This window comes from Ochotona princeps, chromosome 18, assembly GCF_030435755.1.
Source record: "Ochotona princeps isolate mOchPri1 chromosome 18, mOchPri1.hap1, whole genome shotgun sequence".
Taxonomy (NCBI): domain Eukaryota; kingdom Metazoa; phylum Chordata; class Mammalia; order Lagomorpha; family Ochotonidae; genus Ochotona; species Ochotona princeps.
In genome coordinates, this window is record NC_080849.1 from 43,707,734 (window position 1) to 43,769,349 (window position 61,616).

Below are 61,616 nucleotides of genomic sequence, written 5' to 3' on the forward strand. Positions count from 1 at the left end.
ATAGCTGCTTAAGTGTAATATCATGGTCATTTCAATGAGGAGCTGGGCCTCGAGCTCGGAACAGCTTCCTAGTGTGACTGACGCAGTGGAAAACAACAGATAAGCTCTATCGCTTGAACTCTTGTGCTTCTCCACCGCCTTTATTCTCAGCGACTGGTCCGGACACAATGTTGGGGAGGATGAGTCACAAGGAAGTTACAGATTGGGTTTCTCAAAACAACTTTGTACCCTTTCTGTTATCTCCCCCAATTCCGCCACCCTACAGGCGGTGGCTCTTCTGAAGGTTGGGTTAACCTTAGTCCATCATTTTTGCGTGGCCCTCATTTAGCGTTCATGACAGATTATGTCCTTACACGACAGACTTTCGTGCTTGGCTCTTGAGAATTTTGTATTCGAGAATCTTTGTTCCAAAAGGCCCACCACCATGACCACCACCAAAGCATATCAGAGGCAAAAGGGACCAGTGGCCTCACTTGCTAGGGCAGGAATCACAGCAAAGCTTTGTCATGTGTGGAACAGCCCACAGTGCCCGATGACGAGCTCACCGGTGCGACATCAACCTGGCAGTCTGCACGTGGTCACCTCCCTACAGGGCTCATCTCAGATCGATCGGCCTCCCGAGGCCGCCGGAGTTTTTCCTCGCCTGCAGCCCCAAAGTAAACTGGTAGAGACTAGGGGTCACTCGACAAGAGGCAGAAAACGTGCAAGGGAAGAAAACGGCCGGGCAGAGCCTGGTGTACGAAGAAGCAAGCACCGGGCAGTCCCTCGGCACGTCCACGCTAGCCCAGGCCGGACAGGCAGGTTCAGGGCGGGACACCGGGAGCTCAGACTGCGAAGAGCCCCGGGACGCCGCGGGAGACGCTGTCCTCGGCTCCCGCTGTCCTGGCGCCGTCCGACGACGCGGCGCGCGTCCCTGGACCCTGAAGTCGTTCAAGTCCTCACTGGTTGTGGGACAATGGCCGCAGCTTGCCAGAGAGAATCCGAGGGCAGCCCCGACGCTGTCCCTCGCCCCCGCCCTCCAGGCGGGGTGGGGTGGGGAGGAGACACTGATAAGATGTCCCAGGTTGGGCCCCGGGGACCGGCCCCCAGGCGCGGCGAGGGCACCGCCAGACTCTCCGGCTGCGGCCACCCCCGAGGGGCCGGGGTGGGGGCGCCGGTGGGAAGGTGGGAGGCGGAGTCGCTGCGATGCTGGGACGAGACCAAAGGAATGAGTAATTGCAAATTCTGTAACCGAGACCCTGATCCCAGACCCCTTAGCTCTTTCACCCCCGGCCCCCTGCCGAGAGCGGAGGGCACTGGAGACCAAGGAGGACGCACTGGAGAGTCACGTTTCGGAGAGGGAAGTGAAATAAAGAGGGCGGCACCCGGGGGGGATCTGTGCGTCATTGAGGGACCGAGGAACAGCGCCCGGCGCCCGGGGCTGCCCAAGGAGAAGTGGGAGTGAGAAGCCGGAGGGGGCGGCGGCGGCGGGCGGGCGGGGGCGCCGCGAAGTGCCCGAGCTTCTCGCCTTCCCGGGCGGCGCCCCGGCCGCCGCAGCCTCGTGGCGCTCAGCCCGCTCCGCCGCACTCGGCACTCGTGCACCATGTGCCAGCCGACCCGGCCCTGGGCGCTGCTGGCGCTGCTGGCCCTGGGAGGTGCGGGGCTGTGCCAGGCTGGCCCGCAGCCTGGCTACCCAGCCCGGCCCAGCGCCAGGAACAAGTAAGTGGCGCGCTCTCTCCTCTGAGCGTCTAGGGTCCTCGCCTGCTCCGCCCGAGACCAGCCGCTGCACTCCCGGAGCACTCGGGCGTCCGCCTCGGGCTCCCCGGAGCGGCTCCTCCGGGTGGCCGGGCGCTGGAGCGGGCCGTCCCAGACCTGAGCAGTGCTGGGATGTGGGGGCGCAGGGGGTGTGGGGCAGAGCAGAGAGGCCGGGAAGAGATTCCCAGGTATCACAGGCGCCCTGGCTGCTGAGGGACTTCCCTTTGGCCTTTTTCGGGTGAGGGTGCTCGCAGGGCGGAGGCAGCCCAGTGCCCCCTCTGACTTTGCGCTCGCTGCCCTTCGCCGGTTACGCTGCTCAATCAACTCGCCCCCCTCTCTCCCCCGCCTCATTGTTCTCCAGCTTTACACTGCTCCCGCTCTCTTCCCCCAGGAACTGGTGCGCGTACGTCGTGAACAAGAACGTGAGCTGCTCGGTGCTGGAAGGCAGCGAGAGTTTTATTCAGGCGCAGTACAACTGTCCCTGGAACCAGATGCCCTGTCCGTCGGCACTGGTGTGAGTGATGGAGCCGGGCGGGCGCGCGGGGCCCGGGCGGTGGGGGTGGAGAGGGCTCGGAGCTCGGGGCTCCGGCCCTTCTGTAAATCTCTCTGTGTCAGATTTGTTGCGGAAAGGCGAGCCGCGGGCAAGTTGGAGCGCCGAGCCGGGTACCAGCCGCGCTGGCGGCATAGGAAGCGTGCGCTGCCCGGAGCGAGCCCTGAGGATGCGCTTGGCTTGGGCGTTTGCCATCACCCGGGCACTAGAGGGGCACATAAAACCTCCACCCCAGCATCTTTCTCTCTTTCCCCCTTACGATTTTATTACTAACACAAGGCAGCTGGACTTAATTAGATCCATATTGCGTGTTCTGAGGCACTCGGAAGATTCCAAAATGCATACTGCTAAAAACCTTTCGGTGCAATATCAACTCGGGTGTTGGGGAGGAGGGGGCGCTGGCTGGCAAGTGTCTATCCTAAGACTTACTATTTCCTTCAATCTTGTAGCTCTCTTGAAGTTCTCAGGAGTAATTTGTATAAGCGTAGGATCTTATTCTAATTAGACTGTGGGATTCACTAAGACTGTCGGGAGAGAATGGGCTTTGGAGACTAGGGGGAAAGACTTCCCTTAGAAAGATTTTGCCATCTTAAACAAACACCTACAGAGGAAGCGATGCCAGAGTGCAAGGCCTGTTAAACACACCCCAGCTGTCGCCACAGAGCCCTGGAGGTTCTGTGTCCTCAGACATCAGACCAGGAGGCCCCATGGAAATGAATGGCTGCTGAGGCGCACACGTGATGGGCGAAATTGTTTTCCACAAAGAATAAGCTGTTTGTGTTAGAGCACAGTTGTCATTACAGCGCAGAACAGTCGGTAGGTGGCTTCGCCTGTGGCCAAGCTGGGACAGATGGAACCTGGTGCTCCATGTGGGACAGAGGTGGCTGCTGGCTCCCAGGCCAACCTACAAGCAGGGATGGGACAGCTCCTGTTAGGCCACACAGACACTAAGAGCACTGCCCTGCTTGGTAATCCAGAGGGAAGAGGCTGCAGCTGAGTGGCTGTCACATAGGACTGGCTAACTGGTCAGAGCAGCTTAATCCAGGTGATAAGGTTTAGGTCTAAAGTCTGTAAGCAGAGACAGCTGCACCAAGGCGATGTCCGAGCCATTAAGTAAGTTTGTGTTGTTTAAAAATCAGCATTGAATGATTTGTTAGGAATATATTTTTTAAAATATTTACAATTGATTTGCAATTCAGTTAGAAAGATCTTCCACTCACTGGCTAACTCCCCAAATGGCTCCAAAAGCCTGGGCTTCCAAATCCTGGAGCTTCTCTCAGGTCTCACGTGGCTACTGCAGCCCAAGCACCTGGGCCATCCTCCCTGCTTTCCCAGGTGCGTTAGCAGGGAGCTGGGTGCAAGTGGAGCAGCCGGGTCTTGAACCGGCACTCCTATGGGACAGCCACTGGCAGTAGTTTAACACACTACGTGGCAGGCCTGGCCCCTGGAATATTTCATTCCTCTGCTACGAGGAGGACGTTTTGTGTTTTGCTGCAGCCTTCATCCTGTCACACCTCAGAGATGCGCATGGGATGTCTTGTTGGGAAAGGTACTGTTTTTTTGCTGGACAGATGGTTTGATTTTAGTTTTGCAAATTATTTTAGCTGCTTGGAAAACCAAAGGATGGCTTAATTATGGTGTTTGATCAAAACTTGGTTGTCTGTGGGGAGTGAATAATGAAAGGCACTTGGTCTGCCTTCGCCAACCACTGAGGACAACACAATTGCCATCAAACATGACAGCTGTGTCTGTGGTCTCATTAAATAGAACTAAAGGAAGCTGTGTGGGCCTCCTCCGATCGTCACCACCTCAGTAATGTCAGCGTGGTTTTTTTTTTTTCGCTTATTTTTTCAGTGCTGCATCTCAAATATGGGCTTTTTAAAAATGTAGTTTAGTTGATGAATTTTTGGAAATTAGGCTTGACAGACTCGTTGTCTTGACTTTTCCTTAGGTTTTTAGGAATAGGAAAGCTAAGGAGGGTTTGCCTTATCTTTCAGCCTCTGCTTGTGGCTGAGCTAAGACAAAGGGAGATGTAGGCTTTGATCCTGAGAGGGGAGAATGGCTGTTCCTGGTGGAATCGCCCCATTGTTTTCTGATGAATCCAGAAGCATCTCTGGATGGTTAGGCCGGAAGTCCCATGAGATGCCTCCTGGATCCTGAGGCTTATGGAAAGAAGGGGCCTTTGGGAGCCCCCGGGGAGTGCTGAAGGAGTGGTTTGGGGGCAGTGCTGGAAGCTTCCACCCACCCGGAAAAGGCCTGGCTATAGGAGTCAGAGCTTCCTGCGGCTGGGCTGGCCAGCCTGAGCCCCGGAGCAGAGGAGGCCCAGGAGGAAGAGGAGTTGGGCCAGGAGAGAGAACAAGGACAGGGAGGAGGAAGCCCCATCAGGAGGCCCGTTTCACCAGAGGAAGCAGAGTCCTCCCAAGGCCGGCTGGAGGGTGAGTAAGCGCCTTGTGGCCCCGGGCGTGGTCCCGCTGCCCCCTGCCCCAGGGCCCTCAGTGCCCGTGTGTTTGTGTTAGTGCGTGCTCCGTGCTTGAGGACTGTCCTGGAAGCCAGTTCCCATGGGAGTGTGAACAGCCTGGTGTGTGGCCAGGTGTGCTGTACACTCCTTGTCACGGTGGCTCATTGTGGTGGTGCAACAGCCTGCACCCTTTGTCACTGCCCTCTGTGCTGTACAAGTTGTTCAAGAAACACAGGCATGTTTGATTGGCCCTTGTTATGCTGGTTAAAACCCCCCACACCTGGAATTACTCCCCATCCCCTGCTCACCTCACCCCTCATCCCTGCTTCCTGGTGCGCCCTGGGATGTGGCACCTGATGGTTCAAGTGCTTGGGCCCCTGCCACCCACATGGGAGACCCGGAATGGGCTCCTGACTTCTGGCTTCAGCCTGGCCCGGCCCTGGCCTTTGCAGACATCCGTGGGAGGAAACCAGGAAATGAGAATTTCCTCTGTGTATATGTTTCTCTTTCGGCCTCTCAAATCATAATAGTAATAATAATAATACAGAAATTAAAATCAGGGGCCAGCACTGGCACAGCAAGTTAAGCCACTGCCTGCCGGCACCCTCTAGGAGTCCTGGCTGTTGGACCTCTGACCCACCTCCCTGCTAATGTGCCTGGGAAAGCAGCGGGAGGTGGCCCAGGCATCCTGAACCCATGTGGGAGACCCGGATGAAGCTGCAGTTCCCTGCCTATGGCCAGCCCCAGCCACAGCTAGTATGGGGACTTGGGGAGTGAGCCAGGGAATGGAAGACTGTTTCTCTTTCTCTCTCTGGATTTTTAAAACTTCTAAAAGAAAGTGAGGTTTGGGGATTCCTGTTTGTGTGTCTCTGGCTCGGCCTTTCTCCAGTGCACAGGCATCAAACCTGAGCAGGGTTCTGGGACCTCAAAGCACAGGGTTGCTTCAACAAAAAGGGACTTGTCTTCCTGGAGCTGATCCCTGTGAGTGACCCACAGGGTCTCCGGCACAGCCGACCTTGGAGCCAGTGGGGAGGCCCTGAGAGGGCAGACGCCCGAGGTTGCCTGGCACCAGCTGCAGGCTGGTTTTCAGTCCCAATTCTCAAGGTGGCTGGAGGACTCCTTTTTCTCCCTTCTGAGATAACTGCTTCACTTTGTGTTTCCATAATAGCCAGGCCGGACTTGCAGTTTCATTGCACAGAGGAACCTCAGAGAAACCTCTGACTAACTGAGACCCACTGGCCATGGTGGGTGTGTGGATCCTGGCCACCCACAGAGCCTCCAAGAGTCCCGGCTGAGAGCCTCTGCCCATCCTGGCCCCAGAGGCGGAGACCCAGGGTGGTAGTAGGGGCGGACTTGGGGTCTTGAATGCCTTGGGGTCTTGAATGCCTTGGGGTTCTTCCTAGATGGGACGAGAGGCTGGCTTGCGTTTGTCAAGGGACTGCACTGAGTTCCTGCACCCCACCTCTGTCACCGTGGGGGTTGGGGAGACTCGGAAAGTCAGTGGAGAGATGGAACTAAAAGGGTTTCTGTGGGTGCCAACGTGTGTTTCTGGTGAAACCCTTGTAGGGCTGCATTTTAACGTTTGATTCACACCAAAGGAACTTTCAATTGTCCATGAACTCTCCCTGGGACCATTCTGCCTCATTTGGTAGGAGGGCTAGTGGTCAAGAAGTAGCTGAGCCTGCGTTAGGCCAGGTCTGTTTCTCCGAGCCCCTCACTGGCCTAGTTGCTGTTAGCAGTCGCTGCGTTTGCAGGCACTGAGCCTGCAAACAGGCTTTTTTATTCTTTTTTTTGTATTGGCACCGAGCTGCGAGAATGCTGGCTGGGCCGTCCATCGTGGGACCCCAGGTGGGAGGCAGGATGGTTCCCTCTGGACTCGCTCTTGTATCCCAGCCCCAGGCTTCCTGAAACCGCAAATGGACTGGGATTTAGCAGTGTCAACCCCACCCCACCCCACCCCACCCCACCCTGACCTCTTGACCTGTGTTGTAGTTCAGGGGGATTTTTCCTGTTGACTTTGTTTTAAAGCACGTCTTCGAGGTGGGGAGGGCTGCAGCCTGTGCCGGTGGCCTTAATGTGGGGGCCCAGGGAGTTGCCGCAGGTGTTAGCTGGAGGAGTGAGTTCCAGAGCGCTCCGGTCCTTGATTCCAATTCCTGACCAGAGGCCGTCCACTGGGCTGGAAAGCTGTCGGTGAGGCAGCAGGCTCAACTGGGGAAAAGTGCTTAAGTAAAAGACATACGGAATTCTGAAAGCTGGGAAAACCCTGGGCCTTACGTGTTCTGGAGCCACCAGTCTGCTTTCCACACCAGCAGGAACAGAAGTCCATCTGTTCCCAACAGTGCCTTTTGGGAGAAATGTTTTTTTTTTTTTCCAGCCTTTAAAAAACAGGTTTTATTTGAGAGGCAGGCAGACTGAGCTCCCATCCTCCTGCAAGCACCTGCAGTAACCACCACCGAAGTTCACCAGCGGGAACCCAGGGCCTCCCCGGGGGTGGGGTGGGGTGGCATGGACTCAGCTACTTGAACTACCAGCCACTGCTGCCCCAGGGTCTGCATTAACATGGAGCTGGAGTGGAGAGTGGAGTTGGGACCATGCACTCTATCAATACAGGATGTGTCTTTTTTTTTTTTTTTTTTTTTTTTTTTTTTAGATTTATTTATTTGAAAGGCAGAGTGGCAGAAAAGGGCAGAGATATCTTCCAACCTCTGGTCACTCCCCAAATGGCCAGATGGCCCACCTGGGCGTCAGGGATGCCCATCCTTGGCTGCCCTCCTAGGCATGCCTGCAGGAAGCTGGCCTGGAAGTGGAGCACCTGGAAGTCAGTCAGCGCTGGTACGGGATTCCATGTTTACCTGGCTGCATCACAAGCCTTCCTGTAGATGTGAGTGACTTAATTGGAGTTTCAGCTGCTCCACCCAACACCTGTCCCGCCTTCAGCTTTGCAGTTAGTTGGCTGTTGGGAGCCTTGCTGCTTGCTTGAATCACCTGGAGTCAGCTGGAGTCACAGGGGTGCTGAGCCTCAGGCTGGTAGGCTTGGCTCCCTGTGCAGTTTCTCTGGGTTTTTATTCCAGATCAGCCCCAAGGGGTCCTCCCACCATCCTTCCGAGGTCTGTGTTTCCTGGTTCCCAGGGGTGTAAGCTCTGTGAGGTCTGCTGTAATTAACAACATTTCCCTTTCTTTTGTTCTCATCACAAGCTCAGCTAAGAGATTAACAAGGGCAGAGATGGGACCTTTAGAAAAGAAACTGTATGCTGTGGGTAACATTTTCTTGAATGTTGATTTTCATCTCTTGAAAGACACAGTGCACTAAAGAGAGAGGAAGAGACAAAGTGAGATCTTTATTCTTCCACTCTCTGGCTTACCTCCTCAATGCAGCCACAGTCTGGGCTGGGCCAGGCCAAAGCAGGAGCCAGGACCGTCGTCTGGGTCTCCTCCTTGGGTGTTGAAGACTTAAGAACTTGAGTGATCAGCTGCTGCTTGCCGGTGTGCACACAAGCAGGAAGCTGGACCAGAGCGGGTAGCAGGTACTCAGACTGGCATTGTACCATGGGGATGCTGGCACTCATTCCACGGCTGATGTTTGATCTTTCTCGGAGAAAAATAAGACTCAGAGAGGTTACAGCCTTGAGAAAAACCAGTTTGCTTCTTGTGTCTGCCTCCATGGTTCAGGTACATCCACATTGGCACGTGCTACTGGAGGTGGTATTGAGAGGTGGCTGAAGAGGGCAGGTGGGGTGTGGGGCTCCATGCTGCTGGGGCAGCTGCTGAGTTGCTGTAGGGACAGTCGATGGGTTCTGGAAAAGCATATAGAAGACTTGACTTGTGGCTTGAGCTCTTGCCCACTGAACTAGGTGAATCAGGCAAGTCCGCGAGCCTCCTGAAGGCATGTTTTCTTCCTGTCTGCACCACGGGGTGTATGTGGGGTCGGGCAGGGAGGTGGAAGCCCACCGCAGCCCTTGGGAGAAGCCACTTGTGGCAGAGGTCGTTTCCACCGTCTGTTGGCTTGTTTGCGGCATGCTCACCGCCGTGGGCTTCTCCCTGCAGCTTTGGGTTTGAGGGTAATACCACAACATATCAGGGAAAGACAGGCACCCGAAAGCATGACCTAAGCATATTTGGGGAGCTGTGATAATCAAGGAAAGACCAGGCCTAACAGGTGAACATTAAGTCAGACTTTCTAGATGGCTGCATGCTTCCTTAGGGAGCGCGTGCAAGCACTTGCATTGATTTACAGTAAAGGCTCTGGCTGTCCATGGGTGTTTTGGCTTCTGTAGGTGTTTGAATGACTGTGGCAGGTTGATAAGGACCAGTTAGCTGCTTATATGGCAGAAGTTAACTGTGGCTGATCCTGTTGATTTTTCACCCAGCCACTAACACTTTTTCTTTAACTTTTTAAAGTTTTATTTATTTAATATTTGATAAGCAGTGTGACATAGGGAAAGATACTCCATTTGTTGCTTCATTCCACAATGGCTGGGCCAAAGCCAGGAGCCACAGACTCCATCCAGGTCTTCCACGTGGGTAGCAGGACCCAGGTACGTGGATCGTCTTGCAGCTGCTTTCCCAAGCGCATTAGCAGGGAGTTGGATTGGGAGTAAAGTAGGCAGGACTTGAGCCTGCATGCTGATGTGGGATGCCAGCATTGCAGGTGGCTGCTTAAGCTGACGAACCACAGCTCTGGTCCCAATTCATTGCTTCCAGAGAGAAACAAAAAGCCATCTTCCTCATGTGGATAATGTTAAGACGTTCCTGGGGACCTCGGTAGGTGCTGTCGGAGACGTTGCATGGTGCTATGAAGGCTGGTTTTTTTTTTTGTTTGTTTGTTTGTTTGTTTGTTTGTTTTGTAAAGTCAGATATATTGAGAGGAGGAGAGACAGGAAGATCTTCGTCCAATGATTCACTCCCCAAGTGACCACAATGGCTGGTCCTGCGCCAATCTGAAGCCTGGAGTCAGGAGCTTCATGTGGGTCTCCCACACGGGTGCAGGGTCCCAAGGCTTTGGGCCATACTCGACTGCTTTCCCAGGCCACAGGCAGGGAGCTGGATGGAAAGCAGGGCTGCTGGGATTAGAACCAGCGCCCACATGGGATCCCGGGGCTTTCAAGGCGAGGACTTTAGCCGCTAGGCCACGCCGCCAGGCCCTGGTGTTTAAAGTCTTAAAAAAAAAAAAAAAAAAAAAAACAAAAAAAAACAGCCTTCAGGTCCAGCGCAGTAGCCTAGCAGCTAACGTCCTCTCCTTGAACGTGCTGGGATCCCATATGGGCGCTGGTTCTAATCCCAGCAGCCCCGCTTTCCATCCAGCTCCCTGCCTGTGGCCTGGGAAAGCAGTCAAGGACGGCCCAAGGCTTTGGGACCCTGCACCTGCGTGGGAGACCCGGAGGAGGTTCCTGGTTCCCGGCTTCGGATCGGCGCGCACCGGCCGTTGTGGCTCACTTGGGGAGTGAAACATCGGATGGAGGATCTTCCTCTCTGTCTCTCCTCTCTGTATATCCAGCTTTCCAATAATAATCTTTAAAAAAAAAAAAAAAAAAGACTTTAAACACTAGTCAAATCACTTCCAGGCCATCACGCAAGTGTTCTAAGTTATTGGTGGTTATGTGACCCTTGTTTATTTTTTTGTTTACTACCCAGAATAATTGCTTCTGTCCTCCATGAAGCTGTTTTCTGGGCTCTGAAATAACAATGAGCCATTGACCCAGTGATGGAGCCGAGCCTGACTTCTGACAGGGCCGATTTCGTGGGAGGAGCTGGGGAGGAATGCTGTCACTTTCAGGGTGACAGCTGTCCCCAGTGAAGGCAGGATGACGAAGAATGAAAACTGAAGTCCCCAGTAACTTTTCTTCTTCCTGTTTCCAAACGGAGATGGGATCTGGGGGAAAAAAAGTTGGGAGGGTTCAAATGAATCAAATTTTGCAAATGCTGCAGAAGGCAAACTTTTCAGGGTGTGGCCTTTGTAAAGATCCAGAAAGCTCTCCCACCTAAGGAAATATTAGAGATGAGAGAATCTGCCTAGAAATGAGCCTTTGCAGCGTCAGCCTTTCAGAACCATGCACTTGGCAGAGAGAGAAAGTGGGCGCAGCCCTGGGTGGCTCCTCTTTCAGGGGCTCTCCCAGCTCTGCCTGCCCTCGGCTGCCTAGTGCAGGTACCGCCTGAGCCCCGCGCGTGTGCTTCAGAAGCCTTGCTCCTCCAGGCGTTTGCTCCTGAGGCCACTGTCAGGCAAGGTTACTTGCAAGTTCCCGGTGGCTGGAAGCCCCTCCCTGCATGCGCTGCAGAGGGAGGGCTGTTGTCAGAGGAGATAAGGGCACAAAAATGTCCTCCCAGTAGGGCGGGGGAAAGTGCCACTTGTTTTGTTGCTAAGTGAGGCTTTTCCACATTTCTTGAAAACGGAGCTGTGGTGGAGATTGCGACAGAGCTTGGGGTGGGGATGATTTTGTAATCCAGGCCTTCCTGGGGAGAGCTTTCCTCTGTGAAAGCATTTCTCTGGCTCCCATCAGCGGCAGGGTTAACCTTCACCCCTGCTCTCGTAGGCTGGGACACCAGGCTCAGGGCAGGAGGCATCACCAAGCCCCTGTTTGCATTCTGAACATCCCAGCATCCTGAATCCAACCTGGGCATCAGATGTCTCCCACCTGGGGGGAGAGAGAGAGAGAGTGTGTGTGTGTGTGTGTGTGTGTGTGTGTGTTGGGGGGCGTCCTGTGGGGCCCTCCCAGGACCAAGCTGCAAGGTCATAGCCCCGCTCTGTTAAGACAGGCAGCGTGCGCCTTTCTCATCACAACAGATGGCATCATCAGCTGGCCCCTCTCGAGCTCATTAGGACTCACCCTGTTGCATCACAGAAAACAGCAGGCAAGCACGCCCCTTCCCAGCATCCCTCATCCAGAACCAGAAAGCAAGGCGCCTCGCAGGTGCTCCTAGTTAGAACCGGTCCTGGGCACAGGCGGTGGGGGGAGGAGGGTTGGTACGTTTTCTTTTTTTTTTGTAACTTAAATTGACTTTATTTTTTATTGTAGAATCAGGCAATACTGCATTCCTTAAAATGAGAGCAGTCTTCCCAGCTTTTATTTGAAACAACTACATGGAGGTGTCATTGAATAAGCAAAGTGCGTAGTGTAGTGTTTCAACAGGGCTGCCATCACAAGCGGGAGCTCGTCCATCACCCCACAGTCTCTTGTTCCTTTGCCGTCCGCCAGCCCCACCTGCACTCCGATCTACTCTGTTGCTATGGAGTTTGCAGTTTGTGGAACTTGGTGTGAGTGGAGCCACACCCGGGTTCTTGTTTTCATCTGGCTTCTCTGTTGAGGGTAATCACGTTGAGCTCCATCTCTGCCGTGCTGCGTCTTGGTCCTCGGCTGTGAGACGTGGCTGAGCCGTTGTCCTGTAGATGCATGCACTACTGTTTGTACTTGGTTGCTGTGTGGCTGAGGACATGGTGCTGTACGAAGTACGGAAAGTCATTTCTGTTAGTAGTTACAGCTTTGATTTTTCTGAAGACCAACTGAGATGGTGAGTACATGTGAGATGGTGAACACTAGATACAACCATAATGGAATGGAAAACCACCATGCGTGTTGGGGGAGACAGCTGACACAGGATGCTGCCTGCAGCCCAAATCGAGGTACTGGGGTATTTGGTTCAAGTCCTGGCTCTTCCACTTCCAGTTTACTAAGGCAGTCTTGGGAGGTAACAGGTAAATACTCAAGTGCTAGGGCCTCTGCCACTCTCCTGAGAGGCCTGGATTGAGTTGTGGGGTCCCGGCTGTTGCAGGCATTCAGAGAGTGAATCAGTGGATGGAGATCTCTGTCTCTGCTTTTCAAATAAAATGAAACTTTTTTTTTTTAAGATTTATTTTATTTTTATAACAGTCAGATATACTGAGAGGAGGAGAGATAGAGAGGAAGTGGAGCTGCTGGGATTAGAACCAGCAGCCATATGGGATCAAGGCGAGGACCTTAGCCACTAGGCCACACTGCCAAGCCCTAAAATGAAACTTTTAAAAGAAAGAAAAATAAAAAGCACGCGTCACATTCAGAGTTCTGAAAAATGTTGGATGAAGGATGCATGATTAGCATAAGACACTCTGGCTTGGCAGAGAGCTCAGTAAAGTTGACTGTTAGTTGCACAAAAATCCTTGTTCAGTGAGTTTGAGTAAGGCTTGCACCTGATCCAGAACAAGGCCCCACGGCAGGAGTGGCATGGGCCCTTCTCTTGTTCACCTTGTTCTCTTGAAGCTGACATTCAATAGCTGAAATGAGACAAAAGCAAATGAGTACAACATGCAGGAGAAGCATTCAGGATGTTTGAAGGTGGAAGAAATTATTCCCAGTTAGGAGGAATCCGAGAGCTTGTGAGTGCAAAGTTCTTGGCAGAGTTTTGAAGGAAGATTCTAGTTGAATATATACAGATGTGAGAGAAGGCCAACGCCACATAGGCGATGACATGAGCAAAGGGCGGGGTTTTGGCCCAGGAGATTGGCCATGGTGGATGCGCGTGGATGAGAATGCGCACACGTGCACTGAGCCAGGAACTACAAAGTGGCGCTGCTGACTTTGCGTGGGGGCAGGTGCGTGTATGTCACTGAGCAGCCATCTGCATAACTATTCAGGGCACAGAGAGAAAAGGCCACACTTTGGGCTGGTGGTATGGTTTAGTGAAGCAAGCTGTAGCCTGCCACGCTGGGCACCTTATGTTAGAGTGCTGGCTCAAGTCCCAGCTACCCCACAGCCGATACAACTTCCTGCCAATGCCCCCTAAGAAGGCAGTGGACAGTGGCTTGGGCACTTGGGCCCCTGCTACCTGTATAGCAGGCTAGGAAGGTGTTCCTGGCTCCTGGCTTTGGCTTGGTCCGGTCCTGGGTGTTGACACTTGGAGTGAACCAATGGATGGAAGATCTCTTCTGTCTCTCCTTCTGCGTCTCTCTGCCTCTTGAAATAAAGAAAAAAAAAATCTTTAAAAATAATCACGCTTGTCCAGAAGGTAGATCCATGTAGCCAGTGTATTTGAGGGTAGAAGGAGGACGGCTTTTCCTCGAGACAGCAGGACCTGGCTTGATCAGTGAGTCAGGAGTTCATGGAACCCTTGCTCTGGACTGTCCAGTACACTTTTATATAATGAGTCCATTTTTTCCATCTTAATGTGAACTTTGCCTATGGTCAAATAGATAAACACTTTTTTTTTTTTACCAACTTCATTTATCTAAGCCATTATTGTTTCAAAGTGTTTTTTGTGGCTGTTATCCCATTTGATTATTTCAATATCTGTAAGAAGAGGGGCAAATATTATAAATCGCAGGTTGTATCTGAGGGAAGTGAGAAGTAAGGAATGTTCTGGTTTTGTCAGATAGAATTGACCTCATGCTTGGCTGACTTGGCCCGACACGGAGCTGTTGTTATGGAGAATGGAACTGTGTGTTTGTTGTCTGGTATGGTTTAAATAAGGTGCTCTGAAGGCTTGGAGGTGCTTAAGCCCCGAAGTTGTATGCTTACAGTGAAGAGATGAATGATGGTGGTCGAGGGTGGACATGTCATCTGATTGTTGCCTCTGGGAGATGGCCCTTGCGGGGGCTCAGCTCTGGCCGGCGGTCCTGGGGACGTGTGTTGGTTATCTGCACTGAGTCTGGCTTGACTTCCCTCTGGGCTTTGTGTGCTTGTCTCTGTGCCGCCCATCTCAGCCAGGGCTGGGACTGGGGGCGCTGCCCAGCCTTGGCCTGTGGATGATCACACAGTGAGCCAACAGAAGCCTCTTCCCAAGTTGCCCCTCTTGGGTTTTTAAACTAATAGGAAACTGCTGACACGGTATCTGCCCATGTGATGCTCCCAGATTGGACCCTGGGGGCTCCATGAAAGCCCCAGTGTGGGCGGCAAAGCCACCTGCTGACCGACTGTAGCTTGGTTTTCCTTCTGTTGTTAAGAATCACATGAAATGAGTTTGGGTGGTTTTTTTTTTTTTAAGATTTATTATTATTATTAGAAAGCCGGATATACAGAGAGGAGGAGAGACAGAGAGGAAGATCTTCCATCCGATGTTTCACTCCCCAAGTGATCCACAACAGCCGGTGCTGCGCTGATCCGATGCCGGGAACCAGGAACCTCTTCCAGGTCTCCCACGTGGGTGCAGGGTCCCAGTGCTTTGGGCCGTCCTCGACTGCTTTCCTAGGCCACAGGCAGGGAGCTGGATGGGAAGTGGAGCTGCCGGGATTAGAACTGGCGCCCATATGGGATCCCGGGGCGTTCAAGGCGAGGACTTTAGCTGCTAGGCCCCGCCGCCGGGCCCTTGTTTTGTTTTTAGATTTGTTTATTTTTATTGGAAAGCCAGATATACAGAGAGAAGTAGAGACAGAAAGATCTTCCGTCTTCTGATTCACTCCCTAAGTGATTGCAACAGCCAGAACTGAGCTAATCGGAAACCAGGAGCTTCTTCCATGTCTGCCACACAGGTGCAGGGTCTCAAGGCTTTGGGCCGTCCTTGACTGCTTTCCCAGGCCACAAGCAGGGAGCTGGATGGGAAGTGGAGTAGCCAGGGCACGAACTGACTCCCACATGGGATTCTGGCATGTGCACAACAAGAACTTTAGCCACTAGGCTGCTTTGCTGGGCCCCAAGTTTCGTTTTTACTTTTCAGTTATAGAGATAATCATACTTACCTGGCAGGGGAGATACAATGATCACACAGTTATAGAGATCATAGGTTTGAACAATTGTCAGTAGTGTGTGTGTGTGTGTGTGTTGAAAGTTAGAGTTACAGAGAGAGAGGACGAGCCAGCGGGATTCTGATCTTATCCACTGGCTCACTCCCTGGATGGCCAACAGGGCCAGGGCTCAGTCAGGATGAAGCCAAAGGCTTCATCCCTGTCTCCCACATGGGTGCAGGGGCCCAATAACCTTGGGCCATCCTCTGTTGCTTTCCCAGGCCATTAGCAGGGAGCTGCATGGGAAGTGGAATGGCCTGGACTCAAGTCAATGTCCCTATGGGGTGGCAGTGCCACGCCTGGAGGACTAGCTGTGTGTGTCCACAGCAGGCTCCTGCACCAGTGTGCATAAGAAGGCCGACAGCAGCACTGAACCCACAGATCTGGATTGTCTAGTTTAAGTAAAGCAACGATGGGGCTTTTTGTTGTGGCACAACAGGCTAAGCTGCCACTTGCCACACAGATGGTTGCCTCCCGTATTGGAGTGCTGCTTGGAGTCCTAGCTGCTCCGCTTCCCATCCAGCTTCCTGATAAAACAGTGAAGGATGGCCCAAGTGTTTGGGCCCTGTCACCCCCTGGGAGGCCCAGATGGAGTTCAGGCCTCCTGCCTGTAGACTGTACTGCCTTCAGAGAGTGTGTTGGTGGGTAAGAGCTCTCTCGGCCCCCCTTCTTTCTCGCTGCTCACGCTACCTGTCAAGGGACTCTTCAGAAACAGTAAATAAAAACCTAGCTGTTGCAAACTGTATTTTTAAGGAAATGAAAACTAAGCCACCTATACTGAAAAGTTGATCATTGATGATAGCTGGCTTCCTTTTCTTTTTTTTTTTCCCCAAAATTTATTTATTTTATAGGAAAGGCAGATATACAGAGAGGAGAGACAGAGAGGAAGATCTGTCAGATGGTTCACTCCGCAAGCGGCCGCAGTGGCTGGAGGTGAGCCAATTCGAAGCCAGGAGCCTCTTCTGTGTCTCCCACGCAGGTGCAGGGTCCCAAGGCTTTGGGCTGTCCTCGACTGCTTTCCCAGGCCACAAGCAGGGAGCTGGATGGGAAGTGGAGTCGCTGGGCATCCTCCTCCATTTCCCCTCCCCCATGCTTTCCACTTAAAAGCAAACAATGAGATTGCTTTGTTTTTATTGGAAAGGAAGGTTTACAGAGAGAAGGAGAGACAGAGAGAAAGATCTTTTATCTCCTGGTTCACTCCCCAAGTAGCCACAATGGCTGGAGCTGAGCTGATCCCAAGCCAGGAACCAGGAGCTTATTCCAGGTCGCCCACGTGGGTGCAGGGTCCCAAGGCCTTGGACCATCCCAACCGCTTCCCCAGGCCACAAGCAGGGAGCTGGATGGGAAGAGGAGCAGCCGGGATATGACCCGGTGTCCATATGAGTTCCTGGGCATACAAGGTGAGGACTTTAGCCGCTAGGCTACTGTGCTGGGCCCATGTTAAAGACTCTGTAAGGCAGATTTGGAGAGACCGAGAGAGATCTTCCATCCATTGGTTCACTCCCACATCGCTAAAGCCCAACACCACGAAATCCCTGTGGATCTCCTGCGTGGCTGCGAGGGCCCACGCTCTTTGGGTCATTCTTGCCAACTTCTCATGTATGTTGGTAGAGCTGAATGGGAAGTGGAGCAGCTGGGACTTGAACCAGTACTCACATGAGATGCCGGCATTGCAGAGGCTTAGTATTTTGTGCCGCAGCGCTGGCCCCAGCTCTTTTTATCTTGCTAAGCCGTTGTCCACCTCCTCCGCCTGTATCCTCCCCTCCAGGCCTGGTGGATGAGGCCAGGCAATGCTCTTCAGAGAAAACCAGTTTCCTCCCGAGTAGAGTGCGGGTGAATACCCTGTTATGTGTAAATGTATAAAATGGTTTGCCACACTGTTAGGAACTTGAAACCACGTTTTAATGTTTTGGTCCTTTTTTTCCCCAATTAGAAAAGAAATGCCAGTGTTCCTGGTCCTGGTTGTTTTTATAACTGGGAACAATTTGGCTCCAAAGGGAAAGAAAATGGCTTTATATCAGCAGAGAGATGCCAGCTGCCTCTGGGTTTTCAGTGTCTCTGGGCCATGCCCCCAGCTGGCAGGTGTGGCCTGACCTGCAGCCCGCCAGCCTCTAGGGGAGACAGTTATGCTGTTGGGGGTCTCCTGCCGGGACTGAAGCATTCTGGGAAGGCTGGAGAAGTAGCCTCAGGTTGCAGAGTGGTAGTGAGAGAAAAGTCAGAGATCTTGGACGAGCAAGGGGTGAAGATCCCAAATCTGGGGAAAGCCCAGTCGGGGGATGTGGGCAAAGGATCTTGCATGACTGTGGCTTTTAAAGGAGAGTTTGGACAATTTCCATAAGGAAAGGGGTGGGGTAGGCCCTTGGCCCAGCAGTTCGGACTTCGGTTGGGATGCCCCCATCCCACAGGGCGTGTCTGGCTTTGCGTCCTGGCTCCACCTCTCCTTCCAGCTGCTTGGTGCTGGGCACCCTGGGAGGCGGTCACCTGCCACTCACATAGGAGAGACTCTGATGGAGTTTTCAGCTCTTGGGTCAATTAGAGAGTGAGCCAGTTAGTGGGGGAGCTCTGTGTTCTCTCATCTCTGCTTCTCAAATAACAATACATCTAAAGAAAGAAAGGAGGGGGTGGATTGGCACCTCATCTCTTAGAGTCCGTAGGTTTGAGCCTGCCTCTGCCTGCTAAAACAGATCCTGGGAGACAGGTGATGGCTCCTGAGTGCCTGGCTCCCAGTTCTGACCTGGCCCAGCCTTGGCTGCTGGGGAGTGACCCACGGCCTGGGAGCGTTCTGTCTCTGCCTCTTCCAGGCCCAACAGAAAAGGCAATAAGCGCAGTTACTCAGTGACTCTAAGCAAAAAAGCTGGGGCTGCGGGTGTGTGGTGTGCGTCACGCTAAAGGCATGATGATGTCATGGGCTGCTCTGCGGGAACATGGAGGGTGGGGAGTTGTTGAGGGCGTGAGGCGGGAGACTGAGCACTCCGTGACTCTAACTCCAGGAATGAAGAACAAGTTCAAGAAACAGCAGACCGTGGGATTCAGTGGGGGGTGGGGGTAGGGAACAGCCTATAGCAGTCGTGGCCCTAGCCAAAAGCACTCTTGGGGAGTGCCTGGGCCTCACACTGTCTTGAATTTCTCAGCCCCTTCCCTAGGAACCCAAGGGATGGCTGCATGGCAGGGGCAGACGTGGGCTGCCTCCACAGACTCTGGTGGCCTCATTAACCATGCACACTTGCTCAGGAGTGGGTGTCCCTGTCAAGCAAGTCCCACAGCAGCCCACTGCATTCCCTGGTCACCTTTCTCGGGGCTGTGCCAGCCTTTGCCCTGCATGCATGGGGGGGGGCTGTGTTGTTGGCAAACATCTGTTCATCACACCACGTGGTCAGGCAGAATCCCCAGGGATTCAAAGGATTTTAGCTGTTGCAGCCCAGCTCTCTGGGGAAGTTCATTCAGGAGGAGATGGAACGCCCAGCAGCTTAGCACTGCGGCTTCTGCAGCGAACACATGCTTTGCACTGGGAGGGGAGGTCGCCGCGCAGTGTGTGTGCATTCTGAACATAGAGCTGTGGCCTGGGAGCTGTTACTTTTACAGAAACAGAGAAAGCTAGGTGGTAATCTTCTAAGAAAGGACCATCCATCTTGTAGATTCTTCAGATACATTTTTGTATTCCAGAAATAGAGTTGCCCCAATATTCTGGCTCTTAAAATTAAGGTGAGCTATCCTCAAAAGCTAAGAAAAAGATTTCCCCTTTCTTTGCTTCTGTGTTACTGGTTGCTCCAGGCAGAGATCTCACTAAAAATGGCTGAATTGTGGTGTGGTGGGCTAAGCTGCTCCCGTGGACCCCGGCATCTTGTCCCAAGTCCTGCCTCCTCCTCTCTCTAATGCTCCTGGAAGGCAGGAGATGCCGTGCTGGGCTGCCTGCCGCCCACCGAGAGACCCACCCAGAGTTCCTGGCTCCTGGTTTCAGCCTGGCCCAGCCCTGGTGACTGTGGCCATTTGGGGAGTGAATCTGCACATGGAAGGCTTCTGTCTCCCTTTCGCCTCTGTCACCCTGTATTTCCAATATATGCATTTAAAAAATCTTAAAAAAAAAATGTAACCCAGCAGACAACGATAAGATGAAAATTCTGGTTTTGCTGTTTGCTGTGCTGTGCACTGCAGGACTGCGCCCTTGTCTGGGCCTCTGTCTTACGTGGAGGACTTTTTCCCAATGCAGTGTTCCCACTGGCTGAGCCCCCGGGATTGGAGTTCATTCTGAACTCTGTAGGTACAAGGCTTCAAATGACGAGGTGTATGTCTGTGTGTGTTAAGATCATTTATTTATTTCATTTTTATTGGAAAGTCAGATATACAGAGAGAGGAAGATCTTCTGTCTGCTGATTCACTCCCCAAGCGGCCTCAATGGCTGGAGCTGCGCCGATCCGAAACAGGGGCCCGGAGCCTCTTCCAGGTCTCCCACACGGTGCAGGGTTCCAAGGCCGTGGACCATCCTCAACTGCTTCCCCAGGCCACAAGCAGGGAGCTGGATGGGAAGTGGAGCTGCGGGATTAGAACCATCGCCCATATGGGATCCTGGTGCATGCAAGGCACTTTAGCCTCTAGGCTATTGGGCTGGGCCCAAGATTATTTAAAAGGCAGAACATCAGAGAGGCGTATCTTCCATCTACTGGTTGACTCCAACAGTGGCTGCAACAGCTAGGTCTGGCCCGGGCTGGACCCAGGATCTCTCTCCTGGTCTCCCACGTGGCTGCAGCAGTCCAAGCACTTAGCCCATCTTCCGCTGCCTTCCCAGGCACATTGGCAGGAAACTGGATTGGAAGTGGTACAGCCAAGCCTTGGACAGTGATACAGGACGCAGGTGTCACAAGCAGTGGCTTAACCCACTATGCCAGCCCTGTGTTCGGCTTTTGCTTTTTAATCGACCAGAATGAATTCAAATGGAAAGTGTTTCTTCCACTGGGATGGGAGAGTTCTTCAACTTAGTTTTGAATCTGATTTCAAACTTCAAAGCTTCTATTGCCCAACTGTATTTGCTTTTGGCAAACATTCTGAAATAATAACATGCTGATTTATTTACCAACAATTAAAAACAAGCCTAAAGCAAACACAGAAACTGTTTGTCCCGAATAGTCAGTTGGACGTCATTAGCTTACTGCTTTCTCAGTTTCTGTGGAAAGCGAATCTCTGCATAAAACGGAAGGAAGTCTGACACGTGCTGTGACGTGGATGATGCTTGAGGACCTCAGGCCCGGTGAGCTGGCAGCCACAGAGCGAGTGATGCCCTGAGACTCTCCCTCCCTGAGCTCCAGGGACTGTCGCTTTCACAGGCAGCGAAGGAGAGGGAGACCTGGGGAGTGGATGTGTCTTGGGAAGAATATCCACCGGAAGATGAGCCGCTTCCGGCGATGGTCGCAGAGCAGCGGGCAGGCGTGAGTGCCACAGACCGGGCACCGGGAAACGAATGAGATGTTCAGCATTACCTCTGTTGGTGGAAAGAGCCTGGAATGCACTGCTGCTCTGCGGGAAATCAGGATGGCAGCTGGATTCTGGGTAACCGAGTCTGTCCTGGCTGAAGGTCTCCAGGGTCACCGGTGGGACCTCTCCCCTGGCGATGCGGACTGTCCCGGCTCTCAGCGGGTGTGTCTGCCAGGCTGCTGCCAAGTGCCCTGTCTAGTGGCTGTCCCTGTCCTGTCGGTGCCATTGAGGGTGACACTGAGTGGACATGCATTTGCAGAAGGGAGCAGGGAGGACCTGCTGTGGGTCCTCCCGGTTGGAAGGAGAAGTCTTTGCTAGAAAGTCAGCTGTTGGGACAAGTGCTGGTCAAGTGAGTGTCCCCGTGGGACACCAGGCTTTCCGTCCGGGCCAAGCTCTGTTGACCTGAGCCAAAAGGAAACAAATGGATGCCAAAGGCAGGCTGAGGGAGCTTACCTCATGGGACAGCCACTGGGGTGATCCTGGGCCAGGGGCTTGTTCGACTGGGCGCTCTGGTGGGGAAGGCCGGCGGGGTGATGTGGGTGAGGGGTCAAGAGTGAGCAGCTGTCTGCCTAGTACTGCTTGCTCCTCGTGGCTCACAGAGTTCAGCAGATTGGCCAGCAGTCGTCTAAATGTTATTCTTGGTGTCCACCACTGTAGCCACAGGCCGCTGTGGCTGTGAAGTACCGGAAATGCAGCCATCCAAATCAAGGAACTTTTGTTTGGATTTAACTGGTTTGACTTTACAAGGTCCCCTGCACAGCTGCTGGTCGCCTGAGGATTCCAGAGAATTCCCATCCCCTCAGGGCTAGGCCTGAATACAGCTCCAGCGGTTTTATTTCTATGGTTTTACACATTTATTTACGGATTTGAAAGTAATGAGTGAGAGAGAGAGATGGTTCACTCCCCAAATGGCTGCAATGGCCAGAGCTGAGCCGATCCAAACCCAGGAGCCAGGAGCGTCTTCTAGGTTTCCCATGTGGGCCATCCTCTGCTGCTTTCCCAGGCCACAAGCAGGGAGTTGGATGGGAAGTAGAGCAGCTGGAATATGAATCAGCACCCATGTGGGATCCTGGCACAGGCAAGGTGAGGATTTAGGCACTAATCTGGGCCCGTGAGAGAGAGTTTCTGTCGTTTCATTCTCCAAGTGCATGTGACATCCGGGACTGGGCCGCGCTGACACTAGAAACCAGGAACTGCAGCCAGGCTCCACGTGGGGGTGGCAAGAGCCTGGTGGGCAGGCCGCAGTGCTGCCTCCCGCAGCCATTACTAGTAGGGAGATGGATGGGAAGCGTTGAGGAGGGGCTGCGTGGTGGCGGAGAGGGGAGGGCGCTCTGTTGGCTCTGGCATCCTGACTAGGAGTGGTTGGAGTCCGTGTTTCTGTGCTTCCACCCGATGCACCTGGGAAGGACACAGCAAATAGCCCAGCAACTTGGGCCCCGTGGAGCAAGCCAGGCCGAGTCCCTGGCTCCTGGTTCCTGTGGTTCACGGCCTGCTGTTAGGGCCACTTAGGGAATGAACCAATGTGGGCAAGATCGGTCAATCCCTTCCTTCCTACCTCCCTGTCCTCTCGCCTTCCTCTCTCTGCTGGCCTGACTTTCAAAGAAATAAACCTCACATACAAACTGTGGACTAGCCAGGACTGGCATGGGTACTCTAAAAACGAATTTCAGTGTTGTAAGTGGTGGCTTAACCTGCCAGTATCTCTCTCCTTTAAAGACTTGTGTTTTTATTTGAAAGGCAGTTACAGAGAGAGAAGGGGAGGGAAGGATCCTCTGTTGGCTGGTTCACTCCCTAAAAGGCCAAACAGCGGAGCTGAACTGATCAAAGCCAGGAGCCTGGAGCCTCTTCCGGGTCTCCCACACAGGTGCAGGGTCCCAAGACCTTGAGCTGTCTTCCACTGATTTTCTAGGCCATAATAAACAGGAAGCTGGATGGGAAGTAGAGTCGCTGGCACCTAAATTGGCACCCATGTGGGATGTTGACGTCACAGAGTGGCTTAACTGCGTGGGCCCTAGGGCTCTGCATGTGGGTGCTTACCTCAATAAAAGGAGATCTAGTATAATTAACTAATTACTGCTTGGTTAATCAATTGTTGATTTCAGTAAAGAATAATTCTTTCTTGAGCATCTGTGATAAGGCGGATGTGGTTTAAAAATGGAGACCTTCCTGGGATCTCTTGGAGCCTCCCTCGTGATGCTGTGCACGATTTTTTTTTTTAAGATTTATGTATTTTTTTTACTGGAAAGGCAGATTTACAGAGAGAAGCAGAGACAGAGAGGAAGATCTTCCAAATGCTGGTTCACTCCCCAAATGGTCAAAACAGCTGGTACTGAGCTGAAGCCAGAAGTCACGAACTTCTTCCAGGTCTCCCATGTGGGTGCAGGGTCCCAAGGCTTTGGGCCGTCCTCGACTGCTTTCCCAGGCTACGAGCAGGGAGCTGGATGGGAAGTGGAGCAGCCAGGACAGGAGGAAGCACACGTAAGGGATCCTGGCACATGCAAAGTGAGGATTTTAGCCACTAAGCTATCACACCAGGCCCTATTTCTCTATCTTTTATATCTTTAAGAAATCTTGCTTTGCTCATTGAGAAAAAAGAGGGAACATTCTAGACAATGAACTGTCATTCAACACTGAACAACAGAAAAAGAGCTACCAAGCCAGAGAAAATGCGAGTGAAAGGTGATGTGTGTTACAGGGTGAAGAAGTCGCTCTGGGTAGCCACACCGTGTGTGCGCCTGCTTCACCTTCCGGAAGAGGCACAGTTAAGACAGTGATGGGACAGCCCCCTGGGTCCCCAGCGGTCACCCTCCGTGAAGTAACTGCACTGTGAGCTTTCCCACGGCTGGAGTGGCCGCTGATGGCTTGCAGCTGCGAGGGGCCGCCGGGAAGCCTCTCCCCACCTCAGACTTGCAAGTCAGGAATGTTGTGGACCCCCACGCATGCCTCTTGTTGCCCAGGCAGGCGGAGGGCTCGAACCCCAGGGAACTCTGGTAGCAGCTGCCAGCTTCACTGCCTGCCTGCGCAGGCTCCTGGAGTGTGCACGGGGCCGGGTGGGGCAGGTGGACGCGGCTGCTTCCACGGGACACGGTGCTCACAGGTTGTACTCTTCCCCACCCACGCAGCTGCATCTGGAACTGTTCCCCACGGGCTGTCGTCTACTGGCAAGTGAGCAAGGACTAAGAGCCAGCACATTTTCACAGGCTGTCTTAAATACTCAGAGGAACCAAGTTTTCCTGAGATAACACATTTTTCCAGCATTATGCTCTCTACTCAAGTATGCAAGATAATGAAATGGAATGGTTCTTTAAAAATTTTTTTGTATTATTTGGAAAGCAGAGCAACAGAGAGGTGAACATACATGCATGTGCGCGTGCACACACACACACACACACACACACACACACACACACTGACAGATCGCTGTTCTATCTGCTCATCTGTGTTGTACTCACCAAATGCACACACAATAGCCAGCTCTGGGCCAGAAGTGCTGTCCAGGCCTCCCGTGTGGGTGGCAGGGACTCAGGTCCTGGAGCCTGCATGGCTTCCTCCCACACTGCACGTGAGCAGGAATCGGAATCTGAAGTGGCGCTCACGCCCTTGAACTCCGGCACTCTGGTATGGGGTGCAGGGGTCCCAGGCAGGGTCTAACCACCATGCCTGAAGCCCACCCTGTTCCTGGTCTATCCCAAGCAATAACATTTTAAGAAAATGCTATTTGAAAGGCAGAGATACAGAGAGAGAGAGAGAGGTTGAGAAAGGAGGAAATCGGTGGCTGGAGCTGGGCTGGTCTGCAGCTAGGAGCTTCTTTTAGGTCTCCCGTGCGGGTGCAGGGACCTAAGAACTTGAATCATCCTTCGCTGCTTTCCCACACTATCAGCAGGGAGCTGGATGGGAAGTGGAGCAGCTGGAACTTGAACCAGTGCTCCTGATTCGCTGGTGCGCCACATGCAGCGGCTTTACCTGTGAAGCCACAGCGCCAGATCCCAGCCCTGCCTCCCAGGTAGTCATAGTTATACAGCCATTTGCATCACCTTGGCTTTGTCCCTCGGTGGAGATATCCCAAGTTGCCCAGCTCTGAGTCAGTTGAGGCTTTCTCAGCCGTGTATTTTTGCGGCCCACCTGTCCCGAAACTGTGCCTCACAGTGAGTGGCTCAGCTGGCTGGCCCACAGCTAGCCATCATGGCTCCCCAACATGCAACTCACCACAACCCTGAGGAAATGAGGCAGGGCCGCCGTTTTTCCAGGAATTAGCCCCAAAGTGGCCAGCTGTTCATGCTGTTGTGGGAAACGTGGAGAAACAGAAGTCCGAGGGGGCCATTGCCCCTGGCCAGGAAGTGGAAGTTGGAGTAGATTAGGCAGGACTTGCCTGGAGAGGTACTTGCTGGGCCATGAGCTGTGAAGGCTGGGGGCCTGTTGCTCTTGAGTGTCCGGGCTGTTTCTGTCCGTCCTGGACCCAGGCCCAGTTTGGGGTGTAAAGGTCTTCCTGACACCCAGCAAAGGCCACCTCAGTGTGTTGGGAGAGTACAGTTCAGCCTCCTGCCTCCCATGCGGGCAGATCAGGCCAGGGCATCTTTATAAAAAGCAATGAATGCGAGTAGCATGAGCACTATTTGCAGAGGGTGCTGGCTCCGTGATGTTAGGCAAGGGGCTTCTGAGGTCCGAGCGAGGAGTAGGGGTGGCGGCAGGGCACCAGGAGGTTGCTGTTCTTTTTATCAACTTGGAAGGCAGAGTGCAGAAGAGCTTGCTCTTTTGCTGTTTAATCCCCAGATGCCAGCAGCAGTCAGGATGGGGTAAGGCCGAAGCTAGGTGCCCGGAATGCCTTCTGAACTCACGTGTGGGTGGCAGTGGCAGCAGCACTGTCTCTCTGGTGCATGGGCAGGGAGCTGCATCGGAAGCAGGCTGCCAGGACTCGAACCAGGGCTGCAGAAAGGGGTGCAGACATCCAAGCAGCCACTTCACCTGCCCCAGGGGTGTTTCTAAACACGAAACAACTCTGAGTTACACCTGAAACATCCCAAGAGCCTGGAGTTGTAGAAGAGGGAAAAAGGGTCCATCACGTGGGCTTGTGGGGTGGAGTTTTTCTAAGCTGTCTCTCCTGCTGGTGATGGGGAGCCTGGCGGAGGGGACAGGGTGTGGTAGCTCCTGTCCGCCTGAACCCCAGGGGAGTGCTGCTTCCTCTGGGTCAGCCCCAATCCCCTGTGCTTGGGTCCAGCCCTAGTGAAGGCCAGAGTGGTTGCAGCGTCAGCTGCTAGAGAGACATGCTGTCCCTTCTGTGTGCAGGTACCGAGTGAACTTCAGACCGCGCTACGTCACCAGGTACAAGACGGTGACACAGCTAGAGTGGAGGTGCTGCCCTGGCTTTCGAGGGGGAGACTGCCAAGAGGGTCCCCGAGACCCGGGGTGGATGCTGCGCCCCACGCCTGCCCGGCCACGAAGCAGTGTGAAGAAAGCCACAGGTAACTTCCCACAGGTGCTTTGCTGTGCACGGCCGCCTGTGGCAGCTCTAGTGCTGGGTCTATTGCCAGAACTCAGGACTGATGGTGCTGAGTGCGTAGACACACATAGCAGACAGATTTGTCTGAGAGCAGGAGCAATGGGAAGACACATTTTCCTGCCAGTGGAAGGCCTTGTTAGGGCCAACTTGTGTGAGCCAGCGCCCCAGAAGGTGGGGCAGAAATGCAGATGGCTTCACACCTGGTTAGCCTGAAACACTGGCAGTTCAAAGTGGTAGTTATAAGCCACCGCTTAGTATACCCACATTCTACATGGGACTGCTACTTCTAGTTCTGGCTACTCCACTTGTGATCCTGATTCCTGCTGAAATGCCCGGAAGGCGCAGCAGATGGCTCGTGTGAGTCCCTGCTACTGATGTGGGAGACCCAGATGGAATTCCTGGCTCTTAGCGTCACCTGACACAGCCATTTGGGGAGTGAACCAGTGGAAGACAGATCTCTGTCTCTTTGCTTTCTGTTGCTATGTTTGTGTTTAAAAATTCCTTTTGCTATCTGTTCTTTTTTTTCCTTCTAAAGGTTAAATTGATTTGAAAGGCAGAGTTACAGACAGAAGGCGAGAGCGAGCCAGAGAGGTCTCCATCTGCTGGCTCACTCCTTAGATGGCTGCAACAGCCGGGTGTGAACCAGGTGGAAGCTAGGAGCCTCTTTTGGGTGGCCCAGGACTCAAGCACTTGGTCCATCTTCTGCTGTTTTCCCAGGCACATTAGCAGAGAGCTGGACTGGAAGTGGAGCAGCTGGGACTTGAACCAGTGCCCGTGTGGGATGCTGGCCTGGGAGGCAGTGGCTTAACCCACTTGACAACAAACATGGCCCCTGCTATGTCTTTCAAATAAATAACTAGAAAATAAGTAGGCTCTTTCCTATTCTGGTTAGGATGAGATATTTGCAAAGTTTAGCCCAAGTTGGAATTTTCACCTGAGGTTACCATTGCCCTTGGGTGTAGCTTCAAACCAGTATGTCGTGTTGTCCAATGTGGGACATCCAGGAAAGACTTCAGTTGAGAGTCAGGCTGCTGCTTATGGTACCTTTGAAGTAAATATGTCATTGAAATAGTCACAGAATTGGAAAAACTGGCATTTAATGGATTAAAAGAATGAGTTTTTGTAGATAATTTTTTGACATTTCATGTTTTTACAGCATCTTTTTTCTTTATTTTGAAATATGTATATTTTACTTAGAGCGAGCTGGAATAGTCAGAGCTGAGCTGGTCTGAAGCTGGGAGCCAGGAGCTGCTTTTGGGTTCCCCACATGGTACATGGCCTTGGGTCATCGCGTACCGCTTTCTTAGGTCATTAGCAGAAAGCTGGGTTGGAAATAGAGCAACTAGGAGTAGAAGCAGCACTCCTGTGGAACACCAGTGCCGTAGGTGAGGCTTAACCTGCTTTGTTTGCCATCATGCAATTCCCCATCTTTTCTCTTTTTAATAAAGTTGAAACTGCAAGTTCCCACCCTAGATGTTGTTTTAGAAGGTTTTATTTTGCCATGAATTTTTCAGTTTCGAAATAAGTAGTGCTTCTAATATTGCGTATAAAACAGATTTTTAGATAATTTGCTATAAAAAGAATACATTAGAGGCTGGCACTGTGGCACAGCATGCTACTCTTCTGCCTGTATTCCATGGGGGTGCTTATTTGAGTCCCAGACGCTCTACTTCTGATATAGCTTACTAATGGCCTGCGAATACAGCAGAGGATGGCCTAAGACCTTGTGCCCTGTGCCCATGTGGGAGACCCAGAAGAAATCCTGGCTCCTGGCTTTGGATCAGCCCAGCTCTCTGCTGTTGTGGCCATTCGGGGAGCTAACCAGAGAAAGGAAGATCTCTCTTTTAGCTCTGTATTTCATACAAAATAAATTTTTTAAAAAGAAAGCAGTACATATCGACGGAAAAATTATATATAGAACAGAAGAACATGCTTTTTGTTATAAAATCAATTCTGATCATGGATTGAATACAGCCGAGGTGTTCCTGTGTGTGACACTGTGTGACGGACACCACATTTAGTTCATGAACACATGCACCCCCATATCCACACAGATTCCCAGAATGTGCTTGTGCTGTAGCCCCAGGTTTGCCGCTTGGATCGCCAGCTCCACCCCCTGCTGCCTGCCATGGCCTCTGGGAGCTGGGCTCTTGGGGTCCCACGCAGGGGTTGTGTCTGGGTTGCTTTTTCAGGATAATGTCCTCCAGGCTCATCCATGTTGTCTCCAGCAGGAACAGTAGAACACGGCATGATTTCTTTGTCCATCCATTGTCCATGGACACGTAGGTTGTTTTGGCGTCTTGGTTGCTGCCACGGTGAAGGTGGAGGTGCAAATGAACTGACGGAGAGCTGCTGATTTCACATCCCCAGTGCAGGGATTGTCGCATTGTGTAGTAGTGCTCCTTTCTTTGCTTTTTATTGGTGAGGCAGAGGAGAGGAGGAGATGGAGAGGAAGAGCGAGAGGGATACAAGGAGCGTGAGCTCACACCTGGTGCTTTCCTGCCCGGATGCCTGCAGCAGCCGGGCTGCTCCTGGGTCAAAGCTGGAAGCAAAGATCTGAAGCCAGGTCTCCCACCTCGGCAGCAGGAATCCGGTTCCTGGAGCCGCCATCACCCTGGCCTCCCAGGATAGGCATTGACGGGGAACGGGGACCAACCTTCCTTAGGAAGTTGATGCTAGCTACTCCAGTGTGGGGCGTGGGCACTTTAAGCTATAACCCAAATGCCTGCCCTGTCCCCGTGGTAACGACCACTGACGTTCCCACCTCCAGTGTACAGGGCCCCATCTCACGCCCTCCCTGACCATTGCTATGCTTGGTGGTTCTGATCACAGCCACTGTCTTTCTCTGCTTCGTGTGGTTCTATCAGAATACCGCAGACTGGGCAGTTCAGAGCGGGCTTTCTCTCACACGTGCAGGCTGGGCAGTCTGGTGGCGAGGAAGTGACACTTCATTGTTGAGGGTGGAGCCCTCCTGAGTTAGACATTGCTAAAGGGCCCCACCTCTTCATACTGTCACAATGGCAACGAGTCTTGGCGAGGCCGTTCAAACCATAGCAACCGTCCTAATGTTTTGCTAGGAAACACTGTTTCCTGTGTCTGCATGTCCATTTTGTTCAGGCAAAATGCTTTCATCCTACAGATGTTCAGCGCTCTCCTGTGTCTGACAGGCTCCATATCGGGTGTTGGGAAAGATGAAAAGCCAGCTAGTCACAGTCCCTGACCTCATGGAAGACACCATGAGGCAGTGATTACAGTAAATCATGACAGGTGCTATGATGGGGAAACCATTTGGGGGCTGGTGGATCACAATGGTTGATCTTTAGTTTTCATCTTTTTCAAAGTTTCAACATATGAGGAGACTTATAAGCTTTGTGGCAAAATGAAATCTAAGTTTATTTGGGTGCAAAATTGTTTTTGAAATCCATGCCTAGGTTTTTTTCATTTTATGCATTTCCAAGAATACTTTCAAAGGTTGACTCATTTGAAAGGCAGAGTTGTGGAGGGAGGTGGGAGGAAGAGCGAGAGCTCCCTACCATTCATTGAGTTGCTCCCCAAATGACCACAGTGGCCAGAGCTGGCCAGGGCAAAAGCCATAAACCTGGAACTCTGTATCACCCACAGGGGTGGCAGGGGCCCAGGCACTTGGGTGCCATTCTCCACTGCTTTCCCAGGCACATTAGTAGACAGCTGGATCAGAAGTGGAGCAGCCGGGATTTGAACTGATACTCATCTGGGATGCTGGTGGTGGCTTATCTCACTGCATCCCAACACAGGCCACCCAATTCAGGAAAGATTGTATGCATGGATTCAAAAAAAAAAAAATACTTGTACCTAAAATAAACTTCTCTTTTAATTACATTTTCTATGAATTTTTGGGAGTTTATTTTAAAGGCGGGCAGCAGGGGTTGGGGGGTAGTAAGTGGGGAAAAAAAGAATCTTCATCCATTGGGTCAGTGCCCAAATGTTCTCAGCAGTTGGGGTCGGGCCAGGTAAAAGCCAGGCGCCTGGAACTGCGCCTGGGTCTCTCCTGTCGGGGAAGAGGCCCCAGTACTCAGCTGTCACCTGCTGCCTCCTGGGCTGTGAGCATCTAAAGCAGTGGCTTTACCCACTGTGGCACAGCAGCCAGCCTCCCGTGAACTTTTTGGAGCATGTTGATATGCAAGTTAATAATACGAATAGCTTAATAAGGACAAATAGGAAAAACAGCAGCCTTCCTCCTTTTCCTACACTCTCCCATCCCAGAAGTAGTTATTTTACATTCTGTAGAGGAATCCTTGGGGATTGACCTCTTTAGTAACTTCTTGTGGGACATAAGGCTATGGCTCCCCGTCAGCCATCCCCACCTGTTCTACCTGGCTATGTCAGGTTTGTATCGATTTCTGGCTGGCGTTTACATTGTAACGGGCAGGCAGTGGATGCCTCGAGGTCATGTGGTGTACCGTGAATAGATTGTTTCCTACACAGATTCTGGATGGCTGACCCTAATAATTAGCTTATGTTTTTTCTTTGCTTGGTTTTCTAAGCTTTTATTTCAAGGTTTATTTATTTTATTTTTATTTGAAAGACAGAGTGACAGAGAGAAGGAGAGACAGAGACAAAGATCTTCCATATGCTGGTTCACTCTGCAAATGGTTGCAATGGCTGTAGCTGAGCTGATCCAAAGCCAGAAGCCAGAAGCCAGGAGCTTCTTCCCAGTATCCCATATGGGTGCAGGATCCCAAGGCACTGGGCCACTCTCCACTGCTTTCTGATACATTAGCAGGGAGCTGGATGGGAAGTGGAGTAGCCACCTGCAGTGCCAACAACTATATGAGCCCCAATTCACATGCTGGCTGCTCTACCTCCAGTCCAGTTCCCTATGAATGTATCAGGAAGCAATGGAGAGGCCCAGGTCCTTGGGCACCTGCACCCACACAGGAGCCCCAGAGAAAGCTCCTGGCTCCTGGCTTCAGAGTAGCTTAGCTCCAGCCATTGCGACCATTTGGGGAGTGGACCAGCAGGTGGAGAACCTGTCTCTCCCTTTTTCTCTCTGTAACTCTGCCTTTCAAGTAAACAAAGAAATCTCTGAAATAATTAGGCATAGATTTAAAATTTTTTTGCATCAAAAAAAACATATGCTTTTTAAAAAGATTGTTTACATCTACATTGAAAGGCAGAGTGACTGAACAAGAGAGATAGAAACAGAAAAAGATCTATCCGCTGGTTCACTCCCCAGACACCTGTGATAGCCAGGGCTGGGCCAGGCCAAAGTCGAGAGCCCAAAACTCCATCTGGTCTCCCACCGCTTGAGCTGTCTGGTGTGTCCCAGGTTGCATTTGCAGGAAACAAGGTTGGATGAGTGGAGTGGCCAGGATTCAGCCCAAACACCCTGGGTAATTCACAGCTGCTCCAGGCTGTGGCTTAACCCACTAAGTACAAGGCCCGCCCCATACTGATCTTTCTCTTCATTTCCATAGACTTCCTGGCGCACCTTGTGGTCTGTGGGGGCCCTGTCAATTGCCTTTGTAGAGACTGGAGATAGCTCAAGAGTATTCACTCATCTCCAACTTTTTTTTACAACAGATAATGAACCAACCCAAGTCTCAGCGCCTAAGAAGACAGGGTCACCAACTCAAGCGACAGAGCCCGGTCAGGCAGTAGACCCAAACCAGGACCTCCAGGACAAGAAACTCCAGGTGCTTGAGGAGAAGGTTCTCCGCCTCACCAGGACAGTCCTCGACCTTCAGTCTTCCATCGCTGGAGCAAGTGAAAACCCCAGACGTGCCGTCCAGGGTGATGGCTGGAAGACACCACAGTCAGTGCCCGCTCGTGACATTGCCGGAGATACTGCGACGGTCCGATTTCCTGGCACCCCCAGCACTAAGGAAGCGGGCATGAAGGACATCAAGTCGGAATTGGCTGAAGTCAAAGACACGCTGAAGACCAAGAGTGACAAACTGGAAGAGCTGGACGGGAAAGTGAAGGGCTACGAAGGGCAGCTCAAACAGCTCCAAGAGGCTGCCCAGGGGCCCACGCTGACCATGACCCCCAACGAGCTCTACCAAGCCTACGTGGACAGCAAGATTGACGCCCTGAGGGAGGAGCTCCTGGAGGGCATGGACAGGAAGCTGGCTGACCTGAAGAACTCGTGTGAGTACAAGCTGGTAGGCCTGCAGCAGCAGTGTGATGACTTTGGCAGCAGCTACCTGGGAGTGGTGGAGCTCATCAGTGAGAAGGAGGCAAGCCTGAGGAAAGACATCAGTGACCTCCGGGCCCGGCTGCAGGGTCCTTCCGCCCAACCCAACTGCTGTGAGGGCGCAGAGAACGGGGACTTTGGCCAACAGATTAAGTCATTAGACCAGAAAATCGAGAGAGTGGCTGAAGCCACCAGGATGCTGAATGGCCGCCTGGACAATGAGTTTGATCGTCTCACCGTTCCAGAACCAGATGTAGACTTCGATGCAAGGTGGAATGAACTTGACGCCCGGATCAACGTGACCGAGAAGAATGCCGAAGAGCATTGCTTTTACATTGAGGAGACCCTGCGGGGTGCCATTAACGGAGAGGTGGATGACCTAAAGCAGCTTCTGCATCAGAAAATAAACTCTCTGGAGGACCGCCTGGGGAGCGTTCTGCAGGTGGTCAACACCACGGACGCCGACTTCATCCCTTCAGGGTCAGCCCTGCCGGGGGTGTCCGCATCAGGGAACGAACAGGTCATGATGGAATTAAACCACCTGAAGGACAAGGTTCAAGTGGTCGAGGATATTTGCCTGCAGAACTTCCAGAGAGAGCCGCACGAGATAGAAGCTGCTCTGCCGAGTGGAGCTGACCTCACGGCAGAGGAGGGCTGGGGCCTCCTGAAGGCTCTCAACGAGACGATGCACAGGAAGTTTCAAGAAACCGAACGCCACCTCCAACAACTCCAGGAGGGTTTTCATTTCCTTTATTCTCAATTAAACCAAACAGGAAGTGATGTGAATCATCTCCAGGATCAAGTGAGCAATTGTAGAGCAGGTGAAAAGGCCGCAGCTAGTGGGTTTAGTAAGGTGGGTGAGCCAGCACAGACAGAGGAGACCCTCCCGCCTCCCCAGGACCCCGGGGCTCAGTGCTGCGGCCGGCTGGAGGACAAGTGGCAGAGGCTGCAGAACCAGGTCTTGGCTGAACTGGATGTGTGCAAGCAGAGCGCACACGGCCTGCAGAGGGACGTGTCCGTGGTCGAGGGCCGCGTGTCGCAGATGGAGAAGACGTGTGGCAAGCTGGACTCGGTCTCGGGAAATCTCCAGAGGCTCCGGGAGGGGCTCAGCAAGCATGTCAGTGGCCTGTGGACCTGCATCCGGCAGATGAATGGCACACTCAGGTCACACGCCAGGGACATTTCCGGCCTGAAGAATTCAGTCCAGCAGTTCTACAGCCATGTTTTCCAGCTCTCGACTGACTTGCAAGACCTGGTCCAATTTCAACCATCCTCAAGTAAGTGATGCTTGACCATTCCGTTTCCCACATGTACCGGCCATGCGTCTTGTGCTAAACTTTGGACACATGGTGGAATGTACCACGTCAGTGCTGTCCACAGTGGGGCCTGCAGCTGGGTGGTGGTCCGGGAGGGTGCTATGCAGTTACAAGTGCCAGTGTCAAGAGTATGTGTTCAGAGACCCTGAAAGTAATATGACACGGCCGCAGAATTCTAGCAAGTGATCTGTGTGTCATATGAAAGTAACAGCTCAGGGCACATTGAAAGGAGAGTGGACCGGATGTTCGATGCATATAGATGGCATTGTGCTGGGCTTTCCTGCTGTGTGTTGAGCCAAGAGTTGGGGTGAAGGTTTGGCAGGACAACCTCAGGTGTGGGTGTGCCAGACTGTTCCACCAGGGAAATCTCCCAGGTCCTGTTTGTCTCCGTGCTGGTATCGTACTCCGTGTGTTTGCCACTTTATAAACTTTGTCGTCATCACCTTCCAGCCACCTCCATTCCCTACAGCCTAGGGCTTAGGTTAGTGCGGAGGGTTGGGTATTTGCAACATCATTCACAGGCCATACAAAATTACATGTTCAGCTTAAAAAATCAGCAGTTGCAGGTTTCCTGAGACTGGGGTCTCACCCGCAGCTGGCCTGGCAGCGCCAGACCAAGCCATGTTGTGGGCTTTATGCAGCCGGCAGGCTGCTCTGCACCCCTGGAATATGATGGTGGGTAGTGGGTTGTCATGCATACTTCAGACACAGGATCCTGGGTGAAAAACAGGGCCCAGGAAGGCCCTCCAGCCACAGAGCAGCATGTTGCTTTTCCTCAAATCATTATTGAATGAAGAAGTGAATGCATGGTACCTTTATAGTTTTGAACAATATATTCCATCAAGTTTAGACCGTTGTTCCTTTGGGGGACCTGGCACATAGTCCCTGAAGGGGAGAGATGCTTTTGGACCTGGATTCTAACTGTAGATGCCAGCCTCCATGGTGAGCTGGAGGTGGCCAGATGAGCAGGGCCCTCCTGGCATCAGTGTGGGCCTGACACCCTTTGGGGCAGAGCTTGCAACCTACAAGACTCACTGGGAAAGGTGTGCTGTGTTCCACAGTCACATGGCTGCTAGGTGGCGACACTGGGATTGGAACCTATAGCGCATGCCCTCATGTCCCAGAGTTGAGCGCACACCCCCTTGGTCCACTGGGGACTCATTGAGGGCCACCTTTATGTCCTGACTTGTATTCTGTCCTTCCTTGGGACTGTACCCCCACACCTTGCTGAGTCCCTGTGACACTGGCCCTGGCCCGCAGAGCTGGAATGGCACAGCCACGCTGAGACCATGGAGTTTGATGATCCAGACTGAGCCTGGCCCGGCTGCCAAGAGCACAGGAGGAGCAGGAGGGGCCGGGGTTGGGGGGTGAATTGCGGGGAGGGGGATGGAGGGGAGGGTGCTCTGACACTGTGCCCAAGTGTGCTGCTGGTTTTGTTGCTAAGGGACTGCAGGGGCTGAACAGGGCCAGAAATGCAGCCTGCAGCCCTGTGGTGCCCGGTGTCCTGCACTGCACCTGAGCCTGCCCCTCCAGCCCGCCTGCTGCTCTATCTCTGGAATGTTGATTATAGGTCACAAGACCGTGTGTATTCACGAAGTGATTGTCCCTGGTGCTGACAGCACTGCCTGGGCTGGACTGGGCTGTGTAACAACAGAGCTAGCCTAGTGGCTAAATCATCTCCTTGCACCTGCCAGAATCCCATATGGGCACAGAACAGGCCAGGTGCTTCCCTGGGCAGCAGGGAAAGCCACTTCCACTCTCCGTGTGTCTGTACTGCAGGGGCCAGAGGTGACACCTTGACAGAGAATGGTCCTCCCCAAACATGGTGCTTTTGGACAGAACTCAGGTGTGTGTGTGTGTAAGAGTTACAGGCAGATGGAGAGAAACACACAGAGATCTTCCCATCTGCTGGTTCACTCCCCAGATGACCACGGCGGCCGGGGCTACCTCAGGCTAAAGCCAGGAGCCAGGAGCTTCTTCCAAGTCTCTCACGGGGTTGCCGGAGCCCAAGCTCTTGGGCCATCCACCGCTGTTCTGCCAGGCTAGAAGCAGGGAGCTAAATGGGAAGTGGAGCAGCCAGGACACGAACCAGAGCGCCAGGCCAGGTCTGGGACCATGTGTGTTGGTTGTGTGGATTTTGATGATTTCAGTAATTTCAAAGGGCACGACTAAACACACACAGCCTCATCTGGCCTCACACAGTGCCAAGGTCTTGCAGATCGGGAACCCCATGGTGTTTGAGTTCTGTGGATGAATCTGGACTCATGGAAGTCACACAGCCAGAGTGATAACAGATCATTTATTGAGCACCAACTGTGTGCAAGACTCCACGAGGGATCTAGAGATGAATATATAAGATTCCCCTTTCAACAAATTATCTTTTTTTTTTTTTTCAAATTATCTTTTTAAAAGATTTATTGAAAGAGTTAGAGGGCAACACACACACACACCTTCCATCTGCTGGTTCACTCCCCAGATAGCCACAATGGCTAGCTGGACCTGGCCAAGCTGAAGCCAGGAAGCAGCAGGTCCAGCGGGGTGTCTCCTGTGTGCAGGGGCCATGCTCCTGGGCCATCTTCCACCTTCCCGGGCACGCGGCGGGCAGGAGAGGAGCAGACTCTGAGCAATACTGTGGTGTGCAATGGTGGCACTGCAGGAGAGTGTAACTGTGTAACTGGGCACAGGTCAGAGGCTGGGGGTGGGGGTGACGAGTGAAGCCAGAAGATGAGAGGAAGTTCCCGAAGGAGGTGGAGGTGTCACTACGAGAAACTAGGATTCAGAGAGCAGGAGAGGCAGGGATTCCTAGTGAGCATTTGGTGTGAGTGTATCTGTTTTTTCTTACTGCATAACAACCAGTCCCAAATCTTGCGGTCTTCTTTCCTGTTCTGTGGATCAGGGTCTCGGGCAGGGCTTAGGCTGCTGGTTCTTCCGCTGAGTGAATTCCGAGTCCCTGGCAGTTGGCTGAAGGTCCTGAGAGACTTCCTGCCAACGCTGTGGCCTCTGCATGTCCAGCTCCTCTCTGTGCGTGTGGGTGATTGGGCTGCCACACCGCATGGTGACCTCCAGTGGTCAGGCTCATCATGGTTGACTGGCTGGCTCCTGGAGGGACAGCAGAAGCTGCTGGGCCTCCTGCAGGCTGGGCACAGGGTTGGTGTAAGCCACATTCATTCTGCTGGTCAGATCAAGCCGGCTCTCGCGGGATGACATAGCTGAGCCGCGTGGAGAGGGCAGAGGTGTGAAGGTGGGCATCTTGTCTACCACGACAAGCCCGGCCCTGGGGTGAGGGAGTGTGACCTGGGTTCCTTCCCGATTGCTGGGACTACGGACACATACTCTGTCATGTGTGCCTCGCCCCAGCTCTCTGCATAGATTGTTATTCCAACAGTGTCCCTGAGGGAGGCTGGATTGCCCGGTGTGCAGTCAGTGGGACAGAATGGGGACTTGGCTGACACACAGGTGGATCCGAGTGCTTGGAGTCCCACCACCTGAATCCCAGACATTCTTTCCCTGAGACTTCAAAGGGATCCTTGGAATGATGTGCAGATGGCAGAAGTCTGGGGTTTTGTTTTTCTTTTGTACTGAAAGGCCACTGCTTTCATCCAGGACTGGGGTGCAGGGTGGGAGTGCTGAATGTCCAAAAGGTGAGGACCCCCGCTTGTATGATTCCATCCCTTTCTCGGCTCAGAAGAGTAGCTCTGATGACCCCCTGACTGCTGCATCCACTGTGTATTCAGTCAGCAGTTATCTGCGGAGCCACATCCTGGTGCTGACACATGGGTCTGACACCACAGCTGGGAAGCCAGACTGTAAAAAACTGAGGATTGATCAGAGCAAGGCAGCCGCCCCGGGACAGCTCTGCTGGACATGGGTGGTCAGGAAAAGCCAGTCCCTGAATACGGGGCGAAGGGAGCAGTTCTGCTGAGATCCCTGTGAGGAGAATGGGCTGTGGCGCAGACAGCATGCTCAAAGGTCCTGGGGCAGGAATGACTAAAGCAGGAAGTCCCAGGTGATTACCCAGAAGGTAGTATCCAGATCATGCAGGGTTTTACAGACTCTGATAAAGAGCTCGGAGTTTGCATCTCAGGAGGAACTCTAACATTTTCTGCCAGCTAGTAAGTGTTGTTCCCCAAGTTTGGAATCTAGCTCTTCTGCACCAGCCTTGGTGGCCCTGGGTTGCTGCCCACAGTGCCCAGCTGTGGGGCTGTTCGCTGCTCTTCCCCTTTGTTCTTCTCTACTTTAGGGACCAAGTCAAATGTAGCAAGCCGAGGGAGCTCCGCTCCTGACACCCACAGTGCCCCCTGTGCTGACCAGAGAAGCTGCATCTTACGGAAGGAGCAAAGCTGGGGGCTGTGATGTCCACATGGCCCGAGGGACCCAGTTGCCTTCAGAGCTGGGCCCAGCATCAGCCTTCTAGTGCATGGCTGTGGACAGTGGCTCTCAGAGGTCCCTGTGGCAGGGCCATCCTGAGATGTGGGAAGGATCAGCCATAGTGGCATCACTTCCTCTTCTTCCACCCCTTCCCTTTCTGTTCCTGGTCTCAGCAAGTCTGCTTGAGTATGACAGACTGCAGCGCCTGTTTCTCTCAAGTTGCTTATGGGAAGCCCTTAGGATGAGGAAGTGGGGAATAGTCAGAGAGGCCCTGGGTTCGGGAGTCTGGCCAGGGCTGGTGGCCCATTGTCAACGTGGCATGGGCTTTGGCCTTGGCATGGGGTCGCCTGGGTTGGGGGCCAGTGTGGGTCCGTGAGCAGGAGGGCCCTGACAGGGCTTTGGGAGTGTATGAGAGCTGAGTAAGCCGTGCATGCCCAGGCCAGGCTGAGCCCAACCCTAACCCTGCCAGAGCCCCTCGATCTGAGGCTGCGCTGCTGGTAGCACTCCTGAGCACGTGTGTGTGAGGCAGCTGCTTTTGACTCTGCAGCAGCTCAGGGTGCAAAGCTGGTGCCTTAGGCAGAGCACCATGCATCCCATCCCCAGGGGTGCACGCACCCATCCCCTGGGGCTGCACTGATGCCAGGCTCTGTTGGGCTGTTCAGGTGGGTGAGGCAAGGCCCCTTGGTAATCTGTCAGTCCTTCCCTGGGCCAGCTCTGGGCCTGAAGACTTTAGGGTACAGCCACCCTGGCCAGGGCCTGGAAACAGGGGACAGGTGAGGGGGATCATGGACTTTCAAGAAAAAGTGTTTATTTGGAAGGCAGAGTTAGTTACAGAGGGGAAAAAGGGAGTGAAGCAGGGAGGTAGGGAAGAAGAAGAGAGACGGACAGACAGACACAGCTCCTATTTGCTGGTTCATTTCCCAGATGTTAATAATATGGTCATAGTAGCTGGGTGTGGGCCTTGCTGACGTCTGGAGACCGGAACTTGACCAGGTCTTCCACGTGGGTTCAGGGACCTCAGCATCTGGGCTATCCTCCCTGCTTTCCCAGGTGCATTAGCAGGGAGCTGGGTGCAAGGGGAGGAGCTGGGACTCAGTGGACTTTAACTTGGCCCCAAGAGGCTGTGTGTGTGTGTGCGCGCCCCAGTCACTGAATATGTCTTTTGACATCTTATCCACATACAGTCTGAAATATCAGTTTGTGAGTTTCTACTAAAATAATATATCCAAGTAATGCTGGCACTCAGGGGAGACAGATGATGGCCAGCCCCTCCCTGATTTCAATGTCCCTGCCCAGGTGATGACACCGTGAGCTGTGTGTGCCTGTATTCTCCAGCTTGCCAGACAGTGAGGGTTTCCTGCTGGGTAGCCCTGTTCCCCAGGCCTTCGCGGTCACCTTCTTGGTGTGGGCGGGTCTGCCTGCCTTCACCGCGAGGAGGCACTGTGCTTCCTACTGGGATGCACCCAGCACAGCTCCCTTTACCGCTTCAAGTGCTGCTGCCTTTCATTCTGACCAAAGCCAAAGTTACCAGTATTGTGACTTTCCCAAACCTGCAACTTGGTGGCCATTTGCTCCACATAGAATAACTCCAACATGGGCGGGTTTCTCCTTCCTGGGTTGCCAAGGGAATAGTCTGCATTTCCTGTCACTAGTGTCCTAAGCCCCCTCCCCCGGTGCCTCCAGTGTCCTGTGGTACATACACCCATCAGGTGCACCTGTCAGGCATTCGGCCAGAGCCAGCCCCGTTCTGCTCTGTTACCACCTCACCTTCCTCCAGGGAAGTCCAACAGCTGCTTTCACTGTGAAGGCCCTCTGGTGTCAGCTTGCCCCGAGCCATCCGCCCCCGAACTGGGATTTCTGTGTCATGTGCCTTGGTCAGTCTCAGAATATGGCTCCGCTTCTCAGGGCAGAATGAAGCTGTCTCCTAGGAAAGCAGTTTGTGTCCACCCCCTCATGTCTAAGTGGCCAGCCAGGACTCGAACTGGTGCTCAAGTTGGATGCCAGAATCACAGGTCAAGGCTTAACCTGCTGTGCCACATTGCCAGCCCCCAAGACCAGTGTTTATTTTTTTGAAAGTCAGATCCACAGAGAGAAGGAAAGAGAGAGACAGAGATTCTCAGCTGATCCTTCCCACATCTCAGGTGCACAGGCTCTAGGGAGTGACGCTGGGCTCTTCCAAGGAACCCCATTCGAATGGCTGCTCTTGGAATGAGAAACACGCCTGGTTTGCAAAGCAGCCTGCAGCTTTCTTCCCAAAAAGCAGAGCTGTCCAGTCCTGCCTCCAGCTCAGTGATAACTGATTGCTTCAGGCATCACTTGGCATTGTGGGCGGAGCCCCAGCTGGGAGAGGCCTGTTGCGGGAAGCAGCCTGCCTCCCCTGCAGCCATCCTGTGAGGCTCCTGGTTGGGATGGGCTGGTCGTTCTGTGTGTCAGTGGGCCTCTGCACCCCCGTGCTCGGATGCCCCGAGGAGACGGACTCCGGACTCGGCCCGGGTGGTATCACAGTTCATTCCCTCCGCTGCCTCCCACTTGATGTGCCAGGCTGGAAACCAAGGAGGTGATAAACAGAGGCTGCTCCTCGTCCTGCGTGTACCAGCCTGCCTCACTGGGACCCCTGCATGGAAACTGTGTTTGGCAAAATGAGGATGTCCAGTTTGGGGGCTGGCAGCAGTTGGGGCCTGGCCCTGGAGCACCTGTCAAACTTCCATTCTTCTGTCATATATCAAAGGCTTAACGTTTGCTCAAGGTCATGTTCCAGGCCCTGTGCCAAGCCCTGGGGATGGAAGATGATTGAGATGCGTGCCTTTGGGTTGGTGTTGTGATATGGACAGCTGGCATCCCACAGTGGAGTGCTGCTTTGAGTAGCTCCTTCCTGATGTGCTTGGGAAAGTAGTGGAGGATGGCCCAGGAACTTGGGCACCTGCCAACCCATATGGGAGACTCAGACAAGAGTTCCTGGTTTTTACATGCAACTCGGTCTAGCCCTGGCTGCTGCAGCTATATGGGGAGTGAACAAGTTACTATGAGATTGCTTTCTCTCTCCCCCGTCACGTTAAAATTTCAGATAGTTAACCCTTTAAAATAGGAAGCTATCCTCCACATCACTTATCGATGAAGAAAGATGTCAAATAAAAATAACCCTAGAGGCACAGACTGCTTCCTGGTTCAGAGACGAGGTTTCTCCCATCTTGCTGGACAGATTCTAAAGAGCTTCACGGAGGAGGAGGTTAAGAAGGTGAACTTCGAGAGCAGGAGCTGTCCTTTCCCACCCCCAGCAAGGCCTCCAGGGTGTACACAGCCTATAGGTGTTATAGCCCTGCCTTGTCTGGTCTACCCCCATCCCAGCTCACGCTCTCCAGTGGGAGTAGCTGTCCAGCAGGGGAGCCCCCCCCCCCCCCCCGACCACATTTCCCCTGCTGGCTTTGCCCCCTCCCTTCCTGGTTCTCATGTGTGCTGGTTGGGTGCTGGGGTCACATCTGGTACAGGTCACCTCACCTTGGTATTCGTAATGTGCACTGGTTTTTGTCGCAACCGAACCTGGCTTGACCCACACTCTGTTCTGGTGCTCGGATTCGCCAGCAGGTGATGTGAACTGGCTCAGCCTAGTCTGCCCCCGACCCATGCCAAATGTATGCCAGTGGAAAACTTCCCATGGCCTGTTCTGGGCTGTTTCCTATCATGCTTCTTCTTCTTTTTTTTTTTTTTTTAATTATTTATTATTTAACTTCAGTAATTACATTGTATTATGTGACACAGTTACATAGATACTTGGGTTCTCCCCACCCCTCCCCAAACCCTCCCACCATGGTGGATTCCTCCACCTTGCTGCATAACCACAGCTCAAGTTCAGTTGAGATTTCCCCATTGCAAGCGTATACCAAACATAGAGTCCAGCATCTTATTGTCCCGTCAAGTTCAACGGCTTCTTAGGTATACCCTCTCTGGTCTGATGACAGAGCCAGCAGAGTATCATCCCAGTCAATTGAAAGCTCCAACATACCATCAGCAAAAATTTACATCATTATGGAATTAATTGACATAGTAATGAGTAACCAATATGTTAAAAGTAAATGCGAGTTCCCAGCCACCTTCTGTGACCACCTCACCTATACTTCAATTTTAGTTTATACACAACATATAACATTCAAAACATAACATGTTATACATAACATCATATCATCTTAAATTAAGGCAAACATGTGGTATTTAACCTTTTGGGATTGGCTCATTTCCCTTAGCATTATGGTTTCCAGTTTGGCCCATTTGGCCACAAAGAACTGCATTTTGTTTTTTTTAATAGCTGAGTAGTATTCCATGGAGTAGATGAACCATAGCTTTCTTATCCAATCCTCTGTTGATGGGCATTTTGGTTGTTTCCATGTTTTTGCAATTACTGATTGTGCTGCTATGAATCCTATCATGCTTCTTGCACTTACCTGCAGGGTCTGTGTCCTGCCAGAGGAGTTTCCCAGGCTCCTCCATCAGAACTTCTCCCAGTGCCAGATTTTGCGCATACCAGGGGGTCGATGGGCCAGCCCTACTCAGTTCACCTCCTGACCTAGCAGGAACAGTGGCTTTTCCTGATTTGCCTTCAACCCAATTTGGTTCTTACTGTTGGATGTTTCAGCCCAGCCACGGCTCGTTCATACCCAGACACAGCTCACACATGATTCAGTAGGGGTTGAGACCTAGCCTAGTCCATCCCACATCTACCCTGGTACTCCAGAGCACCAGTTGGAGTCTAGCCCGGTTTGGTGTGTCCAGTCCCAGCCCACACTTGTGCCAAGGGAGACTACAGCCATATCCAGATAAGAATGCAGCCCCCATTCCAGCCCCCGCACTCCTCTGTGGGAATCTCAATCTAGCCAGAGTGTCCCCTTAGCTCCCCAACCGGGCCTATTCCCAGCCTTAGATCTCATGCATGCCAGTGGTTCCTCTGTCTCAGCTTGGCACAGCCCCTCACCTGTCCTGGCCCCTGTCCTAGGTGCTGTGGCTTAGCGTCCCTGGCTCATGCAAACCAGTAGGTGCAAGAGCCAAACTCAGCATGACTTGTGCTCCATACTGATTTCTAATTTTACTTGTGGGCTAAGGTTTTTTTTTTTTTTTTTAAAGATTTATTTATTTAATTACAAAGTCAGATATACAGAGAGGAGGAGAGACAGAGAGGAAGATCTTCTGTCCGATGATTCACTCCCCAAGTGACTGCAACGGCCAGTGCTGTGCCGATCCAAAGCCAGGAACCAGGAACCTCTTCCGGGTCTCCCATGTGGGTGCAGGGTCCCAAAGCTTTGGGCCATCCTCGACTGCTTTCCTAGGGCACAAGCAGGGAGCTGGATGGGAAGTGGAGCTGCCGGGATTAGAACCGGTGCCTATATGGGATCCTGGGGTGTTCAAGGCGAGGACTTTAGCTGCTAGGCCACGCCACTGGGCCCATTGTGGGCTAAGGTTTGCTCAGTCCTGCCCGGTCCACCCCATTCCATTACCAATTCACACTATCCAGCCATTGGAGCTACTTTGCCCTGCTTGTCCGACCCCCAGTCTGGACCATGTGTTCACCAGTGGGAGCTATGACCCGCCAGGGGAGTTTCCCAAGTTCCTCCACTTGACCCACTCCCAGATCCAGTTTTCAGACATGCCAGTGGGTTTTAGGCCAGTGTCAGGCATAGTCTGGCCTTCATTTGGCCTTGTAAGAGCTGGTGAATGTCGCAGCCCAGCCCACCCCACACCCTATTCAGGATGCACATTCGGGTGCTGTTGCCTTGACCAGTCCAGACTGTTATTGGTTCCTTTACCCATGAGTGATGGCAGGCTCCTTGGTCATACCTAGCTTAGTCCATTGCCACCCCAACTCTTGAGCTAACCAGTGGGACTAGTATTTCCACGGGGTTTGGCCCACACATCCCCCACAGAATCTACCCCTGGATATGGTTCTCGAGTGCTAGTTAATGTCATGGACCTGCCAAATGAGACCCATCTCCTGATCCATCATCATGTCAGGTAATTGGATATGATCATGCTAGACAAGCCCCGAGCCTTAGCTTTTGCAATGACTGGTGTTCGGTGCTCAGCTTTGTTCAGTGATTACAAGTTCTACACAGGATTCATAGGTTGGTATATCAGACTTTTCCATACAGATCCCTCTCCTCCAACCTACCAGGTCTCATTACCCTTGCTTACATTCAAAGGAAAAGTTACTCTGTCATTGGGAGTCTTTAGGATTGACTGACATCCCAGAAGTACAGTGGGCTTGACATGGAGCTACCTAAGCAACAATTCAAAACCCCAAAACCCCAGAGCTGGCTGCTGGGCGGCCAGCAAGTGGAGCCTGGCGCCGAATGGCGCACTGGCTGCCCAGGGACAGGTCACCACACGTACGTGGTGGCTAGAATCAGGGTTCTGAGCATGGAGACAATCCCGGCCTGAAACCCACCAGCAGCCAACAGGCTGCTGGAAGTTTTAACCCCCTGACCCTAAGTTCACCTCCTCCCCAGTCCCATCCACCGTGTAATGATAGTATGTGCCTTTCTTTACAAAATATTTATCATCTGAGAGACATAGTTCCCATCCTCTGGCTCATACCACAGATGCCCGCAATGGCCAGCCTAGCCAAATCTCCCTCTAGGAACCTGGAACCCCATGCAGGTCTCTTACATGATTGGCTGGGACTCCGCTGCTGCAGCAATCACTTGCTACATCCATTGATGGGCTTTAGCAGGAAGCTGGTTAGGAGTATGCATTCTGATCAAAACTAGATACTCTGAGAAGGGATGCAGATGTTGCAAGTGACAACTTGTAGGTCAGACACTTGCCTCTGTGTGCTTGGTACTTTGTAATATTTCCTGTATGAAATGTTCTCTCATAACTGCTGGATAGTATGGCTAGGTATAGAATGTAAGGTTAACAGTTCTATTCCCTCTGAATGCCAAGGCTTCGTTGAGATGCCTGATGCTGCACTTTTGGTATTCTCCCTTGAAGGCTGATGGGATCTTCTCTTTATCCCTGGCACACTGCATATCTTTCATGTGTCAGTTTTGAGTTATTGTAACAGAACAACAGAGGCTAGGTAATTTATGAAGGAAAAAACTATTTCTCATGCTCTGGAGACTCAGAAGGTAAGGGGAGGCATTGGCATCTGGCAAGGGCGTGTGGGTTGGCTCACTCCATGATGGAAGGGTAAGTGGCAGAGGGCAAGTGAGAAGCATTTAGAGAACCCCCAACTGCTGCTTCACTCCCCAAATGCCTTCAGCCACTGGAGCTCAAACCCAAGCACTCTTCATGTAGCCAGGGGTGCTTCTCCAACAGACCCTCTCATGATGGCTAACTCCCTGATAATGACACTGATCAACTTAGGGTAGAGCCTCTGTGATCTACTTTCCTTTAGGCCCCACCTCCCAATGCTGAGTTTTACTGGGGACAGACTTCAGCTGAGAGAATAAGTCCTGATGCCTTATTCTGTTGAGTGCAATGGATTTTTCCTTCCCTGTCTAGAGTTGAGTTTCTCTGTACCCTGCTCGGGAGAGTGGAGAGAGTAATTGTTACAATTACTTTCTTTGGCTTCCTTCTCCCCTGGGGCACTGGAAAGGCTGGTAAATAATCTCCCTGGGTGTGGTCAGGCAACCTGGCCTGTGGACCATGGGGAGCACGTATTTGATCTTTCATTTCCTTTAGTGACTTAAAAAACAAAAGCATAGAGCAGGACAGAAGCTTGGCAACTTGGGCACTGCCAGCCCCAGACCTGCCAAGGAGGAGGCTGTTGTTCACTTGGGCCAGTGGTTATTTTTGGATGTCCTGAGGGCACTGGGGAAGGACTTCCTGGAAGGCTGGTTCCAGGAACACAGTGAGAGGAGGTGAGGGCGGCAGCTTCCTGCCCAGGGGGCTTCCCTGGAGAGCAGAACTGTATGAGTCAGGAAGATCTATTCAGACATTCCCTTTGCTGGTAATGGAAGGGGTGAGACTGGAGTGAGTGCCACCGCCTCTGTGGGCCTGTGCCAGATCCTGAGGCAGTCTGAGCTTTCTGGCACCTGCTTGGGTCAGCCAGGGGCGCCCCACGGTGGTACCTCAGCAGCTGGCTGGTTGGGACCATTGGCAGTGGGTTGGTTTTAGAGAATGTGAAGGAGTGGGTGGCTTCAGGTTCCTTCCAGTCATTCATGGTTCATCTGTGGTGTCAGCAGGCCACAGAATCAGAAAACGTGGTGCCCAGGAGCCCAGAACTGTGCTGTCTGGGAGACTGTATGCGATCACATAGAAGCTGGCAATCCTGGTCTGCCAGTGGGTTCAGCTGCTGCTCTGCGGCTCCCTGGCTGGTCTCGGGCAGTGGGCTCTTGGCTTCTTCGAAGGTGCCTAAGCTACCTGCTTGCTCCTCTGTTTTGCCACTTAACTATTTAATTTCTAAGTGATTATTTCAATTATACATATCTGTATGTGCAGTGAGAGTAAGTCCATATATGTATTCAATGTGTGATGATCAAATCAGCTAGTATTTCCATCTCCTTAAACGCATTACCTCCATGGACCAGTGCGGTGGTATAGTGGGTAAAGCTAATGTCTGCAATGCTGACATCTCACATAGGCACTGGTTTGTTTCGGCTTATTTGTGGTTCCATGCTTATTGCCTGGGAAAGCAGTGGAGGATGGCTCAAGTCATTTAGGCTCCTGCACCCACGTGGTAGACCTGGAAGAAGCTCCAGGCTGGCTTAGAACTGACCCAGCTCTGACTGCAGAGCCATTTGGAAAGTGAACAATTTCTCTCTCTCTCTCTCTCTGACTCTGCCTTTCAAATAAATACAAGTCTTCAAACAATGAGAGTCCACATGGATGCCTTGTGGGGACAAGACCCCAGAGACAGCTGCCTGCCTTATCACAGAAAACTCCAGAATCCCCGAGGCCCCACTGCAGACACCTGTGACTCAGCAGTAACTGCACTTGGTTTGCAGTTTCTATTTGAGAGAAAGCTCCTGTCTGCTGGCTGACCCCCTCAAATGCCTGCCACAAGGGGGCTGTGCCAGAGAGCTGGTCTGGCTCTGCCCAGTGGGTGCCAGGGAACCTTGCAGGAAGCTAGGCACTTTCATGTGGCACCATGAGGGGTACTGGCTCCCTGCCCCTGGCTTACCCATCCCTGCCTGAAGTTTTTAACCCTGTGCCTCTCTGCTTTGTCATTCTCAGCCGAAGAGCCCTCAGAAGCACCCCAGACCCCTGGGCAGCCCTTGCCACCGGAGACCACCACTGGCCCCCCACAGCTCAGGCTGACGCCACCGCCACCACCACCTCTGCCCAGGCCCAGCAGGCCCGTGCCTCCCAAGGATCCTGCGCGGCGGCCACATGTGGAACAGCGACCGGTGCTGCCCAAGCGGCCCGCACAAGGGCTGCAGCCCCCACCAGCCAAGCCTGGTTGGACGGGGCTTCCCTTCCTGCCTGGCTCCACAGGTGTCATCATGGAGACCGGAGAGGCCGGGCCTCCAGGGAGGATAGGTGTGTCAGGCAGGGGCCTGCCCCAGGGGGTGGATGGCCAGACTGGGCAGTCTCCTGTGCCCAGCGCTGAAGGCTACGCGGGTGCCCCAGGTAAGCTGTGGGGACATGGGTGGGAAGGCACAGGTGGGCAGCCTGGCTTTGCTGCTGCTGGGCCCTGGGCGCTGACTTCAGATTGTGAAGTTCAGAAAGTTTCCAGAGGATGCCTGGTGGCCCGAGCCTGCTAGCCCAGCTGGTAGGGATTGTAGCACCTGCACTTAGGCAACCGCCGAAGGTCTCTGGGACACAAACTGAAAGCACCTTGGGAGATTGGAGCCGGCGTTGAGCTCCTGCCCTGCCACTGGGGAGGGTGTGTCCTTGGGGTTACTGAGACCTGAAGAGCAGAAGCCTAACTCATGCCTGTTCCTGAATGCTTCTGGGGTGCAGCCGTGGGGGCCGCTGCTGTCTGGTGGCTGTGATGGGGTGGTTGGGGTAAGGTGGGAGGCGGAGAGGAGTTGGGTATTTGTGAGCTCTCTGCCACATGCCAGGGATGCCCCAGGTCTGTCCCTGTCTCCTGGAGGCCACCTGGCAGTACAGGGGAGCTTGGATTCATGCTGTTTTACACGAGGAAGCCAACACTCATGGCTCTTATGTGACAACACCTGCTGCGGCTTGGAGCAGGCAGTGTCACCTGCTCTGGGACACTTGTGCCTTTTTAAAGAAGTCGGAGTGTCTCCTGTTAGTGCCATGTGCTGTTCCTGCTTCTATACTGCCATGCTATTTGTTCATTGATCTTTCCATCCATGCATGCATCTGCCCATTCCCCTAGGCATCTGTTGGTGTCTCCATTTGGGCACGCATCTGCTGGCCCTCCCACACATTGGTGCCTGCATGTAGTGTGGCACTTGGCCTAGTTGAAGGCGGAGTTTGGGCCAGCTGGTGCTGCCAGAGGCAAACAGGTTGTTGGCAGCACCGTGGCCTTGACATGTGTGCAGTCTCCTTCCCAGCCTGGGCTGGGGCTCCAGGGTGTCCCCACGGCCAGTTTACCCCCCCAGCCTTGGTACCATATCCCCGCCCAGGGATAAGCAGGCACGGGGGTGCCGGTGTGCCTGTAGCTGGGAAGGTGCTGAGAAGGGCGTCTTTCTCATTGTTTCTTTAGGAACAGGGTGACAAAAGGGCTCAAAAATCTGAACTGTCTAGGGCTTTGACATTCCATTCCTTTTTGCCCCCCAGGGTACCCTCAGTCGCCTCCTGTGGTCTCCCCAGGTAAGTCTGCCAGGAGCCCAGGCACAGGCCACTTCTCTCTGGTGGTGTCTGCCTCCACTGTGTACCCTACCCCCCCCTTTCCCCTATGGGCTGTAGCACAGAATGGAGTCGGGGAACCAGCCATTTGCCAGGGACAGACCCAGGCTGACCGCTGACGGCCCACTGCCTCCCAGGGAGGTCTAGGATGAGCAACTTCCCTTCCTTGTTCAGCCCAGCGCATCAGCTCCCATGGGCTCACGGGGTGGGCACACATTGCCATCCATGCACACAGGCTCGCTCTCTTCCTGGCAAGTGTGTTCGGACTGCCCGTCTCAGACCAGTGGAACCCGGTGTGCCCCAGGCCCGAGGTGTAGTTTGTGCCCAGTCATGCTCATTGTGGTCAGGGCTGGTTTCCTGGTCCTGACACCTGCCCCCAAGGACAGGCCTACCTCCCCCAACCTGTCAGCACAGTCACAGCTCTCTCCACTCCAGGGGCCCCCGTGCCTTCACTGGTGTCTTTCTCCGCGGGGCTCACCCAGAAGCCTTTCCCCAGCGACGGGGGCGTCGTCCTCTTCAACAAGGTGCTGGTGAACGACGGGGACGTTTACAACCCCAACACGGGTGAGTGCTGTCTTGTCTGTGGGTGTCCTGCATGGCTCCCAGCTCAGGGCTGCAGGTGGCTCGGCTGTGTTCTGTGACCTTGAGGTCAGCATCCCCATACAGCCTTCACTGCTGGACTCACCCTCTCGTTCCTTAAGGCGGTAAACGGGGCTGGGTCTGCCAGTGGCCGGCCTCCCTCCCAGCAGTCTTCTCGGGGTTGGACAGTCATCTCAACAGCCAGAGATATGCTGATGGAGCCCCTCCTCGGGCGTTGAGTGTGCATGGAGCCCCTACACAGGGCAGTGGTCTTTGCAGAAAGCCCCACGCCAAAATGAACCTCACAGTGCTTCTGTCTGCAGCACGCAGGTGGGGACCCTGGCCCCCAGTGCCACCCCCAGCCTTGGGCTGTTTCTGGGACCTATGAGGGCTGGGGACGGGAGCTTACTCCAGGTTCCTGCCAGGCCAGCCACCCTCCTTCTCTGCAGCCCACATCTCTATCCCTGCCCTCCTGGCAGGTCTGGTTTAGGGGCAGAGCTGCTGAGGCAGCGGTAGTGAGATGGGTTCCCAGCCAGTTCCTGCAGCCTTGCGGACACTGCGCTGCTCACCCAAGTGCTGCTACCTGGAGAGAAGGGGACTAGATTTCCTGCTTTGTAGCATCAGCCTGAGCATGGCCTTGCTAAGACCCACCTGTGCTAAGACATGGTCCTTCAAGTTTAGTGAGTGTGACAGTCACCTGCAGAGCTTGGAATAATGGGATTCAGGGTGCTGCACACAGTGGGAGCAAAGCGCAGCTATGTTAAACCTACTCCCCTCTGAGGCTGTTGGGAGAGGCAAGCCGCTCACTTTTCCTCCTGACCCACAGGTGTCAGGCCACCTGCTGAGAATGGCCATGACCCGTGGGGTCCAGGCCACTCCCACTTGCAGCTGTCCACTTGGATGGGTCACATGACCCTAGTAAGCAGGGATGGTGACCTCTGCTTCTCATGCGCCTGGGAAGCCACGTGCAGCAGGCCCTCAGTAAAGGAACTAGGGAATGAGCTTGAGGCTCCTCTGCAGGGCTCTGAGCCAAGGCAAGCGACGCCCGGAGAGCAGGGGCTGGCTCTGTCTGCTGTCTGCAGGCTCTGCATTCCCTGCTGTTTTAGGACCTGTACAGCACTTCTCAATTCAGAGCCCTCCAACTTCCCAGCTGTCAGCTTGTGTCAGTGGTGTAGGCCTGTCCTCCTCCTCCCCTCCTGCCCGAGCATTGCTGCTAGCACTGGCTGTGGGCCCCGAGACCAGGTGCGGGGCCACTTCCAGTTGCTGCTCCCTGGAGAATACAATGCTCACAAGCCTCACTGCTGCCTCCTCACCCCTGGCAGCAGATCCCTGAGTGGGCATCGGTGCTTCTGCACCCCGTGGCTGGATGGCGCCTGGGTGCCTGGCCAGGGCAGAGCCCACCGACCCTCCTGAGGCTATCCTGACTGCCTGTTTGCACTGGACCTGCTTCCCAGCTTGCATGTTCTTGTGGAGCCTATGGGGCAGATTTTAAGTAGGCCTTAGGGTGGTGTGAATGAGGCAACATGCTTCTTCCTCGTTGGACTTCCAGCAAGGTGGGTGGGTAGGGGCAGTTGTAGCCGGGCCTCAGCCCTGGGTCAGGACAAGCATGCCATGTGCAGGTCCCAGGCACTGGACGCAGGAGGGTGGAGTACTCATGGGGCAGGTGCTGCTCTTGGCGAGGCCAGAGGGAGAGGCTTCCAGGAGCTTCCTTGAGCGGCAGCTGATCACACTAAGCCAGTGAGGTGGTACAATTCTTCATCCTTGTCGGGACTCTACTACTTCCGGGTGCTGGGGGCTGGAAGCCTGAGCGCCAGGTGTCAGCAGGGCCCTACTGAGAGCTCCAGGGGAAGAGCCCCAGGTCTTCCAGCTGAGGGGGTTGCTCAGAGTCCTTGGTTTGGGGCCATGTCACTGCACTTTGCTTGACCTCACAGGGCCTGGTTGTGTGTGTGCAGCTCAAATTTCCCTCCCCTTTCCTTCCTTTTTTGAGGGACACACAGTTGCACACATTTATGAGATATGCAGTGTGTTGATGTATGGATATGCTGTGCAGTGATCATTGTAATTAGCTGGTCTACCCCCTCATTCTTTGTGGTGGGAATGTTATTAACTGTAGCTATGCTGTACAATGGATGCCAAAACCTGTTCTTCCTAACTAGCTTAACTCTGTTCCCACTGGCTTTCCTCATCCCCCACCAACAGTAACCACTGTTCTGCTTTAGAAGATTCCACCTGTGAGATCAGGCAGTATTTTTCTGTGCCCAGCTTGTTTTACCAACACAAAGTCTTCTAGGCTCATCCCTGTTGTTGCAGAGGACAAGATCCCAGCCTCTGCTGTGGCTGAACAGGACTGCGGTGTGCGCATGCACCAACGCTTCACCCACTCATCCGCTGGTTACAGTTGGGCTGAATTACCTATCTTGGCTGCTGTCGGTAGATCTGCAGTAAACGCTGGACTACAGCTGTCTTTTCAACAGACTCCATTTTTCTTTTTTGCATTATACCCGACAGTGGGATTGTTGGATCACGGGTAGCCTCTGTATTTTTTATTTTAAAAATTGGGGAGCCTGGCCCAGCGCAATAGCCTAGTGGCTAAATCCTCGCCTTGCACGCAACAGGATCTCATGTGGGCACTGGTTCGCATCCCGGCAGCTCCGCTTCGTTTCCAGCTCCCTGCTTATGGTCTGGGAAAGCAGACCATAAGATGGGGAGTGAATCAGCGGACAGAAGATCTGTCTCTTCCTCTCTGTCAAGCTGCCTTTCCAATAAAAATAAATCTTTCAAAACAAATCAAACTAAAATTGAAGAGGCTGACAGAACTCCTGGTTTACTCTCCAAATGACCACAGTAGCTGAGGGCTGGAATGTGGGGAGGAACCCAACCAACCGAGCCTTCATGACTGCTTCTCAGGGTCCACATGTGCCAGGACCTGAGCCAGAGCCAAAAACTGAGTCCAAGCACTCTGATGTGATTGGGGCACATTAACCAGTGCTGTAACCATTAGGGTAAGCACCCACTCCTAAATTCATTTTTTTTCTTTAAAGATTTTTATTGGAAAGGCAGATATACAGAGAGGAGGAGAGACAGGAAGATCCTCCATCTGATGGTTCACTCTGCAAGTGGCTGCAGCAGCTGGAGCTGAGCCAATCTGAAGCCAGGGGCAGAAGCCTCTTCCGGTTGCCCACATAGGTGCAGGGTCCCAAGGCTTTGAAAGGCCATCCTAAACTGTTTTCTTAAGCCACAAACAGGGAGCTGGATGGGAAGTGGGGCCACCGGGACATGAACTGGCGCCGTATGGGATCCTGGCGTTCAAGGTGAGGACTTTAACCTCTACGCTATCGCACCAGGCCCCTAAATTCATTTTCTAAACCTTCCCTTAGAGTTAACTGCAGGCCTAAATAGTTTTACTGGCAGATTTTAAACATGTAAAGAAATAATGGCATAATCATATATGCTTTTTGAGAAAACCCAAATGCTTTGTAGCTCATGTTAAGAGGTCAACTGATACTGGAACCTAATGATTACAAGAAAAAACTGAGTGTAAAAAATCCTTGGGTTAGTGTGTAGCATGGAAAAACATTGTTAGGAATCATCAGTTTTCCCCTCACCTCCGTGCACCTGCTGTACAGCTGAGAATGGAGTTTCAGCACGTTTTCAGGTTGGTGGTGATCAATTTTCATTTCTGACATAGGACACACACTTAAGTGGTCTCAATTCCTTCGGTTTTTGCTTGTTGTAGGTCTTCACCCTTCCTCTCTGGGAGCCTCTGCAGGGTTTACAGTGTCCCTGGCTGGCAGGCGGTGTTCTCCTCATCCCATTTCTTCCTGGCTGTGAGGTTTCAGCTGAGAAGTCTGTGGCCCATCTAATGAGGATTTACTTAGAGGGGACTGGAACCTTTGTTGCAGTTTTTAGAGTTTTATTTTTGATACTTTAATACTGTCTCAGAGATGATTTCTTTGGAATTTTTAGGAATCCTTTGTTCTTGGACCTGAATGCCTGTGTCTTTTCTAAGACTTGGAAAATTTTCAGCAATGACTTCATTGGCTAGGTTTCATTTTTATTTGTAAAAAATATTTACGAGAGAGAGAAGAGCAACTGTCATTTGCTGGCTCACTCTCCAAATGGCCACAGTGGCCAGGTCTGGGTCAGGCGAAAGCCAGGAGCTCCATCCAGGCTTCCTAATGGGGATGGCAGGAGCTCAAGCCCTTGAGTCATCTTCTACTGCTAGCAGGAGCTGCACTGGAAGTGGAATAGCTAGGATTCAAATTGTGCTCATATGGGATGGCTTTGCGAGTAGCGTGACCTATCCTACTGCATGGCAATGCTGGTCCCGGACTAGAGTTTCCATGAATTTCCTTGTTTCTTCTTCAATACCCTTGATACAAGTATTTGCCTGCTTACAGGCATCTCATAGATCTTGAAAACTTTCTTCATTCTTTAAAAAAAAAAGGTTAGGGAGTGGTATCTGGTTTATTTTGAAAGACCTGTCTTTGAGCTCAGTTCTGCTGTTTATGCTCTCAACTGTAGTTTTAAAATTTTAAGCATTTGCAAGATAAAGACAGAGGTGTCTCCTATCTGCTGGCTTATTCCCCAAATGCTGTAATACAGTACTAAGCCAGGACAGTCACGTGCCAGGAACTCAGTCCATTGTTCTATGTGGGTTACAAGGACCTAACCACCTGACCCAGCACCCTCTGCCTCCACCACAGCAAGAGGCTGGAATCTGGATGTAGATATGGGCATCCCAAACGGCACCTTTCCCCCTTTAAAAACTGTACATTTGAAAATCAGCTCTACATAGAAAGCAAGCTTCTATCCACTGGTTCACTCCTCAGTGGCCCCGGCTGAAGCCGGGGGCTTTATCTGGGACTCCCGCAAGTGGCAGGGGTCCAAACACTTGGGAGCTGGATGCGAAGTGGAGCAGCTGGGACTCAAACTGGCACCCACGATGGGATACTGGTGTCACAGGTGGCAGTTTTACTGATGTCACATCAGAACCCCTGAGTGACACCTTGATCGCTGCACCAGTTTCCAAGAACGAGCCATTCAAGTTTCTTGAGACCTTCAGTGTGGGTGTGGCCATCCAGCTGCTATTGCAGCAGCAGGAGCTGGAGCAGCCCACTCTCCTGACCTCAGGGTGCACCACACAGTCTTACCAGGGGCCTGGGAAGGTGGTTGCTGGGAGCTTCCTGGTTGGCTCTTGGGAGCTCCTAAGAGTAGCTGTTCTCACAGGATCCTGCGCTTGTGAAATCTCAAGCTGGCTCTCTGGGAGGAGTGGGTCCCAGGCATGAGGTTCAAGGCCTGCAAGGGCCCTGTGAACGCCTTCCTTAGCTGTCCGTGGTGTAATAGGCAGGGCCACTTACCTCCTGGTCTTGCGCTGGGATGGCAGCTGCTGTGCGCTTCCTTCCCTTCTTTCCAGGGCTGTCATGTGTCTGCACTGTCTAGTCCTGGGCTTGCTCTGCGGCTCCTCTTCCCTGGAGGTAGTCTTCCTCAAAGGTCTGCCACCAGAGCTAGGTGAGATGCCCTGGCCATCAGGGGGAAGGACCACAGTGGATACCAGGTGTAGGGACGGTCCACGGAGCTCTGCAGACCCTGAGGCCTGCACTGAATTCTTCCCCCCTCCCTCAAGCCCAAGACATGACTGTGTCACTCTGCTTGGAGTTGGGGGAAGACAGATGTGGGCATCTTTCTCTTCCACCTTCTCCAGTACATTGTTACAACACTAAAATTGGGCACTGTGGGCTCTCACCTGGCTTCCCAGCTCATCGAGGTACACTGGTTCATGAGGAGCTGTTTAAATGAGTGTCTCTGGGAGTGTGACTAGTGGAGAATGTTACAAACAGAAGTCGGGTCTTGCAGTGAGGGTTAGGTGACAAAGTGGTCCGAGTTGCTGGTGGCCGCACTCTCCACACCAGCCTGCCTTCTGCGCATGCTGGGACCTGACTCTAACAGCAGCGCAGTGGTGGGCAAGTGGAGATGCTGTTCTCTCCTCCCCGCCCACTCCGCCCTCCAGGCTAACGCAGAACCTAATGGGCTCTGACTGTAGCACTGATAAGCACTTCTTTCCTCCCAGGGATATTCACGGCTCCATATGATGGGCGCTACCTGATTACAGCCACCCTCACTCCGGAGAGGGACGCCTACGTGGAAGCAGTCCTGTCCGTGTCAAACGCCAGTGTCGCCCAGCTGCATACAGCTGGGTACAAGAGAGAGTTTCTGGAGTACCACCGGCCCCCAGGGGCCCTACACACCTGTGGTGGTCCAGGAGCCTTCCACCTCATCGTGCACCTGAAGGCAGGGGATGGGGTCAATATTGTGGTGACCGGGGGCAGGTTGGCCCACACAGACTTTGATGAAATGTACTCCACATTCAGTGGGGTTTTCTTATATCCTTTTCTTTCTCCTCTCTAGGGTGGCTGGGAAGATGTAAAGGAATAGTAGTTGTAAGAACTCTGAAGCCTTAATATATTCAGTTTATATATGTAACTGGAGCACTGGTCTAGATCTTTATGTCGCACCCTCTGCCTCCAAGAGAAAGGCCTTACCTCACTGTCAAGGCCACCAACCCTTCCAGGTTCCAGGCAGGCAGCACAGGGCAAACGCCTGTTGCCCCTGGGAGCTGATGTTTCCGTCGCTGTAACTACACACCTGGAAGCCTTGGAAAGGCCCCCCTTGCTGAAAGCCAGTTCCTCCCCTTCTGTCTTTGTGGCCTCCATCTCATTGCAAGGGTTCCTGTGCTGAACCCTGGTGCTAACTGAGGCTCACACTGCTCCCCAGAAAGCCAAGCCACAGGCTCATGTCCTGCTGATGGGGGAGAAAGAGCTGCCTGGTGAAGACTGGTCCCCGAGGCCTGTTCTTGGCTGGAGTGTCACACCACACCCAGCTGCTGGTATTTATACTGAAATGCTCAAGTGATCTGAGCCACAACACTGACACCAGTATTTACACATGGAGTTCTTCCATGCTTGCGTCCCCACTGCTGCTTGGGACTCACCCCTGCTCCCCTGGGCCTTGGCCCACCAGCTACAAACGGGGATGCACTCGAGACTGTTATAAACCTTATTGGGCTCCTTAAATGATATGTACAATTAAAGTGCAATGACAGGGAGTGTCAATAAAAATATAAAACCACTTCAAGTTACTATGTCTGATACTTTATGGATTCAGAGTGAATAAGCCAACTGTACAAAGGCAGCTTTTTAAAAACTGCACAAGATGACCTTGCATTGACTACTCTTCAATGGTGTGCTTGGGTTTTGCTTTTGGCTTGTAGACGAACCACAAGCCCCCATGTGATCTGGCAGAGGACGGCTCCCTCTGGAGATGCTGGCAACTTGTACCCCAGCAGCTGCCCAGACTGACGAGTGAATCCTCACTGCTGCACTGCACAGCACACTGGCGGACACATCTTGAACTCTCAGGCTCCTAGGCAACAAGAGGCCCAATATAAAGTTGATGACACACTGACCGCTGAGATCACCAGGAAGGCAAGCATGCCCCCAGGCCAGCGTGTGGTCCTGAAGGACAGGGAGGCCAGGCAGGTGGGCTCCTGCCCACAGCCCAGAAACCGCTAGGCTGGAGATCCTTCACTCAGGGCAGTTTTTGCTAGTAAGCTGGGGTGGGGGGAGGTAGCCAATTGTTCCCTCTGGGGACACAGAAGCACCCCACAGTCCCCAGGCAATGTCTAGATGGCAGAACCAGGAGCTCAGATTTTCCTGGCCTGGACTGAGCCACGGCAAGATGCTCTGATGCTGCAACATGCTGGACTTCAAGATCTGTTTGCAAATGAAAAGTACAGGGTAACCTCTGGGCCCTACAAAGCTCTTACGTGTCCACTCCAGCTGGGGTCTATGGGTGTGCAACTTTAAGTTAAAATTGGAAGCCTGCTCCCCAGGATGGTGGGTGAGAGCATCCTTCTCCCCCCTTGTCTCTGCAGCTGGGGAGCTGGCTGAAGTGAGCCGTCAGTACACTTGGCTGTCCTGGAAATGACCCGGGGAAAACAAACCCAACAACACAGGTTCAGAAAAACCTAGCTGGCACATACATGCATGTTCACCCTCTTCACCCATGAAGGACTCCCAACGACATGCTCGGTGGCTGGGACGGCAGGGGCCAGGCAGAAGGTGAACAGATGTTCTCCCCCTGTCCTACCTTATCCTGGACTGCTCTCCCGAGCGTTCAGTTCCTCCTGGTCCTCCTCTCGCAGTGCATCTTGACTCAGTTACTGACAAGTCAACTTCTGGCTCTCTGTAGCTGAGGCAGGCAAAACAGAATGAGCATGATTTACAGCAGGATCCTGTGTTTACTCCAAAACAGAACAGCATGAAGGATGGTTCCAGCCCATTTAGGAGACAACAGCTTCAGTGAGGCAGGGCTTTTGGTGCAGATAGAAAACAGCTGAGCCAAAGGCTAGGGGCAGGGAAAAGGCTTGGAGGCAGCCCCTTTAAAAAGCCAACATTAGGGCTGGTATTGGGGTGCTGACGGCAATGCTGACATCACGTAAGGGTGCTGATTCAATATCTGCCTGTTGCAGTTCTGACCTGGCTCCCTGCTCCTGTGCCTGGGAGAACAGCAAAGGATGTTTGGACCCCTGTACCTATGTAAGAGACTCAAATGAAGCTCCTGGTTCTGGCCTGGCCAATGCAGCCATTTGGGGAGAAAACCAGAGGATGGAAGATCAATTTGTTTTCTCTAACTCTGCCTTTCAAATAAAAAGTCGGCACATCCCTTAAGTACCTTCAAGTTAGAGGTGCCAACCAAATCCCTGAACTAAGGCACCAGGTTACCATTTCTGATGGCAAGGAGCTGTTGCTAGGAAAAGGCTGACAGCCTATAAGATCCGCAGACACAGGTGGGGAGTTTCCTTCCTCATACGCAGCACTAGCACGTGGCCTCCTTCATATGATTAAAAGCAACAAAATTGTACCTGAAACAAAGTCAAAGCAAGCCACATTTGAAAGCACCACAGTAATCTCACTTTCCCAATGACACTCTTCGCAGATTATTCGCAGCTTGAACACAAAGGTGACATGCACGTAGACCTGAAACATGGTTTTGTACCCAGGGCTGCTTTGCGATAAGCACACACATAACAGCTTTCCTTTTCTCATCTATTAATGCAAAGGGTAAAGTACGGAAACACGCAGCTCCAGGGGCGGCAGTGGGCGACAGAGGGAGTCACGGCGGACAGCCCAGGCTGCGGCCCCTTCCTGAAGCACTCCTCTAACTTCTGGTCTGAGTGCCTCCTTTCCGTTCTCAAAATATACTCCAAAGACCCCGTGGCTCCCCTCACCCCACCATCGTGTTGCGGTCATGATGAAGCAGCATGAAATGTGAACCTTTTCCACATACCAAAGCTTATTCTCAAGAAAGGACCCTGTGGTTGGACAAAGCTACAGCCGGTGAAGGCGTAACACTCTGAGAAGACGGAAAGACATTCACTTAAAATGACAACATATGTGTTTTTTGATCCAAGATCACTTTGACTGCTAATCTGATAACTTTGGGGCTCCGACGTGGTACACACCCTGAGGGAGGGGTTAGTGAAATGTGGGGTGTCAAAGGCTCTGAGGGGCAGGAGGGAAACCCTGTCTGAATTCCATCCAAACTGCAACAGAAATTACATATGCACGAATGAGTCACTTCCTGGCAGAACACACAAAGCTAGTGAGGGTGGTTCCTGTGGGTATAGCCTCACCTCTGGAATAGGGTTTTTAAAATAAGCACCAAAAATAAGTCTTCCTTTTAGACAAATTTCAGCATCAGCAAAGATCTGAATGCTAATTTATGGAAATGATCAATTTCTGGCAAGAGTATAGAGAAGATGGTTTCAATGGCCCCACAAGGAAAGAGTCAAATGCATTCAGTTTATTATTTTTTTATTGTTGTAACATTTTGTTTTGAACATCAAACACTGCACCAAAATATGAGCCGTTTGTCTTAAGACAACTGTCTTTATCATAACTAAGATTACTGTACTGATGTTTACAATTAATTTCTGACAACTTGAAACTTATTAGTGGCATTGCTGTCTATTCATCAAACACTTTATCAGAGGCTGAACATAATTATTAAATTAAATCAGCAAAGTTTCTTCTTCAGCAAAGTTTCCCCCTCTCTGTCTTAGCTTCAAACCAAAACAAAAAAGCAGTTTTTATCAGGAAAAAGTACTCACTTTGACCAGTTTTGTTAAGCCCAGAATGCTCTAACACAAGGGAAAACAAGACTTTACAGAGTGAATACAATGACACTTGTAAAGTAAAACTCCCTGGAGGAATCTGTTTTTGCCAACCTGCAAAAATAGAAAGTGTTTCCTTTCTTCTAACCATTTCCTTAACAGGTCTTGCCTGTGTACCTTCCAGGGAACATGGCGGAAGGGCTGTGTGCGGGCCAGTTGGTCAGGGCCTTGTGGGGCAGCCAAGCTCCCAGCCATTTAGTCAGCTTGGTTCCTCAGGCAGTCTCCCTACAATTTTTAGCAGCTTTCATTTTAGGACATTCGCTTTTTTCATTTTCCAACTAAAAGTTTTGCAGATATTTTTAAACACAGCAAAACATGGTCCTCAAACAAGGGTTACATTTGCCTGCTCCAGGTTCAATATGCCCCTCACACACAATACTACAGCCTCAACACGGGACAGGAAAGCAAATACTTAAAGCCAGACTAAACTGGAAAGAGGTAAAGCAGTCATTTCAACCAACAGAGCAACCGACGGACTGACTCGGCAGAGCCCCAGCTGCCTGCAACCCCCCCTTGTGACGTCACCCATCACTGAGGGCAGCGTGAGGGCTGCACTTCAATTCCCCATCCTAAGGTTTGTGTACAAACACACTCGAGGGCATCTCTCTTTCACAGAAAGAACAAATGTCATTTGTACCAAATGGCAATGGATTTTCAGCACAAACTAATGTTAGTAACAGTACAGCAAAAGTAATCATCTACTTTCAGCAACATGGACTCCTTTAAACAAGGAAAGAGACTCACATTAATTAGCCTATGTGCCCACGTGGATCAACCTGCAGTGACAAAGTCTAACACTAATGGACACTGGGACAGAGGGGCCAGATGTCCTCCACCTGCCCAGAGACTCGGGCCCTTGGCTGCCCCCTCTGAGAAGGCCCACGTGTCCAGAGAAGAGCTTGTCAAGAAAAAGAAAGAAACGAGCCAGAAACGCTAAAGGACAACCTACACAGGACTAAGAAAGATGGGAATTAAGCTTTTACGTACCACACATGCCAACTCCCACTGAGCTGGAGAGCAGCACACCCAGCTCCTGCTCTTCCCTAAGTCCCAGATGGCTGTGAGGACACATGGCCGGTGTCTGCACCATCAAGGAACCACATGCCTGCTCTTCTGGAATTCAATTCACCAACTAACCGGGCAGAATGTCATATGAACATAACTTAGTTCCCCTGATCTTTTTTCATACAGAAACAGACTCACTGAACTACTTGAGGGAGGTGGTTTGTCCTGGAGAGAGCTTGTGTAGCCCCATTCCCTGGAACATGTGCCTCCAGGTTTTGCCACCAAGAAGCAGTTTTAAGGGATTTCAACATTGTTTCTGCATCTAACACTACTGGGACACTGGCTAGCAGCAGGACTTTGAACTCTCCAATCTGGAAAAACAACCATCCTTGCATTATTCAAATTCCAGGCTGGTATTATTCTGGATGAGACAAACTAAAACAAGAAGTCTGTCCCAGCAGGAGCTCCCTCTGCGTGTGAACTCCCACAGGACCGAGGCGTGGAGCTGCTTCCCTGCAAGTTTGCTAATAGTTCTCTCACATTAACACCACTGTGACGATCAACACTCAGGAAAACTCAGGAGCATTTTCACTCCATGGTCCCTTGCTGTGACATGAGTCCATGACAACACAGTAAGTGAAGCCATGATGGACATGCTAGTGCAGATGCACTGGGGCTCCTGTAACCTCATGGGTCCCTCAGTGTGGACTCTGCATAGCAGACCACGCGAGCCCCCTGCCTGGCAGAGGCAAAATGGGGGGTTTGGGACACTACAGAGGGGCAGACTGCTCAACAGGCACTCCA

At 52.5% G+C, this 61,616-nt stretch overlaps 1 protein-coding gene across 2 annotated transcripts; it reads left to right on the forward strand.

The window, feature by feature from the left end:
* The first annotated feature begins 1,148 nt into the window (after positions 1–1,148).
* EMILIN2 (elastin microfibril interfacer 2) lies at positions 1,149–56,707 on the forward strand. 2 transcript variants are annotated; one of them, XM_004579718.4, is made up of 8 exons: positions 1,149–1,698; positions 2,126–2,248; positions 26,176–26,351; positions 31,952–33,841; positions 47,411–47,806; positions 48,926–48,958; positions 49,430–49,558; positions 55,644–56,707. In XM_004579718.4, the coding sequence occupies exons 1-8, from the start codon at positions 1,583–1,585 to the stop codon at positions 55,979–55,981; spliced, it is 3,201 nt and encodes a 1,066-aa protein (XP_004579775.2). In that variant the 5' UTR covers positions 1,149–1,582; the 3' UTR covers positions 55,982–56,707. The 2 variants fall into 2 exon arrangements, with proteins under 2 accessions (XP_004579775.2, XP_058532968.1); XM_058676985.1 differs by lacking the exon at positions 1,149–1,698 and adding an exon at positions 1,709–1,972.
* Positions 56,708–61,616: the final 4,909 nt, after the last annotated feature.

Excerpts from the sequence above, each read along its gene's own strand:
- EMILIN2 (XM_004579718.4), top strand. The coding sequence starts at position 1,583 with ATGTGCCAGCCGACCCGGCCCTGGGCGCTGCTGGCGCTGCTGGCCCTG. Across the intron at positions 47,807-48,925 it reads AGGCTACGCGGGTGCCCCAG|GGTACCCTCAGTCGCCTCCT; the intron begins GTAAGCTGTGGG and ends TTTGCCCCCCAG. Across the intron at positions 49,559-55,643 it reads CGTTTACAACCCCAACACGG|GGATATTCACGGCTCCATAT; the intron begins GTGAGTGCTGTC and ends CTTTCCTCCCAG.